The sequence below is a fragment of the Lytechinus pictus genome, chromosome 19 (genome assembly GCF_037042905.1).
Source record: "Lytechinus pictus isolate F3 Inbred chromosome 19, Lp3.0, whole genome shotgun sequence".
NCBI lineage: Eukaryota > Metazoa > Echinodermata > Echinoidea > Temnopleuroida > Toxopneustidae > Lytechinus > Lytechinus pictus.
Window position 1 is genome coordinate 1 of NC_087263.1, and position 72,089 is coordinate 72,089.

General features: G+C 35.7%; 2 protein-coding genes across 3 annotated transcripts; both read right to left on the minus strand.

Moving 5' to 3' along the window:
- Positions 1-2,635: 2,635 nt before the first annotated feature.
- Positions 2,636-29,997, minus strand: LOC129283150 (uncharacterized). 2 transcript variants are annotated; one of them, XM_064113774.1, is made up of 9 exons: positions 29,421-29,997; positions 25,317-25,481; positions 24,194-24,361; positions 23,076-23,243; positions 22,006-22,173; positions 20,891-21,058; positions 19,777-19,944; positions 11,194-11,291; positions 2,636-8,146 (listed from the first exon to the last, which is right to left on the minus strand). In XM_064113774.1, the coding sequence occupies exons 1-9, from the start codon at positions 29,580-29,582 to the stop codon at positions 8,062-8,064; spliced, it is 1,350 nt and encodes a 449-aa protein (XP_063969844.1). In that variant the 5' UTR covers positions 29,583-29,997; the 3' UTR covers positions 2,636-8,061. The 2 variants fall into 2 exon arrangements, with proteins under 2 accessions (XP_063969844.1, XP_063969845.1); XM_064113775.1 differs by lacking the exon at positions 20,891-21,058 and having other exon boundaries at positions 29,421-29,583.
- A 9,606-nt stretch (positions 29,998-39,603) lies between these two features.
- On the minus strand, positions 39,604-56,555 carry LOC129283123 (uncharacterized). Its single transcript, XM_064113915.1, has 6 exons — positions 56,193-56,555; positions 51,599-51,654; positions 50,399-50,685; positions 44,824-44,899; positions 43,684-43,967; positions 39,604-42,501 (listed from the first exon to the last, which is right to left on the minus strand). Exons 2-6 carry the CDS (start codon positions 51,628-51,630, stop codon positions 40,595-40,597), a joined length of 2,586 nt encoding a protein of 861 aa, XP_063969985.1. The 5' UTR covers positions 51,631-51,654; positions 56,193-56,555; the 3' UTR covers positions 39,604-40,594.
- Between the last annotated feature and the right edge of the window lie 15,534 nt (positions 56,556-72,089).

Sequence of the window (72,089 nt, forward strand, 5' to 3'; positions counted from 1 at the left end):
AAGAGAAGGATGGAATATGCAGGATGAGCGTGAGGTGGTATGTCAAATAAAGATGTAAGAGAAGGATGGAATATGAGGATGAGAGTGAGGTGGTATGTAAAATAAAGATGTAAGAGAAGAATGGAAAGAGAAGGATGGAATATGAGGATGAGAGTGAGGTGGATAAAGATGTAAGAGAAGGATGGATCTGAGGTGGTTGTAAATAAAGATGTAAGAGAAGGATGGCATAATGAGGATGAGAGTGAGGTGGTCTGTCACATAAAAGATGTAAGAGAAGGATGGAATATGAGGATGAGAGTGAGGTTGGTATGTAAATAAAGATGTAAGAGAAGAATGGAAACTGAGGATGAGAGTGAGGTGGTATGTAAATAAAGATGTAAGAGAAGGATGGAATATGAGGCTGAGAGTGAGGCTGGTATGTAAACTAAAGATGTAAGAGAAAGACTGGAATATGAGGATGAGAGTGAGGTGGTATGTCAACATACAGATGTAAGAGAAGATGGAATAATGAGGATGAGAGTGAGGTGGTATGTAATCACATGGACTCTGAGGATGAGAGTGAGGTGGTATGTAAAATTCAAGACTGTAAGAGAAGGATGGAATATGAGGATGAGAGTGAGGTGGTATGTAACACTTACAGTCTGCTGTGACAGACCCACCCTCATACCTCTCCTCCATTCCACATCTTCATCTCTATCTTATTACATACCCCACCCTCATACCTCTCCTCCATTCCACATCTTCATCTCTATCTTATTACATACCCCACCCTCATACCTCTCCTTCATTTCACATCTTCATCTCTATCTTATTACATACCCTCATACCTCTCCTTCATTCCACATCTTCATCTCTATCTTATTACATACCCCACCCTCATACCTCTCCTCCATTCCACATCTTCATCTCTATCTTATTACATACCCCACCCTCATACCTCTCCTTCATTCCACATCTTCATCTCTATCTTATTACATACCCCACCCTCACACCTCTCCTTCATTCCACATCTTCATCTCTATCTTATTACATACCCCACCCTCATACCTCTCCTCCATTCCACATCTTCATCTCTATCTTACTACATACCCCACCCTCATACCTCTCCCTTCATTCCACATCTTCATCTCTATCTTATTACATACCCCACCCTCACACCTCTCCTTCATATCATATCACATCTTCATCTCTATCGTATTACATACCCCACCCTCATACCTCTCCCTCCATTCCACATCTTCATCTCTATCTTATTACATACCCCACCCTCATACCTCTCCTTCATTCCACATCTTCATCTCTATCTTATTACATACCCCACCCTCATACCTCTCCTCCATTCCACATCTTCATCTCTATCTTACTACATATCCCACCCTCATACCTCTCTCTCCATTCCACATCTTCATCTCTATCTTATTACATACCCCACCCTCATACCTCTCCTTCATTCCACATCTTCATCTCTATCTTATTACATACCCCACCCTCATACCTCTCCTCCATTCCACATCTTCATCTCTATCTTACTACATACCCCACCCTCATACCTCTCTCTCCATTCCACATCTTCATCTCTATCTTATTACATACCCAACCCTCACACCTCTCCCTCCATTCCACATCTTCATCTCTATCTTATTACATACCCCACCCTCATACCTCTCCTCCATTCCACATCTTCATCTCTATCTTATTACATACCCCACCCTCATACCTCTCCTCCATTCCACATCTTCATCTCTATCTTACTACATACCCCACCCTCATACCTCTCCTCCATTCCACATCTTCATCTCTATCTTATTACATACCCCACCCTCATACCTCTCCTCCATTCCACATCTTCATCTCTATCTTACTACATACCCCACCCTCATACCTCTCTCTCCATTCCACATCTTCATCTCTATCTTATTACATACCCCACCCTCACACCTCTCCCTCCATTCCACATCTTCATCTCTATCTTATTACATACCCCACCCTCATACCTCTCCTTCATTCCACATCTTCATCTCTATCTTATTACATACCCCACCCTCACCTTCATTCCACATCTTCATCTCTATCTTATTACATACCCCACCCTCATACCTCTCCTTCATTCCACATCTTCATCCCTATCTTATTACATACCCCACCCTCATACCTCTCCCTCCATTCCACATCTTCATCTCTATCTTATTACATACCCCACCCTCATACCTCTCCTTCATTCCACATCTTCATATCTTTTTATTTCTTACCACACTATGATTCTTGCAATTTGTCAAAACAAGGTAGTCAAGACTGTTAATCAGATGTATTCAATAATGTTATAATAATAATATAGGATTTGTATAGTGCACGTATACACCTTGCTAGGTACTCATGGCACTCCTATATTACCCCGGCTAAGCAAGTCTACCGATTCTGGTGTGCACAGCTTTTTGAGGAATTACTTCCTGCCGGTACCCATTTATCTCACCTGGGTTGAGTGCAGCACAGTGTGGAGAAATTTCTTGCTGAAGGAAAACATGCCATGGCTAGGATTCGAACCCACGACCCTCTGTTTGAAAGGTGAGTCAGAACCACTAGACCATGACGTGCCCACACAAACTTATCCCATGACAAACTCACAGCAGACACAATATACATGAAAAAATAGAGTAATATTTATTCTAAAATTCATTCCCATGTGTATAAAAGTTCCACAATATTTGCATTCAGTATTCACAAGTCATTATTATTGGAACATTTGTATTTACAATCAAAGCTGCTTTAGAGACCACCTGTCTACAACATCTTATTGCTCTAGAAGAAGATGATTGAAATTAAACTTCATTACTACAATTTAAAAATATATGAATATACAAAATAATTTACATTAAATAGGGATTATACTTGTGGAGGGGTCAAATTGAGCACAATTGCTTCTATAAACTGAATTCATAATAAATATCAAATCAATACTTTTAAAAAATTACACCAAAAGTAACAATATGGACATAAAAACTGAAAGATGGCATATTTTTATCATTTGTATTTTAGGGTTTATTATTGAGCTACACAGCTGAAACCTCTGCTGGTGATACACTTATTTCTTTTATTCTCTTTACTCCATCCTTTTCTCTATCTTGGTTTACTAGTGCTTGAAAAAATATGGTGGAGCTACCGTTTGAGGCACCATCCCTGATAATAAGTGTGTATCCTTGTATATCATTGAAACATGTATTACCAGACCACGATCGTAAAGACTATCCTATTATAAAGACTGCTTCTCTCTATTGTTTGATATCTATATACAGGTTTTACTGTAACATGATACTGTGTATAATATTAATTTATATCATTAGCAATATGAATGACATATTACATGTTTTAACGTTTTAATGATTCATGCAATTAAAACGATAAACTCTACTATTTGCATTTAGAATGCATTATAAGTAACTCCATTGTGTCAAAAGTACAGGTGTACTACTTCACAATAAATTTCTACTCAGTAATCAACTTCTACAGTGCAAATCAAAACAAGTTTACACTTAGAAATAATGCTGTAAAATTTGTAATATCTTGAAGATTTTTCCACATTTAAACATTGGTACAGATCTCTTTAAGCCAATGACGATATAACTGTCAAATAATTGTTCCGCTTGAGTGAGCACCACTCACTTTTGAAAAATTGGTGAAAATGATTTGTGCAGATTTGGAAATAGTTATATGAATAAAATGTAGACTTCAATCGTGAAAAACACACAGACTTTAGCTAGGAAGATTGATTTGGAGATATCTTTTACATTTTTAGCTTGTTTCCTTGCCTAAATACCTTCATAGAGCGCCATTACGTACCACTTCACAATAATAGAAAAGGAATAGAAAAATAGTTAGATATAAACAGTTAACAATGTACCCAAGAAAAATCCTGAAGTTAACCAAAATTCAGCTGCCATTGGTTTATTATAGACAATACTGTCTTCTAAACTTTACACTACTAATTTACATTATATATAAACATGTATCATTTATGACTCTATACATTATTAAAATTGGAGGACTTCACATACACTGTGGACATGTACTTGTTATACTTGTAGCTTAGAATTATTCCACAATGCTTTTCTTACAATGAAAAGAATAAGATGAAATATGATGAAACAAGTGAAGCTGATTACTGGTCTCTGTTTAAAAGATAAATCATTCTGATACCATGGCTACAGATGAAAAATGACATGAAGATTATTTTCATCCAAGGAGTAATCATACTCAATGTAATCTATTATGAGCTTGTGTATCTATATTGTATAATCAATTTTGTATGATTTTGAAATTGCTCCGCCCCTCTGTTCTTGTAAAATGTGAAGAAAAAAAATAGTAGTTTGATTTGAATCACTTCTAAAAGGTGAAGAATTTTTATCTTTATCATAATCAAATGGTACCTTTTCATTTTGCTTTATAATTATTACAAGTTAGATATAAACATTGAATTAAGAATGGATGAGTAACTCAGTGTATGTGCGCATTAGAAAATAAGTAATCTATTGTATGTTGTCATTGAATATGCATATTATTATGAAGAGAATCAAATATTATATTGGTATGTCATATATTTGTGTGAAAAGAACTGCCTTTCATTCTGAAAGATTGCAACTTGGTTTCAAAGTTCATATAAAATTGATTTCATGTCTCTAAAATCATCAAACAAAAAAGTGAATTGAAAACTGTGATTAATCATAACCGAAATATTCCTCATTCAGTTTCAACATGAAAATATACATGTATGATCATTACAACATATACAATTTCATGAAAATAACATAAAGGAAGGCTACACTTTTAATTTTGAAAGAATGGGCAAGATTTGTTAAAACTAGATAAGAAGACTAAAAATCATTCCCTCAATTTCAAAGAGCGACTTTCTCCTTTATGATAAACATAATAGAATTGAAGGAGTGACTTTCTCATTTATGATAAACATAATAGAATTGAAGGAGTGACTTTCTCCTTTATGATAAACATAATAGAATTGAGGAGTGACTTTCTCCTTTATGATAAACATAATAGAATTGAAGGAGTGACTTTCTCCTTTATGATAAACATAATAGAATTGAAGGAGTGACTTTCTCCTTTATGATAAACATAATAGAATTGAGGAGTGACTTTCTCCTTTATGATAAACATAATAGAATTGAAGGAGTGACTTTCTCCTTTATGATAAACATAATAGAATTGAAGGAGTGACTTTCTCCTTTATGATAAACATAATAGAAATGAAGGAGTGACTTTCTCCTTTATGATAAACATAATAGAATTGAAGGAGTGACTTTCTCCTTTATGATAAACATAATAGAATTGAGGAGTGACTTTCTCCTTTATGATAAACATAATAGAATTGAAGGAGTGACTTTCTCCTTTATGATAAACATAATAGAATTGAAGGAGTGACTTTCTCATTTATGATAAACATAATAGAATTGAAGGAGTGACTTTCTCCTTTATGATAAACATAATAGAATTGAGGAGTGACTTTCTCCTTTATGATAAACATAATAGAATTGAAGGAGTGACTTTCTCCTTTATGATAAACATAATAGAATTGAAGGAGTGACTTTCTCCTTTATGATAAACATAATAGAAATGAAGGAGTGACTTTCTCCTTTATGATAAACATAATAGAATGGAAGGAGTGACTTTCTCCTTTATGATAAACATAATAGAATTGAAGGAGTGACTTTCTCCTTTATGATGAACATAATAGAATTAAAGGAGTGACTTTCTCCTCCTTTATAATAAACATAATAGAATTGAAGGAGTAACTTTCTCCTTTATGATAAGTATAATAGAATTGAAGGAGTGACTTTCTCCTTTATGATAAACATAATAGAATTGAAGGAGTGACTTTCTCCTTTATGATGAACATAATAGAATTGAAGGAGTGACTTTCTCCTTTATGATGAATTTATTTCAATTCAGGTTCATTGCAAAATACATGATTGGCAGTCACAGTCTGAATTGTAAATATTTACACAATGCCAATATATAAAAAAATAATCAAAATTACTAAGATTAACAATGAATATACAAATTAAAATTACATATATGTACAGTTAAAAATGGATAAAAATACAAGGCAAAAGCGATTTTGTGTCTCGCCCACTTATGAAAATAACCAGAAATATCGTGATTTGCGAGGGCATGCGACATAATTGTATCAAAACTTCACTGTGAAATGACTGGGATGAAATAACACTTGTCATAAGAGCCTTGCACGTAAACTGTAATGTTGACCTGAAAATGACCTTTGACCTTACCACGTGACCTCGGACTGCAGCATAACATACAGGTTGCCTAAGTACATCTACCATCCAAGTTTGGTTGAAAAGCGACTTACTGTTGTGGAGTTAGGTGTCATAAGAGAATCTTGCATGTAAACTCTAACGTTGACCTGAAAATGACCTTTGACCTCACCATGTGACCTCCAACTGCAGCATAACATGCAGGTCCCCAAAGTCCATCTACCATCCAAGTTTGGTCGAAAGCGACTTACGTTTGCAGAGTTAGGTGTCATGAGAGAGTCTTGCATGTAAACTTTAATGTTGACCTGAAAATGACCTTTGACCTTACTATGTGACCTCCAACCGCAGCATAACAAGCAGGTCCCCCAAGTCCATCTACCATCCAAGTTTGGTTGAAAAGCGACTTACGGTTGCGGAGTTACATGTAGGTGTCATAAGAGTCTTGCATGTAAACTTTAACGTTGACCTGAAATGACCTTTGACCTTACTATGTGACCTCCGACTGCAGCATAACATGCAGGTCCCCCAAGTCCATCTACCATCCAAGTTAGGTTGAAAAGCGACTTACAGTTGCGGAGTTAGGTGTCATAAGAGAGTCTTGCATGTAAACTTTAACGTTGACCTGACAATGACCTTTGACCTTACTATGTGACCTCCAACTGCAGCATAACATACAGGTCCCCCAAGTCCATCTACCATCCAAGTTTGGTTGAAAAGCGACTTACGGTTGCGGAGTTAGGTGTCATAAGAGAGTCTTGCATGTAAACTTTAATGTTGACCTGAAAATGACCTTTGACCTTACTATGTTACCTCCGGCTGCAGCATAAAATGCAGGTCCCCCAAGTCCATCTACCATCCAAGTTTGGTTGAAAAGCAACTTACGGTTGTGGAATTATGTGTCAAAGTAAGAGAAGGGGCGAATAGAGGTACACACTACTCTAGGACTGGTCTTACATACCCTAATTACACTGTTAACAAATCACATTCAGGTAGATTAACATGTATAACTTTTTATTCCTTTTTTTTTCTTCATTATTTCGGTTACACAAGCATTTCACTTTAAATCATTATGAATTGTAATTCCTACGATTTTCACTGTGGTTACAAAAAATAGAATTGAAGGAGTGACTTTCTTCTGTATGATAAAGATAAAAGAATTGAAGGTAATAAAAGAATTCCAGGTTGTATAAAGCATTGTTAGAAGAGTTTGGCGTGATAATGCATTGACAGATTAAACATTGATTTTGGTTTAGAATAATGTGAAAATATGGAATACCATGGACAAAATACTTTAAATTGATATTTATGATTGCATAAAAAGGGTAAATTCAGGTTAACATCACCCAGTTACGATGACATAATATAGGCCTATATTTAATTCTCTTAACCCGCATTGCATGAAATCATTAGTTATGATACTTCTGAATAGGCCTGGGAGTAAACATCGATTGATTGAATGATTTAATTGGTTTTTTTAGGAAATAATCAAATGGTAACATTGACAATCGTCCCAGGCCTATATCTGATGCTTAAATATCACTTTGAAAGTCGGATGAAAAGAGCTCATCAGTCATTTTAGGATTAAAATTATGATTCATATTTGCCTCTGGTGACAATTGGTTTCACATCAAAATAATATTCCATGGATTAAAAATGAAATGAGTTCAGACATATCACAGCTCTGAAACAAACCATTGTAGGATATGACCGCGTCATGGAGATCAATTAGATGGTTGTGGATTGCCATTGTATAGATCTTGACTGTATTTGTTGCAGAGTCACATCATGCATCAAAATATTCGTCTGAGGAAGACTCAGAAGAAGTTTCAATTTCGTCTGAGGAAGACTCAAAAGAAGTTTCAATATCCCTATAAAATATTTAGAAAAGGTGACAAAATATATGTTTATTTGATAGGTTATTGGCCCTGAATACTTCAAAGGGATGGTCCAGGCTGGAGATATTTATATCTCAACAAAGTTATTGAATTTTAAAGATACCCATTATTCGGTTGAAAAAGTTTTAGGCATGTCTTCATGAATATAAGGTGGGCTGATGTCATATACCCACATGTTCTTTTGTATTTTATTATATGAAAATCAAAATTTTTCAACCAAGAACTAAAAATATTGAATTTACAACTGATTAAGTGCATTAGTTATTCATTGCCGCAACTTATTATATCATAATGGAGACATATCATTTACACATGTATGAACAAAATTAAACGGTTACACTTCGTAATTCCGAGGGTTCGTAATTCGGAAACACGTAAATTGCCTATACCTCGATGTTCGTTAATCCGAAATCGTAAAAGGGTTCGTTAATCCAAACATTTGTGGCGTTATTCCGAAGGTTCAATAATCTGAAAACGAAATAATGTTCGATGTTCCGAAGCTTTTTTAATCCGAAAACGAAATGAGGTTCGCTAATCATTTCGTTTTTGGACTAACCAACCTTCGGAATTAAGAACCTCACTTCGTTTTTGGACTAACGAACCTTCGGAAATACAAACCACATTTTGTCTTTGGACTAACGAACCTTCGGAATAACGAAGCTTCGGAATTACAAATGTGTGCCAATTAAACTAATGTATATTCATGGCGATGTGCATGTAACTGTTTAAAAAAAATTGATAAACTTTAGAATTCAATAACCTTGTTATTATTTGTTATCCGATTTTGATGAAATTTTCAGAACTTTGCTTCGGTAATTTTACTTTTTTTATTTAGATATAAATATTTTCAGCGCGGACCATCCCTTTAACATATACATTACGATTGTAAGTGCTGATTCATGAACAATTTATTGTATTCCTCAAACATAAAATTATTGTTGTACAAATCTGTTTATGACCAATAGGTGTAATTATTGTATTCCCTAAAATTAGTAATGTTAATAATAATAATCCGCTTTTAAATAGCGCTCATCGGAACAACATGTCTAACCGCTTAATAGATATTACTGTTTCATGGCCAGTTTGAATACAATTATTGTATTCCTCGTACAGGTATATAAATTAGCCTTGGAAAAATCCCTTGCATGAGACCGTTAAATTGTGAGTTTACAAAAGAAGAAAACGTATAATTTTACTTTTTTTCTTTATTTTTTTTTACATATGAAGAGGAATGATACAGCTGGTAGGGATATACAATATATATACAAAGACTCATTCTCTGAACAGGCTAAATCTATGCACATTAAAAAACATCAATAGTACCATTTTCCCTTAATGCCCCCTCACACCTGACCTAATGTAGGCTGACAAAAGGTGACGAATGGGAAAAATGCACGAAATGCACGCAAATTCAACTAATTCAAATAAAATTTCTGTCAAATCATGCGATCAGTAACTATTGTCAAATTTTATCAACGAACGGTTAGCGAAGGACAAATATGACATGCAAAGGATATTGATTTTTCGGTTCACTTATGTGAGTAAATTGCAGCCGAAGACGAGCGAAGGGTTTATATAACCCAATAAGACGAACGAACTGTGAGCAATGTTTTGATATGGCGTGCGATTAGAAACGAAGACAAGGGAATAGATAGGGCAATCTTGTACGTTTTTGTCATTGTGTTGCTTCGTTAAGGCTTCTTTCGAGATCGGTCCACTTTGGCAAAAGCGCGATGAGGGACTATGCGCGACAATAACAAACGAACGATAAACATTATAAATAAACGATTACCACAGACTAAATAAGAGATGCGAATTCAAAAGATGACCAACGATTTCTCAATTCGTCAGGAAATTTTAAACATGTTCAAAATTTCCGCGCGAATTTGAATAATTGCAGCTGTTGATTCAGCTACGAACTACGAACCCAAACACGAAGTGTAAATATGATTTCTACCAGTTACCATTGAAAGAGATTTCTTAAAAAATGCCTTTCGCGAGCCATCGCAAGGCATATTTCAGGCAATTCAGTGTGAGAGGGTCTTTAGGCCGATGGCCATCAGGGAAAGGGTACTATTGATGTTCCTTCGATGTGAATAGTTTAAGCCAAATCTTTGACCATCATTGTATAATTTGTATATTATTGTACAAAGCAGTTCTACAACCAATTTAGGTACAATTACTGTATTCCACATACATATAAATGAAAATTGCACAAAAAGCTGTTTCATGACCAATTTAAATACAAATATTGTATTCCTTGTACATTTAAACCAGTATCTTAAAAAGCTGTTATGAATGATTCAGGTAAAACTATTGCATTCCTCATATGAATTTAGTATTGTAAAAAAGCTGTTCAAGACCCTTTCAAGTACATTTATTGTATACATGTACCTTATATAAATTAATTACTATCGGATGAAGCAATTTCATGATAAAATAAAAATAATATAGGATTTGTATAGCGCAAGTATCCACCTTGCTAGGTGCTCAAGGCACTCCTATATTACCCTGGCTAAGCTACATGTAGTCTACCGATTATGGTGCGCACAGCTTTTTGATGAATTTCTTCCTGCCAATACCCATTTACCTCACCTGGGTCGAGTGCAGCACAGTGTGGATAAATTTCTTGCTGAAGGAAAACACGTCATGGCTAGGATTTGAACCCACGGCCCTGTTTGAAAGGCAAGAGTCAGAACCACTAGACCACGACACGATCAGTTTAAGTGCAATCATTATGTTCCTCATAATGATAAATTAGTACTGTAAATAGTTATTTCATTTACATGACCAGTATAGGTCCAATTATCGTATGCCTGGAGCATATTTCTACAAAAGCCATTTCATGACCATTTAGGTACAATTATTTCATTTGTCATACATTTATAAATGAGTTAGCCCATTGTAATGATCAAATTAATGAGCAGTATAAGAACTGTTTATACATTGATCATATCTAGGTTGTATCAGCCTGAGTGAAGAGGTCACCTTTACCTTAATAAGTTTATTAGTTCACCTACCGTTTCTCCTCACTGACTGTTTGTAAGAATGATTGAAGATCCTTCTGAGGCTTTCTATTGAACATGAAATTACCTTTGCTGATCTGAGGGAAAGAACCCTGAAAGAATAGAAGCATCATTGGAAATAGTAATTCACCAAATCATTTCTTTATTCTCATTTTCATAATGCTCAAAATTGTATTATGCATAGAATATACCTTTCTTATTTTATTTAAATATTATATAGGTCATATCAGGCGCGGATTTTGAGTTGGACTTTTACAGGGGGCTGATAAATGCACGCGAAGGTTGCCAACACTTTGCGAAGCATGCTTACTAGGGGGGGGGGGGGGGGGGGGGGGGAGTTTCCCCCCTCGCGTGCGGAGTGCGAAGATTTTGATATCTCCTCAAATTCAAATCGAAGAAGACGTCTCTTGCGTCTCTAGAAGAAAACTGGAATGAGGCAAATTTTGAAAATAGTGATGAGAAAGAGAACAGGAGGAAGATCTGAGGACAAAGAGAAATACATGTAGAGAGAGAGAGAGAGAGAAGAGACAGACAATGCAACATAAATATACAAGTATTTTTCACAATAAAATTACTTAATATGACAATCTAGTGTTTTGTGTACCTTTTATACTGTTACGTATCCTCTTACATTTCTCAATTGTTTCTGTCTAAAAATTGACCATCTGAAATTCATGGAAAACCAGAGCTGCCAACCTGAACAAGAACATTTCAGTATTTTCAAGGCTGAAAATCAGTACTTTGGTGAGGAAATTAGTATTTTCACAGGAATACCATAGGACAACACATAAACTGAAACTTTAGAAATCAGTATTTGCATGAAACCAGTATTCTTCTCTATTTTCAGTACTAAATACGGAAAATCAGTACTACTTGGCAGCTCTGGAAAACCATATCAAAGTACTTCAGTATTTCCCCGGGGGGGGCCAGTTCCATTCACGAGTGGATACCATGCGCGACCATGGGGTCTCGAAAAGCACCCTAAACACGTAATTTCCATATTCTGAAAATGCACCCCTTAACAAGTATTGGCGTGTGAAACCCTACCCTTAACAAGTATTGGAAACAAAACGATACTCTTGGCAAATATTCCCTGAAATGAACCCCTAAACAAGTACAGGAATGTTTTATTGTTACGGGTCCTTCGGTCGTCGGCTTTACCTAATTTGGTTTAGTACGACCCCATCTTCTACACCTCGCGCAAATTGGACTCTAAACACGAAGTGTTGGGGCAAAAAGGACATCCTTTATAAAACATTTTAATTTTGTTTTATCATCCCCGAAAATTCGACCCTAAACACGTAATTGTCCTAGCGAAATAGATACCCTTTTTTCATTATTTTTGTGTTTTTGACACCCTTATCACATTACGTACGTAACGTGCCCTATCGTGAAAAAGACATCCTTTTTACATGTTTTTTTGGTCGCGCATGGTATCCACTCGTCAATGTAAGTGGCCCCCCCGGGAGTATTTCCTTGCATTATTTTGAGTTTTCAACACAAATAACCTTTTCTTACATTGTACATGTAGAAAACAAATACAATTTACATGTACAACCTATGACCTACTTTCAAGAACTAAACTGGCCATGACACTTCACATCCTTTATCATTAAAAGAATTGACCTTCTGTGTTATTTTACTGCATCAATCATTTTCTTGCTTTAAAACCCGGTACTCCATTGGTCTGATGGAATTAAATGCATCAACTTTTGCAAGTTATAATCATTTTGAACTTGATAATACATACATTTATTTGGTTTTTTTTATGAAAGTTTTAATCTGCAAATTTCGAGCATTCAGCAATTACATTAAAATTCTGTTTCTCAATAAATAAAACAAACCAATGCTTATGCATAGAATTTGCCTGATGCAAATTCACATAAATTTTCAAATTACCTTCATCTTTTATAATGATAAACAGGAGCGGATCCAACTGTCATCTATGGGGGGGGGGGGGGAACATTTTCAACAATATTTTCCCCGATCGGGCTCAAAATTGATTTTTGTTAGTTTCTTCGATGGGGTAGTCCTATAACAGTCACTTTTTAGCTATATTCTTATAAAACAACATAAATCTATCATCTCATAAGCCCTATTTTGAAAAGAGTGAGCGCGAAGTGCGAGCTAAAATTTTTGAAATTTAATGTAATATTGAACATTCTGAGTGCGATGTTTTTGATCCTGAACAAGATGAGTATGTAACTACAGGTCTATAATTACTGCAAGTGCAAGCAGAATTTTTTTTATAGGTTCTGGCCTTATCGAAAAGATGTATTTCACCAACCGACCTACAAAATGGACGTTCGAAGCACTTTTGTAACCAGGAACAGGATATAACAAAATATTGCAAGCGCACGTACGGAAAAATTGAGATTTAGCGGGATGCTCTATTCATGTTTTATAAAACATGAAAAGGATGGGTAATTGGGTATCTTCCTACATTCTGATATTCTGATCTGAAACTGGATAATTTAAGAACTAACTGCATATCTCAATAAGGTTCAAGGTTTTCAACAAAATCAACAACTCAATACAAACAATATTATTATACAATACAAATTATCACAGAAAAGCATAAATAAATATCATAAAATATGAAATGTATACCTAATATAACAATAGAAAAAGTACTAAAATGTATCCTTGTAATAGGTTCTAAAATAATGACAACGAAAGAAAATGGGAGATGTAGATATGAGGGAGCCAAAAGTAAAAGCAGAGCTTGTTGGTTGAAGGCTCCAAGAATATGCAGTGAAAGTCCCATAAAAATATCAATACGACAAGAAAAATAGAGGAATGAATAAAGGAGCAAACAAAAAAGTAAACAAAAGCGGGGGATACACAAATACATAAATAATGAGTAAAATAATAAGTGTAAAAGCAACAAATTTGATCAGAGCCTGTAGGAGCATGAAAATAATTATTGCTAAGAGTGGCAAAAAAGTAATGATAATAACAGTAGTAGTAATAATAATAATAATGGAAGTCAATGATCAATGGCATCAGGGAGTAATGAGCAGAAGGGACGGTAAGGGGGGCAACAAGGGAGGGGGGCACTCAAGTAATACCTTGGTCACATTTGCTCTATCGCGGCCGTATGGCGAGTCGAAAACAGCCGTTTTATTAATTTTAATTCAAACCACCTATATGTAAGAGTAGGTACCACCACATAATAGATTCACATCCGATCAAGATGACCAAAGATACCTGGGCCGGGGGGCATGACTTCCAAGGATATGACAACCCACGCGCAACAGAGATAAAGGAGCAATGAGAAAATAAAACATAAAATTAATTCAGGATAAACTACTAGAGCAAATGGAATGAGGCTATAACTGATATATAGATACACGAATACTAAGAATAGTCCTTGAGAAGATGTTTCAGCTTTCATCGAAAGACATATATTGAGGGTGATATAAACATGCGTGCGCATGTTTTAGATTTAGACCTAAAAATCTGTGCATTCTAAATACATTTTTTATCATGGAAATCAATAATGCAAGCTGAAAATATTTTATACTCTGATCTGAAAAAGGATCAATTAGCACTATTTCAAGCACTGTGTAGGAAAAATCTGAAGTGGATATGGACCACACTTTAAATGATGCAAGAGCGAAGCTAATATTGTTATAATTATCATTTTGACCTAGAAACGGGACAATCTAAGGATATTTTGTCATCATACAAAAATTATGACTAACACATATCTTCCTACTCCTCTTCCTTAGCGCGAGATAAGACTTGTTGATATTCCTTTCTGAAAAAGGGACAATTTGATTATTAAGAATTCATGAAAGTGTTGTTATCTTATTCATTCATCTAATAACCCTAATGAGAGTGCAAAATTTGTTGATATTAAGGCCTGAAAACTGGACATTTTAGCACTTTTGTAATTATGAATAGGATGCCTGGGTTAATATATTTTTAACAATTAATGTGAGCACAAATCGCAAGCTGAAATTTTTGATAAAACGTAAGGAAAATGGGATTTTAAGTAATTTGTTATAGAATTAAAATAGAGTTATACATTACTCACCAATCAAAATGTATGTATGATATCATTGCTTACTTGCTTTCTAATGAGGAAAAGATTGTTCATGCCTTGATATAACAACTTGACTTGGGAAATACTCCGATAATACATTACTCACACTGCCTCAAATTCAACTAATAGGGCATTATATGCCTCTTGACAAATTTTAGAATGTTGCTATCACATGGTTTCCTACCTTCTCAACACAATCCTCATACATTATGTCCTTAAAGAACTGCACCAATTATTTATGAGTGAAAACACCATAATAAAATCAAGATTCATCATCAATGAGTCCATTCACAGTATAAAAATATTTGATAAATGTAATTGTCTTTTCTAGATAATTAGTCGATAAATATATATAAACTCTTCCTTTCACATTCAGCATTTTCCGCGAATGGGTGGGGTCCCAACATTTTTTGCATGTGAATTTGCAACCGTTCAGCAATTCAAGAAAAAAGGAAAAGCATCCCAAGTACCCAACACGTATTCTTGCACCCGAATCTCACATCAAGAGGGGTACAGGCCTATACATAGCATGATGTGCAGAGCCTTTCATGTGGAGTAACTACCGGTACATCACTTGACAAATGTGTGACTGTAGTTCAACTAAACTATTCAAGATTAAACTTGAGCACATCTTTTCAATTCATAGTGCATTACAATATCTAACAATATAGTAATGGTAATTTAAATTATTAAATCACTTTTTATGATTCTCATCATTTCATCAAACATGATAATTTAAAAATTCCACCACTCTTTCCTATCCTTACTCCTCCATCTTTCTTTTTCTCAATATCTAATACTCTCCAATTTATATTATGACTCTTCTCTTTCTTTACACCTCTATCATTCTATTCAACTATTATTAGATAAACTTTGCATCATCAATCCTTTTTTCCATAGTAAACTTTTATAAAGTATAAATTTAAAGTTAACTGCGATATGTTTTCCTTTCTAAGACTCATAAGTAATGACCCTAAATGCACTTAAAGAAGAATATGCCCTAACTGATTAAATTATGTTCCTTATGAAAAGAAATAGTGAGTGGATGACATCATCAGCCACCCCATTTGCATACTGACCAGGATGTGCATATAACTGTTTTGTGAAATTAAGCGAAACTTTAAAATGTCATAACTTTCTTATTTTACATCCGATTTTGATGAAATCTTCAGTGTTATGCTTGTTGGATTTTTCTGTTTTTATTCAAATCAAGTTTTGGTTGGGGTGGTCTTGTCCTTTAAATTATGTTTATTAATATCTGAATAAGACACCTAGATGTCAGTGAGGGCAATAGCAATTAATAATAAAAAATCCTGATATCTTGAAGCAATGTAAATAGAGCTCACAATGTTCTCTAAACTAAAGGTTTCTAAAGGTTTGATGGTTTATTTGATAAAATATCAAATCTATCTTTAATATGAAAATAAACAATGTTTAATAAATGTACACAGTAATTCCTAACATTTACCCCCGGGGGGGGGGGGGGGGCACTCGACCAAAAAAGTGGTAGGGGTGTGCCGCGGGCGAGGCAAAAAACGGGGGCCTTGGAGCGGGCTTATTGTGAAAAGGAGGGTCCTCGGAACGGGCTTCGGAACTACAAATGTTTGTGAAAACGGGGGTCCTCGGAATGGATCTCTGTATCTCTGTGAGTGCGTATGAACGGGCAATCGTGCATGACGCATCTAGCGCGGCCTCCGCCGTGGTGCGCTCGCGCTTAGGCGATGGTCGAAAAGCGCTCTACGGCCGCTTTTCACCAAAATTGTAGCAGATCAATGCGACCGGAACGGCGTAACGAAAAATATGCGAAGCTTTGGAGCGGATTTCTTGCTTCTTTTTTCTCGATAAGAAGGAAATGCTATGCCTTGGAGCGGCTTTCTTTGTTCTTTTTCTTAATAAGACAAAAATGCTATGCCGTGGAACGGAAATTTGAGTGTAAAAATGGGGGTCCCCTCCGCGGCACATACCCACTATGCATTATATACTGAGTGCCCCCCCCCCCCCCCCCCCGGGCATTTAACAGGGATGTATAAAATTCCCAGTTCACATGCCATTTTCCACAGGATAGAGTCTCACTTTCTTAAGTTTTATTTTTCATCCCAATTGTTTATATTCACTATGTAAATGTAAGTGTCAGGGAGATTCCCTAAAATGTGTACAAGCCATTCACATTTGTTATCATGTTAATTACATTCATGTAAATGCTCCCCTCGACTATTTCTGACTTTGGTAGACTAGAAGGTCAAGTACGCAATAATTGCAAACATCTAGACAAATGGAATGTAACTTACTTTCTGGAGTTTACTGGTTGGTATAGCATAATGGATTGCACCATTAGTTCAACATGAATAGCTCCATGCATTAAAACAGATCATGTATAGTGATTGTCTTTTGTAGAAAAATAATGAATATTTTTCTTTTACAAAGTTCACAATTTTGAAAATTCTACAAATAGTTCCTTTCTCTAAAAAATATTGGATTTCATTCTAATTTCTATTCAGCATTATTAATTGAAGTCGATGGTGTATAACATCCAGGAAGTACATGTAGGACTGTGATTCATTTAGGGCACTAAATTAATCTAGAATACAATATTTAATTATGTTTAACCTTAATATAACCATCAGAGACAAGCACTACATGTAATTTTTGCAGACTGTTCATTGCAGCATTTGATACTGGGTAAATTTCCATTTCTTTGCTAGACCTACAAATTTTGCTCCTAGTAGTTACCAAACAGAATTAATAAACTATTTGAAATTGATATTCAAATACAAAGGTAGAAAACTATCCCGTTCTAACACTTCAATCCAATTAGCAGCCTGTCAATATCCACTATTCTATTTCAAACAGAATTCATTGAATGACCATTCATAAATCATTATATCCTATAAAGCAAAATAAACAAAGCAAACAAGCAAAACACACAAACACCCATAACCAATGCATAACATAGTATAAGAACTCAATGTTAAGTCAGTAAGATTGGGCATAATACACAGTGCTTCTGCTAGGTCACTGGATGAGATTGTTGACAAGTCTCATGTATTCAACACACAAACATATATCATTCATTACACACATAAGATTTAAAATCAAAACAACATTACAACTATTCATTTTTAATATAAATCTATTAATTATGTGTACTATAGAGCCATTGAGATATATATTCTACAGATATATGTCATCAGACACCAACTCACTAAACATAGGTTGAGCAGGACAAAAACATATTTATTGTCTTGCCAACAGATACATGTATATGTAAAGTTGGTTGATAAACATTAATTTGAAACTGATGTCAAGTTGAAAGGCAGGTATTTATCTTCTACAATATGTGAGTCAGCAAGAAAACAGTATGTTCATATTCATATCCATTTTCCATTCCAGCTTTTACCCTGCATACCATCTCAATCTAAACCACCTGGTCATTGTTCATTTCATCCTATTGTTATGTTCCATGTATACACTCAATGTAGCTCTCATTGTACTGTATACATTGTATGTATCATGGTCAATATCACTCTCATACACATACCACATGCACCTCTGATATTCAATGATCTACTTTCTCTCCCACCTTTTTGAAGCTGATATTTCTCTTTATATCTTCCATGCATGTATATTATCATATTAGAGATGACTAGGAAGAATCACATATGGATAAAGTTAAAAAGGTTTCCATGTTTCAACATCAACCATAACCAAACACTTGAAGATATGACAATTTCTCAATTACAGCATACTTGTGCATTAGAACCAAATTTGAAAAAGAAATCTCATTTGGTCTCCTTTATTTATAAACACTCTCAAACAATATTTCTAAGTAGCTTGAAATATGTTCTTTAAAGGAGAATGAAACCCTTGAAACCAGCTGAATCCATATCAAAGAGAAAAATCAAAGAAACATATTGTTGAAAGTTTGAGGAAGATTGAATGAATAATAAGAAAGTTATGAGCATTCGAATATTGAGATCACTAGTGCCATGTAGATCCTCCCAACGGCAATGCGACCAAGATCTGTGATATCACACACGTACAACTCCCTCATTACTTTAGTACTTATTTCACTTATATTCTCACTTTTACAGAGTCTATCACAAGGTGAGGTGTTCTCTTTATGAGATGACAAATACAGAGGTTTCACAACATTATATCATTGATGAATCGTTTGTCATATGATTAGAATGAGCAAAAAGAGATGTTTTGGGGTATATTTTCAGTGTCCAAATGGGAGAGTTGTACGTGTGTGACATCACAGATCTTGGTCGCATTGCCAATGGGAGGATCTCCATAGCATTAGTGATCTCGACATTCAAATGCTCATAACTCTTTTATTGCTAGTCCTATTTTACTCAAAGTTTTGTTGATCTTATTCTTTGATTTTTCTGCTTTCACAAAAGCTAACTTGCTCCAAGAGTTTCATTCTCCTTTAATGTATTTAACAAAATAAAATTAGATAAACACTTTTTCACTATTCCAAGTTATCCAAACATGATTTGAGAATAAAGTAAAGGCAGACATACCTTCAAGGTTGAAGCCTTCTCATTCAGAAGAGAATAGAACTCCTCCTGGTCCCAAACTCTACTCAGTATCAGGTTAGTCAGGTTAGGTAGGAAGCATAAAGCTTCTACTAGGTGATGTGAAGAGGCTGATGATAGAGGCTTATAATTCCAAATCTGAAGAGTATGGACCTACATGTGTACAAACATTGATCATTAAACATACATGTACATATCAGATGGTATGATCATGCTGTAATGCTTCAAGTTAAACTGGTTCAAAAATGTGTTGATAAGGCTAATGTTTTCATCACAACATAACATTTTAGCATCCATACCTGTTTAGGCTTCACAGCTTTTCTGTTGAGGTGTATTTTCTTTACAAAAGACATTTTAATACCTATGAATTTTGAAAGAAGGAATTATTACAGGTAATCTCTGTACCCTTATTCTACATTACAGCATCACTTTCAACAATATCTGAGATATTACAAACATGATCAATTTAAGATCATACATGTGAAGACCATAATAATCCCAAATACTCTGTGATATGTTTGTTAGTTCATATTTGTATTCTATTTTCAGCAACCTTTTACCCTGCATACCATCTCAATCTAAACCACCTGGTCATTGTTCATTTCATCCTATTGTTATGTTCCATGTATACACTCAATGTAGCTCTCACTGTACTGTATACATTGTATGTATCATGGTCAATATCACTCTCATACACATACCACATGCACCTCTGATATTCAATGATCTACTTTCTCTCCCACCTTTTTGAAGCTGATAATTCTCTTTATATCTTCCATGTGTATTATCATAAGAGATGACTAGGAAGAATCACATATGGATAAAGTTAAAAAGGATTCCATGTTTCAACATCATAACCAAACACTTGAAGATAATGAATTGACAATTTCTCAATTACATGTAGAGCCAAATTTCCGAAACATTTACTCATCTAGTCTCCTTCATTTGTAAACACTCTCAAACAATATACATGTATCTACATGTAAGTAGCATAAAATATGTTCTTTAATGTATTTAACACAATAAAATTAGATAAACACTTTTTGACTATTCCAGGTTTTCCAAACATGATGTGAGAATAAAGCAGAGGCAGACATACCTTCAAGGATGAAGCCTTCTCATTCAGATGAGAACAGAACTCCTCCTCTTCACAAACTCCACTCAGTGTCAGGTTAGTCAGGTTAGGTAGGGAGCATAAAGCTTCTACTAGGTGATGTAAAGAGGCTGATGATAGAGGCTTAATATCCCAAATCTCAAGAGTATGGACCTACATGTGTACAAACATTGATCATTAAACATACATGTACATATCAGATGGTATGATCATGCTGTAATGCTTCAAGTTATACTGGTTCAAAAATGTGATGATAAGGCTATAAATATTTGCATCACAACATAACATTTTAGCATCCATACCTGATTAGGCTTCACAGCTTTTCTGTTGATGTGTATTTTGTTTACAAAAGACATTTTAATACCTATGAATTTTGAAAGAAGGAATTATTACAGGTAATCTCTGTACCCTTATTCTACATTACAGCATCACTTTCAACAATATCTAAGATATCATGAAAATGATCAATTTAAGATCATACATGTGAAGACCATAATAATCTCAGATACTCTGTGATATGTTTGTTCCTTCATATTTGTATTCTATTTTCAGTAACCTTTTACCCTACATACCATCTCAATCTAAACCACCTGGTCATTGTTCATTTCATCCTATTGTTATGTTCCATGTATACACTCAATGTAGCTCTCATTGTACTGTATACATTGTATGTATCATGGTCAATATCACTCTCATACACATACCACATGCACCTCTGATATTCAATGATCTACTTTCTCTCCCACCTTTTTGAAGCTGATATTTCTCTTTATATCTTTCATGTGTATTATCATAAGAGATGACTAGGAAGAATCACATATGGATAAAGTTAAAAAGGTTTCCATGTTTCAACATCAATCATAACCAAACACTTGAAGATATGACAAATTTGTCAATTACAGCATACTTGTGCATTAGAATCAAATTTGAAAAAGAAATCTCATCTAGTCTCCTTTATTTATAAACGCTCTCAAACAATATTTATAAGTAGCATGAAATATGTTCTTTAATGTATTTAACACAATAAAATTAGATAAACACTTTTTCACCATTCCAAGTTTTCCAAACATGATGTGAGAATAAAGTAGAGGCAGACATACCTTCAAGGTTGAAGCCTTCTCTTTCAGATGAGAACAGAACTCCTCCTGGTCACAAACTCCTCTCAGTATCAGGTTAGTCAGGTTAGGTAGGGAGCATAAAGCTTCTACTAGGTGATGTGAAGAGGCTGATGATAGAGGCTTATAATTCCAAATCTCAAGAGTATGGACCTACATGTGTACAAACATTGATCATTAAACATACATGTACATATCAGATGGTATGATCATGCTGTAATGCTTCAAGTTAAACTGGTTCAAAAATGTGTTAATAAGGCTAATGTATGCATCACAACATAACGTTTTAGCATCCATACCTGTTTAGGCTTCACAGCTTTTCTGTTGATGTGTATTTTCTTTACAAAATACATTTTAATACCTATGAATTTTGAAAGAAGGAATTATTACAGGTAATCTCTGTACCCTTATTCTACATTATAGCATCACTTTGAACAATTTCTGAGATATCACAAAAATGATTAATTTAAGATCATACATGTGACGACCATAATAATCTCAGATACTCTATGATATGTTTGTTATTTCATATTTGTATTCTATTTTTAGTAACCTTTTACCCTGCATACCATCTCAATCTAAACCACCTGGTCATTGTTCATTTCATCCTATTGTTATGTTCCATGTATACACTCAATGTAGCTCTCATTGTACTGTATACATTGTATGTATCATGGTCAATATCACTCTCATACACATACCACATGCCCCTCTGATATTCAATGATCTACTTTCTCTCCCACCTTTTTGAAGCTGATATTTCTCTTTATATCTTCGATGCATGTGTATTATCATAAGACATGAAGAATCAAATATGGATGAAGTTAAAAAGATTCCATGTTTCTACATCAACAAATTACCTGTGCATGAGAACCAAATAATAATAAAAAAAATCTCATCTAGTCTCCTTTATTTATAAACGCTCTCAAACAATATTTCTAAGTAGCATAAAATATGTTCTTTAATGTATTTAACACAATAAAATTAGATAAACACTTTTTCAATATTCCAAGTTTTCCAAACATGGTGTGAGAATAAAGTAGAGGCAGACATACCTTCAAGGTTGAAGCCTTCTCATTCAGATGAGAATAGAACTCCTCCTTGTCACAAACTCCGTTCAGTATCAGGTTAGTCAGGTTAGGTAGGGAGCATAAAGCTTCTACTAGGTGATGTGAAGAGGCTGATGATAGAGACTCAACATTCCTAATCTGAAGAGTATGGACCTACATGTGTACAAACATTGATCATTAAACATACATGTACATATCAGATGGTATGATCATGCTGTAATGCTTCAAGTTAAACTGGTTCAAAAATGTGTTGATAAGGCTAATGTATGCATCACAACATAACATTTTAGCATCCATACCTGTTTAGGCTTCACAGCTTTTCTGTTGATGTGTATTTTCTTTACAAAATACATTTTAATACCTATGAATTTTGAAAGAAGGAATTATTACAGGTAATCTCTGTACCCTTATACATGTACTACCTTATAGCATCACTTTGAACAATTTCTGAGATATCACAAAAATGATTAATTTAAGATCATACATGTGAAGACCATAATAATCTCAGATACTCTATGATATGTTTGTTACTTCATATTTGTATTCTATTTTTAGTAACCTTTTACCCTGCATACCATCTCAATCTAAACCACCTGGTCATTGTTCATTTCATCCTATTGGTATGTTCCATGTATACACTCAATGTAGCTCTCATTGTACTGTATACATTGTATGTATCATGGTCAATGTCACTCTCATACACATACCACATGTACCTCTGATATTCAATGATCTACTTTCTCTCCCACCTTTTTGAAGCTGATATTTCTCTTTATATCTTCCATGTGTATTATCATAAGAGATGACTAGGAAGAATCACATATGGATAAAGTTAAAAAGGTTTCCATGTTTCGACATCAATCATAACCAAACACTTGAAGATATGACAAATTTGTCAATTACAGCATACCTGTGCATTAGAACCAAATTTGAAAAAGAAATCTCATCTAGTCTCCTTTATTTATAAACACTCTCAAACAAAATTTCTAAGTAGCTTGAAATATGTTCTTTAATGTATTTAACACAATAAAATTAGATAAACACTTTTTCACTTTTCCAAGTTTTCCAAACATGATGTGAGAATAAAGTAAAGGCAGACATACATTCAAGGTTGAAGCCTTCTCATTCAATTGAGAATACAACTCCTCCTGGTCATAAACTCCTCTCAGTATCAGGTTAGTCAGGTTAGGGAGGGAGCATAAAGCTTCTACTAGGTGATGTGAAGAGGCTGATGATAGAGGCTCATCATCCCAAATCTGAAGAGTATGGACCTACATGTGTATAAACATACATCATTAAACATACATGTACATATCAGATGGTATGATCATGCTGTAATGCTTCAAGTTTAAACTGGTTCAAAAATGTGTTGATAAGGCTATAAATATTTGCATCACAACATAACATTTTAGAAACCATACCTGTTTAGGCTTCACAGCTTTTCTGTTGATGTGTATTTTGTTTATAAAAGACATTTTAATACCTATGAATTTTGAAAGAAGGAATTATTACAGGTTACCGGTATCTCTGTACCCTTATTCAACATTATAGCATCACTTTCAACAATTTCTGAGATATCATGAAAATGATCAATTTAAGATCATACATGTGAAGACCATAATAATCTCAGATACTCTGTGATATGTTTATTACTTCATATTTGTATTCTATTTTCAGTAACCTTTTACCCTGCATACCATCTCAATCTAAACCACCTGGTCATTGTTCATTTCATCCTATTGGTATGTTCCATGTATACACTCAATGTAGCTCTCATTGTACTGTATACATTGTATGTATCATGGTCAATATCACTCTCATACACATACCACATGCACCTCTGATATTCAATGATCTACTTTCTCTCCCACCTTTTTGAAGCTGATATTTCTCTTTATATCTTCCATGTGTATTATCATAAGAGATGACTAGGAAGAATCACATATGGATAAAGTTAAAAAGGTTTCCATGTTTCGACATCATAACCAAACACCTGAAGATAATGAATTGACAATTTCTCAATTACATGTAGAGCCAAATTTCTGAAACATTTACTCATCTAGTCTCCTTCATTTGTAAACACTCTCAAACAATATACTGTACATGTATCTAAGTAGCATAAAATATGTTCTTTAATGTATTTAACACAATAAAATTAGATAAACACTTTTTCACTATTCCAAGTTTTCCAAATATGATGTGAGAATAAAATAGGGGCAGACATACCTTCAAGGTTGAAGCCTTCTCATTCAGATGAGAACAGAACTCCTGGACCCAAACTCCTCTCAGTATCAGGTTAGTCAGGTTAGGTAGGGAGCATAAAGCTTCTACTAGGTGATGTGAAGAGGCTGATGATAGAGGCTTATCATTCCAAATCTCAAGAGTATGGACCTACATGTGTACAAACATTGATCATTAAACATACATGTACATATCAGATGGTATGATCATGCTGTAATCCTTCAAGTTAAACTGGTTCAAAAATGTGTTGATAAGGCTAATATATGCATCACAACATAACATTTTAGCATCCATACCTGATAAGGCTTTACAGCTTTTCTGTTGAGGTATATTTTGTTTATTAAAGACAACACATTTTAATACCTATGAATTTTGAAAGAAGGAATTATTACAGGAAATCTCTGTACCCTTATTCTACATTACATCATCACTCTCAACAATTTCTGAGATATCACGAAAATGATTAATTTAAGATCATACATGTGAAGACCATAATAATCTCAGATACTCTGTGATATGTTTGTTACTCCATATTTGTATTCTATTTTCAGTAACCTTTTACCCTACATACCATCTCAATCTAAACCACCTGGTCATTGTTCATTTCATCCTATTGTTATGTTCCATGTATACACTCAATGTAGCTCTCACTATACTGTATACATTGTATGTATCATGGTCAATATCACTCTCATACACATACCACATGTACCTCTGATATTCAATGATCTACTTTCTCTCCCACCTTTTTGAAGCCGATATTTCTCTTTATATCTTCCATGTGTATTATCATATTAGAGATGACTAGGAAGAATCACATATGGATAAAGTTAAAAAGATATTCCATGTTTCTACATCAACCATATCCAAACACTTTATTTTCATTCTATAGCTTTTCTGTTTAAGTGCATGTATTATGTTAATACTAAAACCTCTGAATATTGAAAGAATTAAATTTTTCAAAATCAATTATCTTGGTTATGTACTGTTGGCATAAACTGCCTTATTCTTGTGGAAGCGCAGTGGTGTAGCGGTTCTGACTCTCACCTTGTAATCAGAGGGTCGTGTTTTCGAATCCCACCATGGCGTAGCGTCCTTTGGCAAGACATAAATCAACACTTTGCCACTCTTACCCAGGTACTAATTGATTGAGTACTGGTAGGAAACAACCATCATTGTGGTTGGTTTAGCAGGTGTGCACCTATAAAAACAGGCTGCTTAAAGATTAATTAAGTGAATGGGTAATAATAATTATGAAGTGCTTTGAGAAGTCTAGATTGATAAAGCGCTATATACCAAATATTATTATTCTCAAAACAAATTTGGATGATTTACAAGTTTACAAAAGCCTGTAATTGATGTGACATATAATTACTTTTCAATGCAAAGAACTTAATAATTTCAAACATTCTTTCAAGAACAACATGTGCTGCTACTGCATGTCTACATAGATGTATTCCATTTTCAGAATTAAGCCTTCACCCTGCAAACCATCTCAATCCAACCCACCTGGTCATTTTTCATTACCTTCACTCTATGTATATGTATATTCCCTATACTGTAATACACACATGTATCATGGACATTGTCATTCAATATCACTCTCATACAAATACTACATGCACCTCTGAAATTCAATGATCTACTTTCTCTCCTACATGTAACTTTTAAAGCTAATATTTCCCTTTTTAACTTCCATGATTATGAAGTATCATTAATTAAAATATGTCTAGGAAGATATGGATTTTATAAAGTTAAAAACGATTCCATGTTTTTGCATCAATTAGATGTTTTTGCGTCAAAACACTTGAAAGTATATTTTAAATGACAGCATACCTGTGCATTAGAACCAGATTTTTAAAAAAAAATCTCATTTAGTCTCCTTTATTTATAAGCACTCTCAGATAATATTGTCTACATACATGTAGTACAAAAATTTGTTCTTAAATGTATATTTTATCCCTATACAATTACATTTTTCTATATTCTAACGTCATAAAAAGGGCAGCTGCCCAAAATAATACATAATATAAAATGCATAAATTTCAAATATCTTAACGGTTTGTGATGATTTATTTTCACCAAACGATATGAAAAGAATTTACTAGCATATAACATCAATCAAATATTTAATAATAACTTCATTTATTCATTATGATGGATTTTTCTTGAACCTTCAATATTTTTTTTATATTTTCTGTTATTTTATTCAACTTTTTGTCAGGGTGAACTTCCCCTTTAAACATGATATTTGTTATGTTCTTCCTTGTACATACATCAGTATTTTATCAAAGATGTATGAAAAGAATCATGAATCGGTATTAGTCAGTTACTTAATATACAGGCCTACATAATTATGTAAACCTGTGTAGCGATTATAACCTGGTCCAGAACTTCATAACAGAATTAGCTGGACACTAAACCTGTGCAGTACATGTAAAACAAAAAAATATCCAGGATATTAATTCAAATTTTGTTTGTTATTCAAAACAATGTAGAGGGTATGTTATAATACATATTTGATAATAATAATACTTTGCATTTATACAGCGCTTAACACAAAGGAACAATGTCACTAAGAGCTTTACAGAAATATCATTACCCCGGTCAACGGATCCTTGCATGCCCGCATACAATGTATGCACCTTCTCCACTCCCTGAAAAGCACTCCAACAAGAGTTCTAAGACTCAATTGCTAGGCATACTATTTATAGGCTTTCGCATCCTACCGGGTACCCATTTAATGCCTGGGTGGAGAGTGGCAAATTGTAGATTGACACCTTGCCAAAGGACCCTAGGTCATGTTGGGATTCGAACACACGACCCTCTGATTACAAGGAGAAGGTCAGAACCGCTACACTACTGCTTGTAAATGTACATGTACAATGTCTTTGTCCATCAACTATCCATTGTAATCTATTTAAACGTTTCTTTCTTTCTCTTTTTACCAAGAGCTTCATAAAAGCAGAGCTCTACATGTAGGTTGAAAGATTGGCCCCAGTAACATTATTTAGAGAATGGTGCTAATCGCATTAGTACTACTACACTGTACCTCATTTGATATGTCTGGTCCAAGCAAAGCTCCATCACAAACCATCAATGTGATTATATGCTACATTTGCTTTGTTTTTATAGCTTCCTAATATAGAAATAATAGATTGTTAATATGCCTGGCATTATTACGCTGTTAAGGTTATTACGGCATAAGGACTGATTTCTTTTCCCTTCTCTTTGCCCTCTCCCCTCTCTCTCTCTCTCTTTCTCTCTTTGTCTCTCTCTCTCTTCTTTCTCTTTATTCCCCTCAACCTATTTTCTATCTTACTATGTTCGATACCCTTTCTTCCCATCAGTCATTGTTCCTCATTCTCCCCATCTTGATCTCTTTTCAAGCTCCCATTTGCCCTTCAAGTTTCTTCTCTAAGATATGAATACTAAATTCTAACCATTCTTGTTTCTTCATATACTTGTATTTGCATTATTTATATATTTTTGCCATACCAATATGTTAGTACAATTATGAATTCATGTAAAAAAAAATCGGAACAAAATAAGTTAAAACCACATGTTAGCATCTCCTCCTCCCCCTTCTCCTTACTTTACTATGAATTTCGTTATGAATAAATTTGACTCGTTATAATCCATGTGCATATTATCGCTTGCTTTATGTTTATGTCCATGTATATTCATTTTATGTTGCCCTGTATACTGTTCGTCTAAAACAGATAAACTGGGCTTATTGTAAGTGTTGCCCTTTTTATCGATAAAAGGTAGTTTATATTTTAAAAAATCATTTTTTTTTTCCAAATTGGTTGTTAAATCATTAATTTGTCTTACATGCATCTAGGAATGTCACTATAAAAGACTGGCATAACAAATCACTATAATGTAGGTAACTTAAATTGTGATCATATAAAGTCATCAGCATTATATAAAGATTACAATACATAGACTAAAATTATAGATCACTATTAGTATTGTTTTTAGCACTGTCATTCTCATTATTACTATCATCACTCATCTTCTTCTTCCTCCTTAAAAATTCTAACATCAACATGACCATCTTATTCTTTAAGATGAATTTCTACTTACTGTGGCTTTCCTTCCTTCTCTGGCAAGAGTTTCATAGAAGGTATGGTGAAACCTTGCAATCAGATGAACATCCCTTAGTGATGGTGCTGAGCATATCATCACTGCAACCTCTTTTGATATACCTGGTCCATAGGAAGTTAAATTAGATCTACCTATTTGCATTTTGATCTGAAAGTAGAGCAATACATCACAATTACATTATTTTGATTGCATTATTTGGTATTTACATGTATTTATTTATTTATTATTGTCATTTGGTTCAGAATTATTGTTTTTATTCAAAGTGAAAAATCATATTTCATTTTCAATATCAATATTAAGTTTTAAACACGTGGAACACCTCTGGCAGTCTCGCCTGCATGACACAATTTGATATAGCAGCAGTGCTGCCTTTGAAAACGGCTAATGAATAATTATTCACAGAAGAAAACACTTATTATGATAAAATATTATGTCGATTGACTCAAAATGACCTTTGACAATGATCATGTGACCGAAGACATGCAAAACAATCATTCATACTTGATAACTGGATGTTTCATGAGCTTGATCCAAAAACATTCTAAGTTATGATACCATGCAATTATACTCCCAACACGGCCAGAGGTCATTAACCTTTAAATGACCTTTAATCTTGGCCATGTTCCTGAAATGCGCACAGGGTATTTAGGGATACATTGCTGCACTTTTATAGAAATCCCAAGAATGTCCTGTAATCTGTTTGGTCCAAATCGGATCAAATGATATTCAGCGAATTGCACTATTGCATCCAAAATGCACTATCCTGCACTCTGACGACAGAGTGCAAGATAGTACGAGTTCTGGAATTATATAGAATTATCTAGAATTTTGATCAAATATAGCATTCAGGGCAAATCAGTAACATGGGTGAGGGGGGGGGGTTGTATAAAACAAACAACGCACACATTCTTGTGCATAGAGGATGTAAATAATGAACTCTGTGCTCAACTCGCCAAATGGATATACCGCACTCGGTCCTGCAGACCTCGGTGTGGTATATCCATTGGCTCTTCTCGCACATCATTTATTATTTGGCCCTGCATGCAAGCGCTTACATGCATTATTTGTATAATGTCCAAGTTTCATGAACTAGATACATGTACATAAACTGCTAAAGTTTATGACATTTCCACAAATACCCCCAACATTACCAAAGTTTGTTGACCCTAAATGACCTTTGACCTTTGGTCATGTGACCTGAAACTCGCACAGGAGGCTCAAGGATACATCATTGCTCTTATGTTTAAGTTTCATGAACTAGATTCATAAACTTTTAAAGTTATGATGACAATTCCTCAAAAAAAAGAGACAACATGGCCAAAGTATGTTGACCTTATGTGACCTTCGACATTAATCATGTGACCTGAAACTCAGGCAATATACAGCGCATCCCCCCAAAAAGTCCCTCTGACATAGGGGTGAATTTATGTAAAAAAATTTGTGCTTTATGAATAAATTTTGCATAAATTAGCATAAATAATTTTCCAGACAAAATTTCAAAATTTTGTGTACAATTTTGGTGAACCTCATGCAGCTCTACAAGATGGAAGAAAAAAAATCAAAATCTGTCAACAAATAAAGAAGAGGCATTTTCTGTGGTTTATGAATAAATTTCGCATAAATTAGCATAAACAATTTGTGACAATCTTGATTATTTTCCCTATCCTTTGCCAACAGAGTCTGATTTGGTAGTCTAGTTGGGCAGCCTTTATAATGATAATTAGATTCCTTTCTGAGGTGCTACATGTATGTAGACCTCCTGTATATTGCAATGCTAGGCATGCACTTCAGGTGTTTTCTTTTGTATTCTTGGCTTGACTGATTCAGCTATGTTGTAATTCAGTGTGATTTAATCAGTCTGCAGCCAGCTCTCCTCCTGAGAGGACCTGTTTTACGAGCTGGTGTAGCTCCAGGTAGCCACACCGGTTATACCCCTTTAGGTGCTAACAAGATTTGCTAACACTAAGTTACTTTTATTTTTGACAAGTTAATAGAATGAATATAGAGAACCAGTTTGACTTTATTGCCACAATATAAGAGGCATTTCTCTTGATATAAAATATCAAAGATATTTAACCTCTTATTTAGCTTGTGAGCTTTTGCTTTTGAAAGGACATTTACTCCTTAAAGGTCAAGTCCCCTCAGTAAAATGTTGATTTTAATCAATAGAGAAAAATCAGACAAGCACAATGCTGAAAATTTCATCAAAATCGGATGTAAAATAAGAAAGTTATGATATTTCAAAGTTTCACTTATTTTTAACAAAATATTTATATGAACGAGCCAGTTACATCCAAATGAGAGAGTTGATGATGTCACTCACTCACTATTTCTTTTGTTTCTTATTGTTTGAATTAAACAATATTTCAATTTTTACGAATTTGATGATTAGGACCTCCTTGCCTGAAGCACAGAATGTTAAAATAATGGAATTCCACGTGTTCAGGGAGGAATGAAACTTCATTTCACATGACAATGACGAGAAAATCAAAGTATTTCATATTTCATATAATAAAATACAAAAGAAATAGTGAGTGAGTGATGTCATCAGTTCCCTCATTTGCATACTGACCGAGATGTGCATATAACTGTTTTTTTAAATGAAGCGAAACTTTAAAATGTCATAACTTTTTTATTTTACATCCGATTTTAATGAATTTTTCAGTAATATACTTGTTGAATTTTTCTCTTTTTATTCAAATCAAGTTTTTGTTGGGGTGGACTTGTCCTTTAAGAGTAGGAAGTGTAATTTTGTTAAATGTTTTAAGAGCATTGGCATATGTCCTACATTTATAATAGAACAAGTGCTTGCAGATATATGATAGTGTTATGCCTCTAACTCATGCATTATTGAATTGATTGATTAAGAGTCATATAGGAGTTTTATATAGATTAGGGTAAGCTTGTAACCGATTTTGCAATCGGCAACCGATTCCATTCGATTTCACCACAATCGGCAATCACTTGCCGATCTTCGATCATGCCCCTTGAAGGAAAAAATCGAAAATAAAAAATCGGCGTAGATCTGGTTACAGTGCGTGATCGCTCAGAACATATTTCAAGATTGTTCTTGAGGTGCTAGCTATTTAGAGGTCGCATTATTCAGGGAGAAAGTCGCGGTATTATCTATGGCAATGTTTAAGGGGATAGATATCTTCTCTTCCAACTCATGGTGATAGCGGATGCCGCCGTGAACTTTGAAAGGTCGTATTACCGACGGAGCTCACTGCGCTACTCTCTTACCCCCTTTATGATCATGATGATAGACATCTTCTCTTCAACCTCGTGGTGATAGCGGACCCCGCCGTGAACTTCAAATTGATTTGAAAACGCTAGCTACCCAAAACATTTTAATAACATATTTCAAATCATCGTGCGTGCTTGCGTCGTCTACTTCATTTTAATTGCACTTGCGACTTTAAGATGATGCGTCGTAAGAGATCATTCCAATAATTCTAAATCGCTAGCACCTAAAAATACTTCTAAAAGATGTCCCGCCGATCGTTCATTAACCTGTGATCTATGAGAAATATTTTCATTTTATTTTCCTTTGCGCCTTTGCTCGGAAGATGCGTCTTTCGTTTATCTTTCTAATAAAAATCACTCGGTTTATTTTAAAGCAATAACACCTCAAAACCCCTGGCTTTAAAACATGTTCCAAACGATCGCGCATGTTGGCGACTTCCATTCCAATGCATTCGTCTTTGTGACTTTGTCAGGAAGATGCGCGCGACCGCGAACAACATTTTGATGTATTCCTTTGTTTTTAAACATCGCCGATTCGATTTTCGATTCGATTTCGATTTTAGAAGCTTAACTGCCGATCCGATTTTCGATCTGATTTTTGATCCGATTTACAACATTAGATTAGGGCGTGGCCTTTAAACTTATGCCACTGCTAAGTTGATACTTTAATATAGACCCTATGTATTCTTATAAATATTGGGTGTCTCCTTTTTTTCAGGCGGCCGTTACGTTACATTACATTACGCCACGTTACGGTGCTTCCTACCACATTTTTGGTCTTCCAGGTTACTACATTACAGTGTTACTACGAAGTTTCTGTTCTTACTACGGGTTTTTTTGCCTTCCGGGATACTGCGTAACTACTGTTACTGTAATACTGATCCAGATATTTCTACAAACAGAAGTATACAGCACTTCATATATTCCAAACAAGGTACATCTAGCGTTCCATAGACGTCTTCAGTTCGTCGCCGCATCTATCTACGGAGAAGAACTGTATCAACGTTAACATTGACTATTGTTCTGCGGTAGCTCTCGGGGAGCTAGTCCTTCAAGTTCAACTTCAAGATTCTCCAAACCTCCGAAGATTTAGTGACTGTTTTGAAGAGACATTTAGAACACTTTACAGTTTCAACGGTATCCTTATAATATAAAGAACACTCGCGACGTAATATTAATTTTGGGTTAAGAGAGGGAGCTTGTTTTTTTTGTAATTTGGCATTTGCCATTAGTCTATGTGATTTTCTATTGATTTACACTTTGTACAAGGCTCTGTTTTGTAAAGACTTTGCTAATTTTGTTATGAAAGGATTCAGTGATTTTTAAAAAATAAAGTTAATTTAAACTTTATTTGATGGCTGCTCTCTAGTTATTGAGTCATTTGTGAATTGCGGGTGGTCAAGCAACCCGGTATTTAGATTTTTAATGAGTCGACACAATTGCCTTTGAACTTAAGTTTTTGACCTGAATTTATTTAGGGTAAAAATCCATTTTCAAAGTTAATTCGTGACACAATTTTCTACTGAAAACTTCAAAATTCTGTGTAGAAGTTTGATGAACCTCATGAAGTTCTACCAGATGGAAGAAAAAAATCAAATTCGGTCAACAAATAAAAAAGAGGCATTTTCTGTGATTTCTGAATAAATTTTGCATAAATTAGCATAAATAATTTTCTACTGAAAATTTCAAAATCCTGTGTAAAAGTACATGTATGGTGAACCTCATGAAGTTCTACCAGATGGAAGAAAAAAAATCAAAATCGGTCAACAAGTAAAGAAGAAAAAGCATTTTATGTGAATTCTTTAAAGTATGAATTAACTAATTTCGCATAAATTAGCGTAACAAGTGGAATGCCTCTGGCCGTCTCACCTGCATCACGCAATTCAATAAAGCAGCAGTGCTGATTTTGAAAACTACTATAACTCGCACAAGATGTTCAGTGATACTTGGTTACTCTTATTTCCACGTTTTATGAACTAGACCAATACACTTATAGAGATATGATGGCCATTCAACAAATACCACCAACGTGGCCAAAGTTCTTTGACCTTACATGACCTTTGACCTTGATCATGTGACCTGAAACTCGCACAGGATGTTCAGTGATACTTGATTAGTCTTACATGTATGTCCAAGTTTCAAGAGTCAGATCCATCAACTTTCAAAGTTATGATGGTAATTCAACAGATACCCCCATTCGGCCAAAGTTCATTGACCTTTGACCTTGGTCATGTGACCTAAAATATTCACAGGATGTTCAGTGATACTTGATTACTCTTATGTCCAAGTTTTATGAACTAGACCAACACACTTTCAAAGTTATGACTGTAATTCAACAAATACCCCAATTTGGCCAAAGTTCATTGACACTAAATGACCTTTGACCTTGATCATGTGACCTGAAACTTGCACAGGATGTTCAGTAATACTTGATTACTATTATGTCCAAGTTTCATGAATCAGATCCATAAACTTTCAAAGTTATGATGGTAATTCAAAAACTTAACCTCAGGTTAAGATTTTGATGTTGATTCCCCCAACATGGTCTAAGTTCATTGACCCTAAATGACCTTTGACCTTGGTCATGTGACATGAAACTCAGACAGGATGTTCAGTAATACTTGATACCTTATGGCCAAGTTTTATGAACTAGGTCCATATACTTTCTAAGTTATGCTGTCATTTAAAAAACTTAACCTCAGGTTAAGATTTGTTGTTGACGCCGCCGCCGCCGTCGGAATAGCGGCACCTATAGTCTCACTCTGCTATGCAGGTGAGACAAAAATTGTTCTAGTCAAAATTTCAAAATTCTGTGTAGAAGTTTGGTGAACCTCATGTAGCTCTAACAGATGGAAGAAAAAAAATCAAAATTGGTCAACAAATAAAGAAGAAGCATTTTATGTGATTTTTTAAAAATTTGCATTAATTAATTTCACATAAATTAGCATAAAAATTGTTTTGGTCAAAATTTCAAAATTCTGTGTAGAAGTTTGGTGAACCTAAATGAAACTCTACCAGATGGAAGCAAAAAATTCAAAATCGGTCAACAAATAAAGAAAAAGCATTTTTGGTGAATTTTGAAAAATGCGCATAAATTAGAATATTTAATGAATTTCAAAATTCTGTGTAGAAGTTATGAATCCCCCACCTAGTGCTATCATATAAAGCAAACAGAATTGAAATCTGACTTGAAATGGCGAAGAAGTAGCATTTAGAAATTGTGGACGGACGACAGACGACGGACGCCACGCCACGGCATAAGCTCATCTTGCCCTTCGGGCCGGATGAGCTAAAAACCATCAAAAATGAAGTTTTTTTCATGATTGATAGGGGATCAGTGCATCAACTTCATAGAAAATATGAATGATGGATAAGTACAATAAGCTGAACAATGAAGGGAAAACCACGAGTGTATCATACTTTGCAAAAGCGAACATTACTTGTGAAAATATTTTTCTTTTTTTCATTCAAAAAGGTCCGGTGAATTAACTTTAGCCTATTAAGTTTGTTTTGGTAAGAAGCTGAATATATGAGAAAATTTAATCCTTCAGAAAGGCTAAATTGGAGAGAAGATTAAACTTTGGAAAAAAAAGGGATTTGTTTTGGATTACACTCCAAACAATTATTATAACGTTTGTTTTAATTATCTATCTCAAAGATACCATAGCAAATTTGTCAACAGTGCGCTATCTTCAGCATCAGATTTTTCACGTTCATGAATTAACGGAGGTGTTGCAGTTCGTCACCTTTTATGTCCAAAATTCAGCAATGTTCATTTGTGTCTTGTCATAGAAGTAAGTTTCGTAGATTAATCAGATAATAGGGGAGATAATGTGTTGATTATATAATTATGTCAAGAAAGTCAAAGAGAGTTATTGACGAAAAACAGAAGTAAAAATTCATTATAAATGTACACGTGAAAAGAGGTTGAAGTTAGTAGACAATTTTTGGCTCGAAAGGCTCGTGTTAAATCTGATCACAATTGTCTTAAATGCACATAACTGAAATTTGTGTTATGAAGTAAAAGATACAAGATGTCTAAAATCTGAATATTTAATTAATGAAAAGCTTCAGTTGAAAGCTTTGTTTAGTTTTTTTTGGTAGTGATTAGTGATGTTGGAAAATGTGAACATTTCCAGGAAGTTCAGTTCGGTTTGGATTTATAATCTTAGCAAGAGCATGAAAATATAAGACTTCTTTTAGTGAGAATGAAGAGACAAAATATGTGGGTTTAATTTCATATTACAAAGTTTGGATTGATGTATTTTAAAGCATATCTATGCTTAAGACAAGCTGCTCATTGTAAGGTGAAAGTGCATAAATTCATATAGATCTACACAAAAGGAAATCTACAAAAACATGGTCATGAGTCTGATACATGAAGGTTTGGTGAACTCATGAAGTGTATTTAAAAAAAGTAGAAATAAGTTTCTGACAAAACTAGTTTGGTTCATGAATAATTGCATAAATAGAGAAAAGCAGTTTTAAAAGCTATTAGGGATTTGTTTCGGCATAGTTGGACTCAACTATGTGTTGATGGCGCCCTGCCAAAATTGGGCAATGATTTTTTTTTCTGCCTTTTGTATAAGGAGTGATTTTGATAGAAAATAATATTGTCTGCTACATTCAGACTTTCAGTTGATTTATATTAGTCTTAATCCATGCTTTTACTATTTAAACAATGAAAGTAAATTTTGGTCAGAATATTTAGTAATACTTTGATGGACAAATGTAAATGCATCAAGACCAGATTACACAAGATATTCATTTTTTCATTCAGGTTGAGATGACTCAAAATATGCTGTTTTGTTTTATTATTTCAGATTGAATAAAATCTACAAATCAATACTGTAGAAATAGCTCAATTCCATGGTTCACATCTCGGCTTGTTCTGTACTATCCAAAGTTAATAAAAAAGAATGACATCAAGAATGCAATATAGTTAGAATTGAGCATGAATGAAACATACTTGTTGTCTCTTTGGGCATATTCCATTATCAAACTTGAAATGAATTGGTACTGTCTAATACTGTTTTTGCCCTTCCGAACATGCACGATGTTACGATTTGATGAGCTTGGTTAGATCTTAGAGATTTTCTGGTCAGCTCAGGGAATTCCCTGATCAGAATCTGAATGATCAAAGGGGTTGATATGCTAGGCAGTGCAGAATAGAAATGGTAGCAGTGCTGCATGTATGCAAACTTGGAATGGGCTGAAAAAGGACCACCCTTACATAATAATGTGTTTACAAAGTATCAAATGCCTAAGTATTGAAAAGCTTGATGATGTGGAAGAGGTTCATCGTGGTGAAGGATTGAGTAGAAGAATTAACCAGTTGTCTCACGATGTTGCAAACGTAGTAGTGTGAAAGCGACGTTTCGTCTGCAAGCTGCTAGACTTCGTCAGGCAATGAGCAAAGACGCTGCTGCGCACGGGTTATATAGCGTCGGAAGCTATTGTCTGGCTCCACTCGGGCGTGATCCGCGCTGTGATTGGCCGAAGCCGCTGGCCAATCAGGGTCCGCGCTGGTGCTTGGTGCCCGCTGGAGCGTGCACCGCGCGCTGTGATTGGCCAATGCGGCCAGCCAATCAGCATCTGCGCTGGTGTCAGGCACCCGCTGGTGCGGGCGCCGTGCGCTGAGAACGGTGGATGCAGTATGCCGTCGGATGGCCGGTAACCATTCATCAGGGATCTCAATGCCGCTGTCCCTATTGATATATACAGTGCGTATCAAAAAAAAGTTTACACTTAGAAAAAATCCTATAAAATTATATATTTGTAATATCCTGATATTTTTTCCACATTTTAACATTGGTACAGATCCATTTAAACAAATGACGATATAACGGTCAAAAAATATTTCCGCTTGAGTGAGCACCACTTACTTTTGAAAAGTTAGTGAAAAATGATTTGCGCAGAACTTTGAAATAGTTATGTGAATAAAAGTAGACCTTAATCATGAAGAACATATAGAATTTAGCTAGCAAATTGATTTGAAGATATCTTTTACCTTTTTTATCTTGTTTCCTTGCCCAAAACCCTTCGAAGAGTGCATTGTGCCCCACCCCACTCCCCCCACACACCGAGGCCATGGTGACGATATTTGCTTTACACTGAACTGTGATTTACATGAAATGGCTTAGGCTTGATTTTCATTTTGTTAATCATTCTCAAGCTTGGGAAAAGTGTGGAGAAACAAGTATTACATGAAAATGAAATGGAAACCCACTTTAAATGATAAAAACTTAGTGAAAAATGCTGGAGATGTCTGATATAAACTTTTGTTCAGATTCAGTTTTGTCCTCAGATCAAGCTGCACAAAAAGGGTAAAGGTTGTGCTTACTATAAAGTGTTAAAATTTCAATTTGGGTGGCAAAATTGTTTCAAAATGCTTGAATGTATCCGTTTTATTTCAATTGACTAAAAGTGCAAGGGAAACATATGAGAAATGTTTCGCAGGGTAAGTTTGATTTCGCCCTTTCCCCTGACACAGCGTGAAAACAAGCATTTCTGCGCAAACAGTTTTCTGCGAGCTTTACAAAAATGGACAGGGCTCGCTCAAGTGTAACATTCTGTCAAAACTTACTTTCATTGGATAGATGAGACCCAAACCTAAGAGTATATGTGAAAAAATTACCCACATGTTGTATATTTTTTAATTCCCAGGGATTTTTCAAAGTGTAAACTTTTTTTTGATACGCACTATATATTGATATATCCCTATTGATAAAAGCTTGTTTTCAAACAGTCAAAGAATATTTCAACGAGTATTAGAAAAAAAAGAACACATGGCCGAATGCAGAGATTTTTCACTAGGTGGTGAAGGGGGGGGGGGAAGCATGCGTAAACTTTAAAAAAAAAAAAAAAAGCTTGGGAGTAAAACAACCAAGCTTGTCATTTGGGCGTTTTAGATTTTGTCAAGAGAAATAGAAGGATTCTGTGTGTACTTTTGGTGAATTTTGTGAACAATTTCAGTAAAAAATGTAAGTTTTCAAAATTTGTGGGGGGGGGGGGGGGGGGTAACTGCCACCCTCCTGCATACGGCCGTGCATGGAGGCATAATCATTATATGCGGCTGGAAAGAGTATCTTCTCTCAAATAATTTGATACCATATTTATGTGGTATGTCTTCACACTTTAATAATTCTTTGCAGTGATGTAAATTTTGATTTGCACAAAAGTAAGGCATGACTGCAATGAATGAATCCAGATTTTCATGATGCCATAATCCTACATGAGTTAGTAAACATATATGCACATCCCTTGTCAATAAAGTTAAATTGAGAACTGATAATAAAAAGTGTTTAAACAATTAAACAATTACATGTATAATATAAATTATCGAAAACATGTTTTGAATTTGATTTTAATGCAATCCTTGTAGGATTATGACATCATTGACATCCGGATTCATTCATTGCAGTCATGCTTTACTTTGGCACAAATCAAAATTTACATCACTGCAAAGAATACCTACTGATCATCCAAGCATTAACACATACCCCATAGATATGGTATCAAATTATTTGGAAAAACATACTCTTTCATGCCATTTTTAATAATTACGTGTTCGTGATACATTTTCCATAAATTGGGGATTCGAGATGTTAAGTTTTTATTGAACTCACCCGGTATAATAATAATATAACATGCTAAGATGGACAATATTTCAGTTCAATTCAAGATTCCAATATCTTCATACATGTATGTACTACTTATATTTTACTCAGTACATGTAAATGACAAACAAACTGAAAGATGGATGTTTGAATGCTTAAGGGTTTTTGTTTTTATGTATAAGTCAATTTCAAGACTATTAAGATCTGTCTGATGAGTTTCAGCTATACTCCTGAAGGAGTGCTACTATAATGAAAAAATAGAAACATGCATGAACTCAGGGAACTTTTCTATTGTATCCAACTTACCGCCTTTGAATATATCTCAGTGGATGCATAACCAGCTATAGTGTGTGTGTCTTCAACACGGATGGACAGAGATGACACTGAATTCCTGAGCATGGCGTTGGTATCTTCATCCTGACTCTCAAAGGTTACATCAACCAAGAAATTCATCTCCTCCACATCTTGGCTTTGTGTGTACTGTTGTAGCAGACACGTGGTGATATACTTGGCAATGTTTTTGTCCAGTGACACAGTGAAGTACAGAAGATACCTAAACTCTTCCTTCCTAGGGATCACTACTTCCTCAATCAGCCTCTTAAATTTAGTGCAATCTGAATCAAAGAAAGAAGCAAGATAGACTGCAGCCATGTACTCCTGGAATAGTTTATGTGGAAAAAAGAATGTTGACTGCAGGTACGGACTGCTCTTATCATGAATGGATGAGAGCTTATTCTCCTGTGACAACACCCCTACTTTGCATGCTGTTTTCACAGAGTCTGAGAACTGTTCAAGATCTTCCTCATTGAAAATAAGGTTGTTAGATTGCAGTCCAGTAAATGCCAATTTGGCAACGGGTTCCATGAGTTTTTCAATTTCAGAGCGATAGGTATTGAATAATGTGCTTCTTAAATCTGGGATCTCTTTCTGGACATAACGCACCTTAAGGAATTCAAACACTTCACAGAATATTTCAGAAAATGTTTGAAAAGCCTTCAACTCTTCTTTCTTTTTGTCATCAAGTTCTCTCCACATGTGACAGAGTATAGAAATGTAGATAGGATATGGTGCCATATTCCCTGACATGATATCATTGTTTTCAAACAATTTGATGAATTCATCTGCTGTAGCCTCAGTGTCTTTGAAGTAATTGCGAATGTAAATCATTGCATTCTCCCTGCTAAAGCCTTCCACATGGATGAATGTGTATCGATTTCTTAAACCATCATTCCATCTGATTTCATTGGCCTTCCATGGACGGCTTGTCACCATTACAGGGCAAGTACAAAGTTCATCTGAGCAAAGAATATCTTCAACAGTGATATCACCTCTCTCCATAGAATTTACATTGGATTTGGGATTAGTTCTTTGGTGCATAGATATACTTGATGGACTTGTTTCTGATCCTACTGTGGTTTGATCAGCAGCTCTTGATGTACCTGAAGGAAAATGCTGCTTTACCTGTGGTTGTTTGCTCTCCTCTAATCTTGATTTTTTTCTGTTTGTGCCTTGATCAAAATTTTGCTCTCTCTTATTGCTCATTTGGGATTCTGATTTCCTGTCAGTTTGATCATTTGACTCTGACTGAGCACCTTCTGAACCTTGCTTGGTTTCAGTATGCTGTACAACCTTGCCACTAAGCTCATCTAATCCATCACAGGCAATGAATACCTTTTCTGGATTTGAACGGATGTAATTTGTGATCTGACAGGCTGTTGCTGGGTTGTCTCTTGAAAGATATGACTTAACAATCTGACCAATTGTGTATCGCTTGGCTTCACGCAGAGGGATAATGAGTACCCACACAAACTTTGAGAGATCTGGACTATCGTTTATCCAGTCCCATGCAATCTTAGCCAAGAATGTGGTCTTTCCAGCCCCTGCCTCGCCTTGGATCATTATCCGTTTGGGGAAGATGCCGTTGACTTTGAGATTAAAGAGATCCTTATACTCAAGCTGACTCCTATATTGAAAGGTTTTACAGTAAACACCATGTTGACTCCTTTTCCTTCGTTTTTCTTTTTCCAAGAAAAGGTTTGTGTACATATCTTGGAATGGCACAATAGAATCAGGATCTAGTGGATCAGCTCTTATCATACAGAAATCAGTCCTGTACTTGAATTGGAGCTCATCTTTACATCTCTTAATCAGGTCAGGGTCAAGTGGTTTGGTCTCTGGAATTGTCACAGGTGCACCTAGAAAAAAAGAGGTCACATCTTTAAACTTTTAAAGTCACATGAAACAATTATAGACATATTTCTGTAAGCACAAGGTTCTATCGTCCGAAATGAATTTCATTCTTGTAAACTTTTCAATAGAAAAGCATGAATTGGAGTTTGACAATCATCGCCCTTTTTTTAATTCGGTGCTGATATCGCAAAACAACACATTAACATGAACCTGTAAACAATACATGTAATTCAGTTTCTTGTCATGATCACAAAATGACCTCAGGAAATTTTAAGCAGTGTCTTCTCCATAGCATTTTCAGACCAGCTTTTATTGAGATTTGACCCAAAACAAGATTGTGCCTCCTGAAAATGTTATTTGAGTGGTGGTGGCCCTAAATAAACCATACAAGGGCATGTCTGAATGCATTTTAAGTAATTGACTATTGTGTAACAAATTTGGGTGATTTTTTAGTTAATGCGCCTCATGCATATTTTTGTATACAAGTACATGTAATTCAATAAAATAAATGCCAGATTTGATCTTTTGAGGAAAATTGTACACTTTTTATCAACTTATGTCATTTATTGGGCCAACAGGTCGTGTGAGCTCGAAACTTAAACAGCTCATTGTTGTAGAGCATAGTTGTAAATGAGAGCCCGTCAAATGTGATCCATAACAGCTAAGGCTTCACCCTGGTCAAATCAGAGCCCATCCCCTCAGCATGAAAGAGTAGCTGTGAGATCACCAGGGCCCCATCTTACAAAGAGTTCTGGGGACCACATTTGGTTCTCTTGTGTTTTTTTTTTTAATCGTAGGTGATACTAATTCAGTCATAAATTAAAAAAAAAAATTCATGGTCAATTTATGTCAGTTTATTTGTATAATGCATGCGATTTCAATCGGGCGCGGTCCCATGGGACAAAAATTGTTTTCTGCGCGGCACCAACTCAATTTACATATAGGAGTGATTTTGATGAGGTATCAAAATGTTCAAGCAAACTGAAACATCACCATTTATAGCCTACCTCTATAAAGAAGCAAGTATTATTGTCAATATTTGATTAATAAAATAAATAAATGTGAACCCGGTCAAGCAGTTCAATGAAATAGTGCCACTAGTTGAAAGGTACACATTATTTTGTTTTAAGAATATTCATTAACTGATTTTTTTAAGGTAGCCATCTTAACATCCTTCTTACCCTTACCTGTCGACTCTGTCAATAGATTTCCAGTAATCAGTTTCTGAGACAGCGACACTAGACCACTCTTTTGTAAAGCCTCTGCAAGATGAGCCCTGATGTTTGTGTCTGGAAGCTGTTTATCTCTCCATCTTGTGAATACTGTCATCAAAGCATCAGTAGTATCTTGTGTGTCTTTCTTTATTTTATCAAGAGTCACAAACGAGATATTCAGGTTAACGCCCACTCTCTTGTAGTAAGTAGGTCCAATTTCCATTGACAACTTCAGAAGTTCTTCCTCACTGACGGTACTGTAAAATGAATGAAAAATATCAAGAGTTAATATTATTGTGAACCATTATTCAGCATCAAGTATGAATATAATCACCTACAGGTATTCCAAATACTGTCCAGTTTACTTCACTTGGAGGTAAACTGTCAGGCAGCATTTGCAAAGACTCTTTAGTCAAACATACAAAAACAGTAGAAATGTAGTTTTTTCTTCCTCTGGGTGGTGATACCTTGGGTAGGGGGACGAGTCCCCATCCCTCAATTTTCTCATTATTATTTATCAACTTTATGGAAGAAAACGTTTCATCCCCTCTAAATTGACACAAAGTCTAACAAAATCCCCTCTAAAAATGTTTATAATAATCACATTAGTTTATCTACTGGCAATACATGTATGCATATAGCACCTGACCAAAGGACAGAAAAACATTTTTCATGCATGACATGCATCGTTCATCACTATCTTCACAGTTTATTAAAACAAATGGGGAACAAAGAGGGCCTACATGACAGGATTAATAGACTAGAACATGTGGAAGAGAATTTTTGGTACGGTGCTGCATATTAAACTGTTAACCAAAGTAGCAAAACACATCTGAAAACTAAAATTCTATAATACTTTATAAAGTGTGTCTTTGATTGTTTTAGTAAATGACCTTTTCCAGAGAAAACCACTTATTTTTTTATATAAAAAATACACACAACCCTAATTTCTTTATATTCAAGAGTATGATATCCGATGATCAATATAGGTTTATATTTTCTTAATCCATTATTTTCTAGCAGACTAAAGACAGAGAAATCTTCAAAGATACAAACAATCTGGTCACATCCCCAATAATTTGTAAACAAACTAATATTGATTTGTTTACATACTGTGGTGTTACTGACATGTCTGCTGCTCCTGTTGAAGTTGATGCTCTTGAAGTTGTTGCAGTTGTTTGTCTGACATCTTTAGCATTTAAAAGAAAGAAATACAAGACATAAAGATGGTAATATATCAAAAAGGGGCTGGGCCAGGATTTTACAATACACTTTCCAGATGAATATTGGACAAGCAAAAAGCAAAAAAAAACTAGAAAAAAGGTCCTCACTTTCAAAATGGAGGAGAGGCACACCTTGGGTAAAAAATGCATAATTTATTTACATTAAAATTTGGATTATGACATGTTATACATGACATCATTGGCTACCAGACCATGCTGTGACTATGGAGAATACCCCTTTCTTACAAGAAAAAAATATTTCCTCACTTGTGGATGTTGAGTTACAAACCTTTAAACTGTCATACCCAGAAAGGGAGAAAGTTATGAATGACATCAAGCCGCTAAAAGAATATTGAAGTAGATTTCAATCAATATCAAGATCACATAACACATCCTTCAAGTGCCTCCTCCTTCAAAGAGGAGAGTGGTAGAAGCCCGAGTGTGACAATGATGCGGTATGGTATAGGGAATGTGAGTCGGTTGACAAATATGACCATAAACCAAGAATAAACTATCAGGATGACATATTATCAACTTTGAAGAGGACAGTTGTAATGTAATTAAGCTCTTGTTTGTTGGTTGATGGTATTTTAGTTTTGTACATCATGCCAAAAATACTTTCATAGTTGAGATATTTTTGCACTTGTCGTGTCACTCACCTTTTGGTATGCAGGAGGGTACCATTTTCCATATTTTTTCCATAGCAAAGGTTTGATTGATTTTGGCTAAATGTGTTATATACATGTAGGTACACTATTTACGTACATGTTCTGATACTCACAGTATTCCTGGACCGCTACTTGGGCACGAATCCAATCATAAGTGATAATAGTCAGAAACCCATGTCCAAAATTTGTCATGTCACTCACGCATTATTTTTTAATCATATCTACTGAACAAATTGTAAAATTCAAATCAAACTGGGAGTGGCCCATGCCAGTCCTACATTGTATATAATATAAGAGTCATGATTGATTCATAACCTTTAAGTTTAAAGTATACACCCGAAGAATCAAAAGTATTTTATAATGACTTTATGTGGTCATCATTGTAAAAGGGAAGTATTACTAATCAGATATATAACTTCACTTTTCAAAATAGTGATCAGAGTTTGCAGAAATCAGCTCTCAAAAATGATTTATTTTCATGCCATATTTCTGCCTTCCACCGGTCCTCTTGCGAGCTCCAACTGAGTGACGTCACACAATGAGCAGCTGAGCTGACAGCAGCCCATTGGAGACGATCTTTCCAATCAGCGTTTTTTGCTCTTAGAATTGTTTATTCCTCTTAAGATTGGTCTTGTTATATAGATAAAAGTTTGAATTTACTGAACAGTGAAAAAAAGTGCACATTTAACGTATTTTGGTAACCGATATTTAGCTTAGAATTTTTTTTTTTCCAAGAAATATATGTGAATAAACAAAGCATATTTTCACGTAGAAATCACACTTGCGTCACATTAATATTATAATCAATATAAAGCATAGACATTCTTCTTTATGACTGAACAAAAATTATGAAATTTCATTAAGTAGCAAAGTCAGGAACCACAAAAAAAACACGGCAATATCCATCGCGAAATGACTGAAATTGCAGTTGAATTGCCGAAGCATTGTTAGGCAACAGCGGCGAGCGGACTTTATTTCATATATCTTAAAAATGCCTTTGCGATAGGGCAATGGTCTGTGGCCAAGTGCGTTGGCCATTGTTTTGTCATGTGCGAGGACCCTGGTTCGAAACTCTGATTTTTTTTTCTGGGTATTTTTTTTATTCCTTCCCCGTCCCTACCCATCTTTTTTTCTCCTTTTATTTTCTTGTGAAATTCTATTCAGACCTGTATTTATCAAATCTTGCTTCTTAATTGCTGCTTTTGATTTTCAAGTTCTTGATTAGATTATTTCTACTCTTATTTGGGATGGGAGGGGTAGAGTTAAAAGTCAAGTCCACATCAACTAAAATTATTTGAATAGAGTAATTTCCCTTGTTGTTTTTACTCAAAACAGTCATATACACAAAACAATGATATGCAAATTAGAGTTGTCACTCACATCACATTCGTTTCTATTTTTTGTGGCATTTTGTTTTTTATTCTTTGCAGATTTGACGATAGGAAACTCTTCATCTGATCACAATAGGTTATATTTACGGAACTGTTAAAATAGTAATTATATAAATTTGAATCAAAGTTTTTATGAAATTTCCTGCAATATCTTGTTATTTTTCTTTAAATTCAAATGAATTTTTGATTGCGTGGACTTCTCCTTTACTCTTAATGTAGGGAATGCATAGCAAAATTTATCCAGAAACAAAATTGTCTTAGAATATGCAAATCAGTAATTGGACACATGTTCACTTTTCTTTCATCCAGGCCACTTCCTCACATCCACCAGGCTTACAGTCTTATAACAAAAATGATGAACCATCACACAACAGCACACAACATTCACAGTGCTTCACAATAAATATTTCACTTCTGTTCATACATGCAATAAATATTGTGGAAAACAAATAAAAGGCGTACCCATATTCAAATACCGTTTAAAAGGACAAATATATTATACCTTTCGAGAAAAATCAGCACGTTAAATATCTGATAACAAAACATAATTATGGGGCACTGCAAGAAACTTATGTTCAATTGCAAATCAAGCGTAAGTCCTAAATTCAAATTCAAGCGTAATAAGGTCGAGTTGCAATCGCAATTCAACTACATGTTTAATCAAAGGACTTACCGTTGATTTAGGACGTGTGATTGAGTATAACATTTCTCGCAAAATGCCCTAGTAACATTAAAATTGTTCTTTCGTTTTAAATTGTGTGTTATTATTTTTGACAAGCTGTATTCCTATCCAAGTTAAATTTCTTAGTTCTCTCCAAAACTGTGCTCAAAATTGTTTCCAAGATTGATAAAGAAAATTTTTCTTTTGTATCATTATCAGTCCACAACTTGCAAACCGTAGGTCCTGGAAAGAGTGAAGAAAAAAATGGCTATATCCAAATCATAGTAAAAGGACACGATGGAATCTCCCAGATTGAGGTAGCAAGCAGAGACCAGAAGTCACCAGAGTCAGCAAGTGTGCAGATCTGTGTGTAGAAGAGAGAAAAAAAGAAATAGTTTAAATAATCAAATCAAAGTATGAATTTAAAGGAGAATGAAACCCTTGAAACTAGCTGAATCCATATCAAAGAGAAAAATCAAAGAAACATATTGTTGAAAGTTTGAGGAAGATTGAATGAATAATAAGAAAGTTATGAGCATTTGAATATTGAGATCACTAGTGCCATGTAGATCCTCCCATCGGCAATGCGACCAAGATCTGTGATATCACACACGTACAACTCCCTCATTACTTTAGTACTTATTTCACTTATATTCTCACTTTTATAGAGTCTATCACAAGGTGAGGTGTTTTCTTTATGAGATGACAAGTACAGAGGTTTCACAACATTATATCATTGATGAATCGTTTGTCATATGATTAGAATGAGCAAAAAGAGATGTTTTGGGGTATATTTTCAGTGTCCGAATGGGAGAGTTGTACGTGTGTGACATCACAGATCTTGGTCGCATTGCCAATGGGAGGATCTCCATAGCATTAGTGATCTCGACATTCAAATGCTCATAACTCTTTTATTGCTAGTCCTATTTTACTCAAAGTTTTGTTGATCTTATTCTTTGATTTTTCTGCTTTCACAAAAGCTAACTTGCTCCAAGAGTTTCATTCTCCTTTAATTATCGTGATGATTGATGACGTGCGGTGGTATGTAATTCCCGGTCAACAACAAATGATAGTAGGTTTAGACACCTGAAAAGTTCCACTCAGAACACTGGTGCTCTACCTCAAGTGATGTTTGTGTAGGCCCCACTCCACTTCACTACCGCTACACTACCGTACATGTACGCCACACCTACCCGGGTAGGTGTGTAGCATAGTGTAGGCTGTAGCAGTAGTGAAGTGGAGACTACACGAACATCACTTGAGGTACGGTGCTCTCTGAGTCTCTGTGTCATTACAAAGATTGCATTTATCTTCATTGTTTAAGGCATTACGCATGCATATATGCAGCAACACTCTAATCAGAAAGAAACACCAGACTCTAATTTTGGCCCACCCAAGGGTTCATTACATGCCGCCGCGCACAGAAAATTCAAGCCATAGAAGTCGTGTGTTGTGGACCCAAGAAGTGAGATCCCAGCACGCGCGACCCACTAGTTAGAAATCCACTGCCAAACGCGGTTCGTGGTGCGAGGTTAGTATACTAATACTAACCTCGCAATACGTGTGAGTGATTTTGGCCAGGAATCAGGGTAATCACTGCTGAAAATTTGTCTGGCTTCATGACATCGGCATCATGGTGATATAATTCTGTGTATAATAAAAACTTAAACATTCCTCTGAAACAGCAGATTTTCAGCCATGGTCCATACCGGTGCTCCTAAATAATTTAATCGCCTGCCTGAGTCCTGACCAGTTTTAGAAATCTGAAGAAAAAATCTGGTGGAATTGTGCAAAAACATTATTTCTAAAATAAAGACTTTTTAATTTTAATAGTAGTTATGCCAAAATGCATGATTCTAAACTTATATCAGATCTGTATCTGTCATCTGACCTGAATGCATCGTCAGAACAAGTACAGTTTCCAAACATGCTTACCTTGACTTTTGACTGGATCAAACAGCGTAACCTGCAACATGCATCGGGAGCAAGTGAATGGGACCGTGCAGCTTGGAGTTTTTCAATAGTTAGTAGAGCAACACAACGAAGACTGTCGAGTGGACAAAATCGATCTTTCCAGTTCACAATTCAATAAAAAACAGGCAAAATAACACAGTTCTGGTTCCCTTATAGTCTGAAGTTGTCGAAAACAGAATTCGGATATCACAATACATGAAGAAAACGGTAAATTCGAAGAAAAATAGAGACCAGGAAGGTGAATCAGCTATCAGTGTACTGCTGGCTTGCACAGAGAGCTGAGTGAGTCGATCATGTGACGTCATTATTCTCGACTGTTTTTGATCGCGTGATTGTCTGTCTGGGGGCAGCTGGGGGGGCTGAGAAGGGTCTCTAATAATTTCATTTCTTGCATTTCCACGACATCAATAAGACTTTTTAGTGACATATTTGTGTATAAAAAGACAAGACCTTTCCATTCATATATAATTTGTCTATAATCATCACTTTCGTGAATTTTCTTTGGATGTATACTTTAAAGATATGAGCCCTTAACCCTCTCTGATTGCCGTGTCACTCACGTTTGAAAATGACCAATTGTAATAGTATTGGAAATCCTTATGAATGTCCTTCATTCAAGAAGGCATTTCATGCACATTTTGCAAGCAAAACCAATTACCATACTGATCCCTGATAAGTAAAATATTTTTCATTTTTAAAACTAAAAACATGAACAAATATAATTTACCAATGTATATTCATGTTGTCTATTGGATATTATCATTATCTTACCTGATGTTTTCTGGATTAGATTCCCAGCTAGAAGTTCTTTGGACAATCCACCTAAGTCACTCTTTTCTAATCCTTCTGCAAGAAGAGCTCTGATGTCTTCATCTGGATTCTGTTCATCTCTCCACCGTGTGAACATTGTCATCAATGCATCCTTGTAATCCAATGAATGTTGGACAATGATATGATCAAGTTCAGCAGATGAGATTCCCAAATGTATCCCTAAATCTGAATAGTACCTCGGTGGGATGAGCTGGGCCAATCTCAAAAATTCTTCTTCGGTGACAGAACTGAAAAAAAAAATTATGTTGCAATAGACGAATGACAGACAGACAACATGCAGACTTCATTCGGATCCCTTTATAGTTTTACCTTCACCTCTAGTCGATGAGACACAAAAAAAAACAGCCAATTAAATCCACACCCCATGTTTGTCACCAGAGCAATACATTCATGTAAATATAGTCAACAATAAAAACAATTACTGGCATTCACTACAACATAATAATAATGGTATATTTACCCAGGGTAGCCACTTCAGTTCTGAAAACTGTTCTCCCAGCGGCCACTTATTATTACCCGGCTGAGCTAGGCTACCTATTATTACCCGGCTGAGCTAGGCAGGCTACCTATTTAGGTGCACACAGCTTTTTGAGGAATTAATTCCTGCATGTACCCATTTACCTCACCTGGGTCGAGTGCTGAAGGACATTACGCCATGGCTGGGATTTGAACCCATGACCCTCTGTTTCAAAGTCTGAAGACTAATCCACTGGGCCATGATGCTCCAAGTAAGAGAAATAATGTATTTTTAAGACTATGATAATAAAACTGTACTTTCCTTTGCCAGAATATAGCATTTACAATGCTAGTCCCACATGTAGATCTTGATGTTCATAAGGTTCCATGACGTTGTCTCTGGTGAAAATTGTTCCAAGTTTGGGATTCATTTTGGGATTCAGTAGGAGTTTATATTTTTTTTCTTTCTCTTCAATTTAAATCTTTTTTGGTTTTGATTTGAAAGTAGGTCTAGAGTTTGGTCGGTCCCTGACCACGGTCGATATGGTAAGTTAAACCTGGATCCATGCAGTATGGAATTAATGGGTATTATTATAATATAAAATTACAGTGTATGAATATGGTGATGTGCTTTCTTCTTACGCTCTAGCTCTCAGCGTTCTTTTTACCTCAACTCATCCTTACCTTCTATTATTCTTTTCCATTTCCATTCTCATTCAATAGGTCTGCCCACACAAAGTCTGGAAGAAATAAGAGGAGAGTGTATTAAAATACTTGTGCTGTTATGTATATTACACAAGACCGAGCAGTAGACCTACAGACACATTTTTGCTAACACGAATTACATACTAACTTAAAAATAATCAACACTACTGTAGATATTTCCTTAAATCATTAAGAATTCAGAAGAATTTTTTGATGAGTAATTTAAATCGATTAAAGGTAGATGCCTTTTTTATTATTCTGTTCAGAGAATTCCAGAATTTGGGTCCTGTGAAAAATATAGTTTTGTTCAAAATTACTAAGTGATAGTCATTTGACTGTCTGGTATTATATGAATGCAAGGTATTATTTCTCATAAATTTTTTTTGTAGGACATTAGGTACACTATTTCTATCTAGCTGATAAATGAATTGGAATAACTGTAAACGGTCGAAATCAATGACTTTAAGGATACCTATCTGACAAAACAGAATCCATATATCTAAAGGGCACATTACATTTTATCCTTCGTACTTTTTTCGGAAGTAGAAATACTTTGATGAGTCTCGTTTGAGAGGCATTTCCCCATCCTGTCCCCATGCAAGAATCTGATAATTAAGATAAGGTAAAATTAATGCACAATACAACATGGATATAGCGCCTGTGCTGGAAGAACCTTCTTAAGTTTCTTGATGACACCGATATTTCTTGCAACAGTTTTACAAACATTGTTGATATGAAAAAGATTTAAAAACAATTTGAATGTTTTGATCTGGATTTGTCATTAAAACTAATGAACTTTTAACTTAAAAATTCTTCATACATGCAGTAAGCCAGCAACTTATTCAACACACTATTGCCTACATGTATGTTATTAGAAAATTAGAAGAAAAAAAATTCTTTCTAAGAACAACCAGAGCTTGGAATTTATTGGATCCTACTCTAAAGAACAAAATATCTGTAGAAAGTTTCAGAGCAGCACTCTGACCTACATGAAAGCGGCACGCTGGCGATTCGCAGTCTACAGCCCTACCGGTAACTTCAGAAAGTTCAGTAGTGAGAAAGTACTATCAGCTGAGACCAGTAGAGGCGCTGATCAGAAAATTGGGATCGTCCCAGTTTAAAAGGGGCTGTCTCAGTTTTCAAAGATTTCTCAACACAAGAAATCTATGAAAGTTCATTCATCTGTCAAGTGCTGACATCAATTTTGTGTGCTAGTCAAAAAAACATATCAGGTTTCATAACAAGATTCTGAATCCCATAATTGCCATCTAGATCTATCTCCTCAGGGCCAGGGGGGTATTCAAAAGTGAAACAAGTGGAATGCCTCTGGCGGTCTCACCTGCATCACGCGATTCCATATAGCAGCAGTGCTGATTTTGAAAACTACTATAACTTGCACAAGATGTTCAGTGATACTTGGTTACTCTTATTTAAACGTTTTATGAACTAGACCAATACACTTACAGAGATATGATGGTAATTCAACAAATACCCCCAATGTGGCCAAAGCTCATTGACCTTACATGACTTTTGACCTTGATCATGTGACCTGAAACTCGCACAGCATGTTCAGTGAATACTTGATTACTCTTATGTCCAAGTTTCACGAGTCAGATCCAAAAACTTTCAAAGTTATGATGGTAATTCAAAAGATACCCCCATTATGGCCAAAGTTCATTGACCTTTGACTTTGGTCATGTGACCTAAAATGCGCACAGGATGTTCAGTGATACTTGATTACTCTTACGTCCAAGTTTTATGAACTAGACCAACACACTTTCAAAGTTATGATGGTAATTCAACAAATACCCCACTTTGGCCAAAGTTCATTGACCCTAAATGACCTTTGACCTTGATTATGTGACCTGAAACTTGCACAGGATGTTCAGTAATACTTGATTATTATTATGTCCAAGTTTCATGAATTAGATCCATAGACTTTCAAAGTTATGATGATAATTCAACAGATACCCCCAATTCGGCAAAAGTTCATTGACCTTACATGATCTGTGACCTTGATCATGTGACCTGAAACTCGCACAGGATGTTCAGTGATACTTGGTTACTCTTATTTAAACGTTTTATGAACTAGACCAATACACTTACAGAGATATGATGGTAATTAAACAAATACCCCCAATGTAGCCAAAGCTCATTGACCTTACATGACCTTTGACCTTGATCATGTGACCTGAAACTCGCACATGTTCAGTGAATACTTGATAAAACCCCCATTCCACAGAGAACAAGACCACTGAAAGACCTTTGAAAAACCATGAATTTTGGTTGATCTTTCAGAGGTCTCTCAATGAACCTATAATGGTCTTTGAGGTCTTACACAAGTCCTGACTGATCTTTCAGTGGTCTTCGTGGTCTTCATGGGCTCCAAAACTTTTTGAAACGGTTCAAAACAGTATTACAACGGTCTTACAACAAAATGGTCTTTCAGTGGTCTTTCAGCAGTCTTTCAGCGGTCTTTCGATGAACTTTCAAAGGTCTTCATAGTCTTTCAACGATCTTTCGGCAGTCTCTCAAGATTTTTGCGGAGATCACTGTAAGACTCGTGAGAGATCATTGAAAGATCATTCAAAGACCATTGAAAGACCAGGCAAAGTCCATGGAAAGAATTCTGAAAGATCAATTGTTTCATACAAGATCTCTGAAAGACCATTAAAAGATCTCTGTAGTCTAGTCTAAGACCAGTAAGACAAGAAATATCCATCGGTCTTTCAAAGTTCTTTGAGGGGTCTTTCTGAGCCATTCCACAGAGATGACAAATTTTAGTGATCTTGAAGACCGCTGTAAGACTTCACAAATTTTAAGTCTTTCAGAGGTCTTTCAACGGTCTCCGTTCTGTGGAATGGGGGCCTATTACTCTTATGTCCCAAGTTTCACGAGTCATATCCAAAAACTTTCAAAGTTATGATGGTAATTCAACAGATACCCCCATTATGGCCAAAGTTCATTGACCTTTGACTTTGGTCATGTGACCTAAAATGCGCACAGGATGTTCAGTGATACTTGATTACTCTTATGTCCAAGTTTTATGAACTAGACCAAAACACTATCAAAGTTATGATGGTAATTCAACAAATACCCCTATTTGGCCAAAGTTCATTGACCCTAAATGATCTTTGACCTTGATCATGTGACCTGAAACTTGCACAGGATGTTCAGTAATACTTGATTATTATTATGTCCAAGTTTTATGAATCAGATCCATAAACTTTCAAAGTTATGATGGTAATTCAACAGATACCCCCCAATTCGGCCAAAGTTCATTGACCCTAAATGACCTTTGACCTTGGTTATGTGACGTGAAACTCATGCAAGATGTTCAGTGATACTTGCTTAACCTTATAAGTTTCATGAACTAGGTCCATATATTTTCTAAGTTATGATGACATTTCAACAACTTAACCTTAGGTTAAGATTTTGATGTTGATTCCCCCAACATGGTGTAAGTTCATTGACCCTAAATGACCTTTGACCTTAATCATGTGACATGAAACTCAGGCAGGATGTTCAGTAATACTTGATTAACCTTATGGCCAAGTTTCATGAACTAGGTCAATATACTTTCTAAGTTATGCTGTCATTTAAAAAACTTAACCTCAGGTTAAGATTTGGTGTTGACGCCGCCGCCGTCGGAAAAGCGGCGCTGAAAGTCTCACTCTGTCATGCAGGTGAGACAAAAAAACTGTCCCCATTATTAAACACAGACAATCTCAGTTTCTCAAGAAATGATTTGTCCTGGTTTATGAGGATATGGATCCTTGTTTTCTGGAACAATCCCAATTTTTGGATCAGCACTTCTACCTGTTATGTTATTAACGTTACTCCTGAAAAAAATTGGTCTTGTGTGGCCGTAGACCAAAAGCTTCAGTCTTCGTTATGTTGGTTGTTCAGCTGAACTCCGTTGGCTTCACTCACCAAATACAGAGACCGAAGTTCTAGCGTGATCTGTACAGGGGACTCAATGGCCATATGTTAAATGTACTAAGTTCGGATGAAACAGGGAGGTGAAGTCTCGGGACAGCCCAGGTAAATCACTATTTTTGTTACTTTAAACTTGATTTTTTCCCAGTTTTTTGGCAATTAATGCCAAGACAGGCAAGAGGGAATATTAATTTGCATTTCGGTCGCGTTAATTTTCAAAAGTTTGAATCATTAAAGACAAAAATTGAAGAGCCCCGACGGGGGGATTTTGCATTGTAAGTCCCCTAATGGTGGCTGCACAATAGCTAGACAGCTGGCAGCCGTCTGTTTCGAGGAGTTTTTCAACATTTTTTGATTTTTTTAATGGTGAGTGGAGCCAACGTAGTTCAGCGTAACAACCAACATAACAGAGACCGAAGCTTTTGGTCTACACAATAGCAAGCCGTCTGTGTACAAGGAGAAATTAAAAAAATTAAAAAATGTTTAAAAACTCCTCGAAACAGACGGCTGCCAGCTGTCTTGTGCATGCATGGCCGTTGACCCTCGGCCTCATGGGAATTAAGACCCCCTATGAAACAATTAAGGTTGACAATTACTAAATAGCAATGGAAATAGAATATCTCGATCATCTCACCTGCATGGCCTGCAGCTGTAGAGTATTATCTGATCATTCTTCCCAGTCAGCATGCCATGCTGGTCGTCAATTCAATTCAATATATACAGCCTAATTGGCCAACAACGTGATCTGATGTGAACACAAGTCCAATTCAGAACTCGATTAATCCAGACATGCCAGTAGATCTTGTTGTTTAACGACTGATTCTGAACACTTGATCAACATCCCAGCATTTTAATAGTGGATGTCTCCATGATGATGAAAACAATGACCACCAATGAACTGTCAAAGTTCGGAATAGATGACGAAGAAGAGTTTGTAGAGTACGCGGCCAATTACCAAAATGGCCGATGTTGACAAACACTTCCTGCAACACGTCACGGGGAATCCCCGAGAAAAACTGTTTCCTAATCGACATATACAGATAGTGCTATTTAAAATCTGTGGAAGATAAAATCCAATTTTTTTCCGGGCATGTTACTTTTGTTATTCAGCTAACTTTTTATCCGGGGGGGGGGGGGGGGGCACTTCCATTGACCAGTGGATACCATGCGTGAACATTGGGTTTGAAAAAGCACCCTAAACATATATTTTCCATGTTCTGAAAATGCACCCCTTAACAAGTATTGGCGTGTGAAACCCTACCCTTATAACAAGTATAAAAAAAAACCTGGTACCATTGACAAGCATTCCTAGGGGGTGGTCCGGGCTTAAAATATTTAGAGGTCTATATATCTAAATAAATAGAGTGAAATTCACAAAGCAAAATGCTAAAACTTTCACCAAAATCGGATAACATATAACAAAATTATTGAATTTTAAATTTTGTCAATATTTTGTGAAAACAGTTATGTGCACATCGTCATGAATAAAAAAATGCATACCCTTTTCCAGTATTTTAGTTTTTTGATACCCTTATTACGTTATGTACGTAACGCGCCCAATCTATAAAATTCCCTTTTTAAAGTGTTTTTTTGGTCGCGCATGGTATCGACTCGTCCATTTTAAGTGCCCCCCCCCCCCTCTGGGCTTTTTATTGATGATTCCTATAACCATCTTGCTCATTACGAGGTGTACCACAGTTTAATACGAGTTAAGACAAGTAGAACTTAAAAATTAAGGTTTGGGAGAGTAGCATTAAGAAAGAGAACAAGAAAGAAAGAAAAAGAGAAATGACAGAGGCTGGGAGATTGAGAGGATAAGAGAATGTGATGAACCGTGGATTGGAGAGGTGGGAAAGTGAGATGGCTTGAATGAATTAATAGGATGAAGAAACAGGAAGAAATACACAAAGTGTGAGAAGATGAGATAAAAGAGATGCTTCACAAAGAAAGGATACAGTAGAGTTGATAGATGAATGAAAGAATGAAAGAGAGAAAACTGATAGAAGAATGAAAGAGAGAAAACAAAGAAAAGATTGAGGAAGGAAAACCAAAAATAATGAAACGAAAATTAGTTGCATTCAATATCGTGAATTACTGTCAATTTGTGTATTATATAATGGGCAAATTAACACACAAGAATAAAGCATTTGGTCAAAAAATAAAATAAAAAACAAATTGATATCAAAAGAAAAGAGATCATAATCTATGCTTGGTATTAAAAGACTAGTCTATCATTAATTAATTACAACGTGTTGAAATGCAAATATTGATAAATCGGGGTGTTCGAGTTCAGGCATGAAGAAATTGTCATGTTGGTGTCATCTTTTTCCTCTTATGAAACGAAAATTATTCGTAAATACGAGATGCCCTGACGAACAACGAGCTGACGTAAGAAGCACTTTCGGAATATTGTATATTTTTGGTCATCTTCTTCCAATTTTATTAAAAAAGCGAAATTTCCGTTAAATGATTACGGGCACTCTGTAAAAAATCACTATTAGATCAACCGCTACTCAAGTTTATTTGTCGTTTTTTTAGAGTCACACATTGATAGGTTGATTAGAACTAAGATTCTGAATGTCTAAAGGAACTTTCGTCAAATTCGCTTGTGATTGCACAATCCTGATTTCTCACATTTCACTTTTTTCAATTTGATATTGCTGACTGACCAAAGTGTATGAATATAATTGAAAATCTAACACTGATTCTAGAAATGGTAACTACTGAACTTCCTTTGCCCAAATTGGGAAGATATAAAATGACTTTGGAACTGCTTTTTGACTGGCGGAAGAATTAGGGCTATTTTACTGTTTCAGTTGATAAATTTGATCCCATCATAGTTGTCTTCATAAATGTCGATTTATTTTTAAAATGAGCTGGCTACGATCGCCTTCTCTGGTCAGTTAGGGAATGGCAGATATATATCTTATCCAATGGTAGTAAACACTCGACCCTCTAATTTCATGTTTATTTTTTAAGAATTTTTCAAAAGTGCCATTTTAACACACAAGTCTATGGGGGAATGTTTTACGCGCGTGACGCCTATTAGGAAGGTCCACTTAGCTGAGATCTTGTGACCATTTTCTCCCAGAGCACACTTTTGGAAGATTGTAGAGTTGATTTTTTTTCATTTGCTCAATTTTGCTATTTTTTATGGATGGTAAAATCTCAAAAAATATGTAAAATAATATTATATAAGTATTTTTGTATTTAAAAAAATGTAAGACAAAAGCTAATAATGATTCTTGTAGTTAACATAGCAATGAAAATACATTGACTGATCTAAGAATAATCAATTTGTATTCTATTTGTTTTAGGACATAGGCATAATATGAATTTTTGGATATTATCCAAAAATTCAAAATTTAGACATGTTATAGATGAAGATCAAAATGGAATTTTCAACGAAGCAAAATGACCCACAATATTGGCGAAATTAGAATAAGTAAAACATAAATAGTTCAGGGGTGGTATTCGAGGTCATTTTATCTCTAAAAAATCACGCGCAACTTGATTTTCAACCAATCAACAGCGCGCATTTTGGATTTGCGATTGATTTTTTGACTTGCGTTTAAACGCAACTCTTTCTGCAACGGGCCCTAGGACTATTGCATGTTTATAACACCCTTCTCCCTCTCTCTCTCTTCCCTCTCCTTTCCCTTTCCACTTTCTTCCTTCTATCCCATCCATCCATTTCTTTCAATTCTCCATTTCTCTGTCCTTCTTTTGTATCGTCTCCATTATATTTTTTCATTCCCTCTTTTAATTTATTTTTCTTATCTGGGGCCCGTAACACAAAGCTTAGCAATGACCTTAGAACATTTTTCTGCGATTGATTCCATTGACTACAATGTACAATCAATCGTGAAAATCAAGCGAACGATCAATAGCTAAGCTTTGTGTTACAGGACCCATGGTTCTCTTTTTTCCTGGCCCGTTGCAGAAAGAGTTGCAATCAATTGCAACTCTAAAAATCATGCGTAACCTAATTTTCAACCAATAAAACGCAACTCTTTGTGCAACGGACCCATGTTCTTTCCGCTCTTCCATTTCTTTCTTTTCCTCCTTCCTAGTTATTTCTCCTCTCCCCTTCTCATTCTTTCTTCTTTTTTTCCCTTTTCTTCTCCTCTTGTCTGTCTGTCTCTCTCTCTCTCTCCCTCTCTTTTGTTGGGGGGCATCCATTACCATGGAAACCTTACCAGGGTACAATTTCATTTCATTTAGGTTTTATTTCCACAAATCCGTTATGTTACAAAACTTTGTTAACTTACATAACTAAGCTGAGCAACCATTACACACGCACACTATATAAGTATAAATAGCAAGCATTCTTAAAGGTATAGTGTATGATTGGTTGATCTCAGACAAGGGCAATGAATCAATTTTGAAATTATTACATTCATTAAATACCTATATTATTGCTCTATTTTATCACGGAAAAGAAACTTGCATAACTTTTATATTCTCATGATATTGAGGGGTGAAACATATATTATAACAAATCTCGGTTAAACGATAAAAGTTTGAACTTTCTTATTGACGCCCTCTCGGGTTAAAAAATAAATTGATATTAGAACACCGTTCGAATCATGCATATTCATTACGACTCATGCATATTGATGAAATACGTCATGGCGCATGCGCAGTATCAAGAAATCCCCGTATCAACAAAGTGCAGTACTCTGTGTGTGTAGCTGAGTAGAAAGCAAACATCGAACGGTGCGTGCAAGCTCAATGAGCCGATGCTAGGCGGCTAGCGACATGCTTGCGCTCTGCATTAGTTTCAGATATAATCCACTATTTGCGATAGCACACACAGGATAAGAATACTATATTGAGCTGTATCCATAAATGTATCGTACGCGTGAAAAAGGATTCAGACACGTTGATTATCTGACGTGAATGACGAAGCAAAGGATTGCCCAATACGGCTTACTTTCGGACTCTTATGTCATGAATCTGAAAGTACTCCAAGACTAAAAGAGATACGAGAATCCCAGAGATGGGCAAGGGCCGAGTTCCGAGTTTGATCTTTATTCATGTGGATTGTAGCTCTTTTATGCACCTTTCCCTTCATGTATAGCTTGGCGTGATACATATACGGGAACTACAGCGAGGCGCTATAGCGCAGCTCACTGTATGTATACTCTGTATACTGACTCCTTGGCCCTCCCCAAAGGAAAGGGGGAGGGAGGAGAGAGAAGAAAGAAAGAAGTGGATTGGTGAAAGAGAATCAGGAGAGCCATCATAAAGGGATATGGATACAACATACCCTAATTTGATATTTTGGTGTTTTTTTAACTTTCCTGAATGTTTCAGTCAGTTTCAGATTATTTAGATCCACTCGCAAAGTACAGAGGAGAAATTGGAAAAAAAAGTTAGACCAAAAATATTTAAAACTCTAAACAGACGGCCACCACCATTCTGTCTACAGCCAAGCATGAAGGGAAAGGGCGAAGAGAAAAACGATTACTTTCAGAGCAGGTTCTACGATATAAAACAGGGTTTGTTTAATACGGGGTTAAATATAGGCCTATAGTAAAACATAACGAAGATGCAATCATATATGCCTATAGTAAACATAACGAATATGCAACCCCAATGCGGGGTTAAATATAGGCCTATAGTAAAACATAACGAAGATGCAACCCCAATGCGGGGTTAAATATAGGCCTGTAGTAAAACATAACGAAGATACAATCCCAATGCAACACTTGACTACTCTTCGTTTGTTTAGATTGAACTCGCGAGGTCAAAAGGTGAGCTGAGAAACCTGTTGATGCGAAGTACGTACGTGTAGTCTACATTGTGTAGACCGTGATAGCATGAATGTGACCAACGTACGCATCAAGTTGCTAATTTCTGTTATTTCTGTGCCGAGGTTTTTACCTGACTGCTAAGAAAGCACGAATGCCTGTGAGCAAGCAACCAGGGGACCAACGGCTCAAGGTCGAACAAGCAGAGTAAAGGCGTCATGAGTCAAAAAATGAGGGGGGGCAGACATGACGTCAGGGACAAGATTTCTGGGAAAACTTTTATTTTTGCATCCACACAAGAAAGCTTGCATCGAGATATGGAAAAATGAGAAGTTGAGTATTGCGCGGTGCACGTGCTTCAGAGTTGTGATTTCCAGGGCCGACCAGCATGTAGAGTCTTACAACAGAACTTTACAAGGCACGCCGTGGGGCAAAGTGCAACAACGTATGTGAAAGAAGACTAAGCAAACCTGGAGAAGCAGCAAGGTGCAACATGTACAAGGGAATTGTGCATGTACATTACGTCTGCTTTGAAATGTGTACATGGGTCGCCGAGTTTTTATGTAGTATGGGGAGGGGGTGGGGGTAGCCTATAATGATATAGTAGGGCGCTTTATCATACAATCATGGACCTATTACGTCCATGCTATAATCAAACCATCAGCACGACCGGTGGATGGATGACTGAAAGAATGGATGGATAGGCATATATAAATGGATCATCCAATTGATGTATTTTCCCAAGAAATGGATGGTCAAAGAGAAATGGATACAAATGATGCAGCAATAGATAGGGGCACCCCATGGGAGATCAACTTGCTACCCCTTCATAGACAGTAAACAAGTAGAAAGAATTGATAAAAAGATGAAATTTTATAACAAATGAGAGGAAGAAAGGCCTCCGGGAAAGGCCTATACGCATACAGAGTGTGCACGAGCAGTTCAACCGTTGAAAAAATGTGAATGACTGCGACATGAGCAGGACAAAGACATTACTTGCATCCGGGACTTGCATCTTGATTGGCATAACATTTTAGACTTATTTATCAATGGAATTGTAACTCCCATTTCCCTGCTATAACTATAGGAAAAACGAATGATAACTGTTGTTTTATAGACGTGGAAATTTATGCTTCATATTAGGACCAAAGAGATTCTGGCGTGCGTGTCAATATTTCAAAACTCATGCGGGAAAATAATATATTCATTTTTTATGATTGAAAAAAAAGTGCCAAGTTCACACTGTCACGATTTTTTTTTTTTGGTGGCGGTGCTGAGGAAAATTTGACAAAGCAAAAGAAAAACATTAAAAAAGGTTCCAATACAAAATGTTGGTAATTTTCCTACATTTATCCAATTCGACACCTATACCAGAATTCCAGGGGGAGCTGCCTACATGGAAAATAATGCACGCCGCACCCCATTGTAAAATCTTGGGGGTGCTTTGCACCCCCGGTTCCAAGGGCCTTAATTATAATCGCGGAATAATTAATCGTATCAGATCAGTCGAGGCGATCGTATTGATCGTATAAATAGTTGGAATGGTTCAACTATGTGGTGATGTGGCTTTTTTTGCAGGATTTTTTTGCATTTATTGGAATAATATACAAAACAAATTTACAATGCTTGAGACATGATCATAATACAAGTGACAATCGTATATGTAGTGACTGGAGAAATACAATATATAAAAAATATATATATAATGAGTAAAATGCATAGGCAAACTATATACAGTAAGCAAATATGTGCTTGAAGCATATAGCAGCCAAAATAAAAATGAAATTTCGAAACGAGACAAAAATAAAATTTTTATTTTGGGACAAGCCCCATCTGGCGAGGTTTAATGGGTATACGCTTTTTCTGATCATGGACCCTGATGTACTTAATTTATGATGATGTAATTAATGCACATGTGCTGCCGATGAAAATATAATATTTTGCCTTTATGGGTTTTTTACAACTCCAGGGGGATCAATGAGAATACAGTAATAGTTCTGAATACGCACTGAGAGAAGTGAAGGCCGGGGGCGAAATTATTTTTCCCACCGAGTTCTGGACCAACATATGAATATTCATGACTTGCGTCTTCGGATTGAGAGTACGCATGCGCGTGGACTTGGCCTCGACCAGTGCGCATTCACGTTGCTCAGAATGAATTAGCATCGTCAAATTACCGGTACCCTTACATAGTTACATAGGCCTTATAGGCTTAGATATATATATACATCCAATTCTTAAACACTTATCAAACTAGCTGCCATTAATGGCAAGACATGTGCTAGGGTAGGGCTAGCTTAGGCTAGCGCATTAACTTTACCTCAAATCTGTACCTGTCTAATGCCTAATATACTAATAGGAATAGCCGACTAATGCCATGGTTAACTTCGAACTTGTTAATTCCGAACTTTACGTTTGATTAGGTTTGGACCAATATTAGCTTATTTACCATGGTTTAATATGTCTAGTCCGTATACAGAACCAGTCCTAGATCTAAAAAAAATATCTTAGTTCTAGACTCTGATCTACGCGCTATCAGCATGGAACCACTAGTGTACCAAAGGGGGGGGGGGCAGACTGCCCCCCTGACGAGTCACAACTGATCCAGGGGACGTGCCCCCCCCCTTGAGAAGCAAAATTAATAATTTGTAGTGTCAAAATGCAACGAAAAAAGACGTATGTCCCCTCTTTTGAACGTGAAGATCTTTTTTATTCTTGTCAAATTTTTTTCAGCTACGAAATCCTTAATTTCGGGTGAAGACGGGGATCAAGATCCCTGACGTTAATTTGTGCCTGACGTTAGAATACGTTCCATGCACGCACTGGTGTACCTAGGATTTTCCAAAAGGGGGGCAAATTTTTTAGAGGATATTTCGTCCGCGAAAAAATGTGACAAGCCCCCCCCCCAAAAAAAAAAGGGTCTTCACCCCCAAATTATGGATTTCTTAGCTGAAAAAAAAATTGACAAGCAAAAAAAAAAAAGATCTTCACGTTAAAAAAAGGGGACATACGTCTTTTTCATTGCATTTTTACATTACAAATTATTAATTTGGCTTCTCAAAGGGGGCACGTCCCCTGAATCAGTTGTGAATCGTCAGAGGGACAGTCTCCCCCCCCCCCATGGTACACTAGTGGTTCCATGCTGATACAGCGTAGATCAGAGTCTAGATATAGAGACTAGACTAGAACTAAGATAAATTTTTTTTAGATCTATGACTGGTTTTGTATACGGACTAGACATATTAAACCATGGCAAATAAGCTAATATTTTTCTAAACCTAATTAAACGTGAAGTTCGGAATTAACCAGTTCGAAGTTAACCATGGCATTAGTCGGCTATTCGGTGTTGTAGTCAAGGCTCAAACCTCCAAGGCCAAGGCTTTAATACCCAAGGCCAAGGCTTCAATACCAAAGGCCAAGGCATGGAAACCCAAGGCCAAGGCCTGCAAACCTCAAGGCCAAGGCATTTCAAACTTACGATATACAGAACAATGAACTAACAATAATAGGCGGCAGACATCACACATGGTAAAATGTATGTGAGCAAGGGGACTGAGCGAGAAAAAAAATTAACCTTTGTACATTTAAAACAAAAATAATTTCATGATAGAGACATATTAAAGTAATGATATAGTTACCTGTGTACACATAATCCATAATTTTTGCTATAGGCGATTTACATTGCAATAAATATTATTACCACGGTCATCTGATCCTGGCATTCTCAACGTATGTTTTTCTCCACTCCCTGGGACAGGGGCAGCAGAAAATTATTATGGGGGGGGGAGGTCAACGCCAAAAAGGCACCCATTTATAAAAATGAGTTTTTTGTGCAAACAGATACATGTATTTTCAAAATGAGATTATGAACTGCGTGAAGTAATTGTGTGTTTTATAGAAATTAAGTTGAGCAAAGGCTTTCTATTAAAGTGATTTTTAATTATAAGATAGATATTTTGCTTTAGGTTTTACTTCTCAGCGAGAAAGCATAGCGAGCAAGCGGTTTTGAAAAAAAAAAAATTCTGATGTTGTAAAACTTGATTTATGGTCAATTATGGGGCTAATCATTGTTGAAATTTCCTTGCGCGATGTTGCCAGCGCGAATCACCAGCTCAAACCTCTTGACATGTCGTGTAATAAGACATGGAAATTATTTTATTCTGAGCTGGTTTTGTAATCATGAAAAAGATGTGTATCTAACTAAAAATAACTTTGCGCTCGCTAATTCTTTTTATATACTGACCAGTAAAGGAAGCAGTTAATTAAGCAGTTAATTACTGCATTTTAAATAAGATACATAACTCACCAATACAAAATAATGCGAGCGCAAAGCGCGAGCTCAAAAATGTGTGATATTCCAACCTGAAAACTGGACATTCTAAGCATTTTTTGGTGAACGGGAAGAGAACGAGTACAATAATTGATGCGAGTGCAGGAAGCGAGCCAAATATTTGTGATATTTCAACCATAAAGCAACATTCTATACATTTTTGTAACCATTAGCAGTACTGTACTAAACAATAATTGATGCAAGCACGATTCAAAATCTGTGATTTTCGAACCTAAAATGTATTATGTTTTATTATTAAAGAAGGTATTTCTTTTTTAAAAAGGGCATATTTCATTTGGAGGGGGGGGGGCAAGAGAGCACAAAGCGCAAACTAAAACTTTCAAATGCTTAAACTGAAAATGAGTCATTTTTAGGACTCTTGTCAGTTTTCATATTTTTTTCTGCTTACAACCACTTTTATTAAACAGTTAATTAATCATTAATTATTAATACTTATTGATAATATTAATAATTATTAATTATTAAATTATTTTTTGTTAATTATTATTTCTTGAAACCATATTGACACAAAAACAAATACGTTGTTTATTTCCTTGAAACTGTAGAGAAATGAGATTCAATGTTGAACGATATATGATTAAAAAGAAGTAAACATTTTTTCCCCTTTGTTTTGTCAATCTGACCCAAAACAAATATAAAATTTAGAAGAGAGATAGAGAGAAGAAGAAGTCCCACCACCAAGAATAAACTTAGACAAGGGGGGAAAGGGAAAGGAAAAGATGGAGTAAATGTGATATTATTTTTTAAACAATCTATTGCAAAATTTGCTTTTCTTATAGAAAGAGGGGGACAAATTTTGTTCACTTGCTCGCTTCAATCGCTTTCTTCTTTTTTTTTGACAGAAATTTTGCTCTAAATATGCCATGCTTGGCCCCTCAAAGTTTCTGGCTCATCATGCCATTGACATAACCCATTTGGATATGACAAAATTGGAGACTGTGTTCAAGTTTACCAAATCTTTTCAGAATATCATTAAGACTTAAAACATTATTGTTGGCCAAAGAAAATAATACAAGGAAAATCCTAATGGAATAGAAATCAACCTTGTTATCGTTCTTTAGAGTTAGCTATGTTTAAAGTATGAAAATTGTTGTCAAAATTGCAGTCAGATGTAAAAATTATTCTTGTCATCAAAGCACTATTATCTTGATCATGATCATTATTATTTACTGTCATTATCATCATATGATTACAACACATTACCAATACATAATGCTATTTTTCATAACTGATGTATTCTTTGTTTGAATTTCTTGATAATGGTGACAATTACAATTGATGACACTGCTAGTACACTTACTACTGCTGCTGCTACTGTTACTGGTGATTGGTAGTATTGACCATTAGTGTTATTAAATATATTAAAAAAAGACAATTGAAACATTTATAATTACTTATTTAAAACAAATGAAAGTACAAAATACAAAATGCCCTGAAAAAGCCTTGAAAATGCCTTGAAAATGCCTTAAAATTTCAAGGCTCAAAATCCTCAAGGCCAAGGCCCTCTCAATGCCAAGGCTTTGAAAAAGTAGCTAGGCATTAAGGCCAAGGCCGAGCATCAAGGCACTACAACACTGATTAGTACTAGGCATTAATTAGACAGGTCCAGATTTGAGGTAAAGTTAATGCGCTAGCCTAAGCTAGCCCTACCCTAGCACATGTCTTGCCATTAATAGCAGCTAGTTTATTAAGTGTTTAAGAATTGGATATATATATATAGATCTAAGCCTATAAGGCCTATGTAACTATGTAAGGGTACCGGTAATTTGACGATGCTAATTCATTCTGAGCAACGTGAATGCTTACGATCGGCACTGGTCGAGGCGAAGTCCACGCGCATGCGTACTCTTAATCCGAAGACGCAAGTCATGAATATTCATATGTTGGTCCAGAACTCGGTGGGAAAAATAATTTCGCAGGCCGGGGGGGGGGGGCACTTCCATTGACGAGTGGATACCATGCGCGACCATGGGGTCTCGAAAAGCACCCAAACACGTATTTTCCATATTCTCAAACTGCACCCCTTAACAAGTATTGGCGTCTCAAACCGACCCTTAACAAGTATTGGAAACAAAACGATACTCTTGGCAAGTATTCCCGAAATGAACCCCTAAACAAGTACAGCGATATTTTATTGTTATGTCGGGTCCGTCGGTCGTTGGTTTTACCTTTACACATCATTATTTTGGTTTAGTACGGCCCCATGCACCTTCCACAACTCGCGCAAGTCGGACTCTAAACACGTAGTGTTGGGGCAAAAAGGACATCCTTTATAAAACATTTTAATTTTGTTTCATCATCCCCGAAAATATTACCCTAAACACGTAGCTTTCCTAGCAACATAGATACCCTTTTTTTAATATTTTTGTGTTTTTGACAAAAAGACATCCTTTTTACGTGTTTTTGGGGTCGCGCATGGTATCCACTCGTCAATGTAAGTGCCCCCCCCCCCCGGAGTGAAGGCAAAGCGGTCATGGAGCATGCAAGCAAACGAGTAATTATAATTCCTTGAATAGTCATACCATAATAAAGTTGGAGAGGATAATATTGAAATAAATAGAAAAATAACATTAAAAAATGCGAACATAAGGAATACACACAACCCCCAACCCAAGGCTAGGAATTGTGTAAACATCGAAAAATACAGAAAGATGTTAGGAACCTTGCTTGAACTATTGGCGTAAATAATAAACGTAAAATATATGAATTAAGGGGCCAGATATATGTGTCGGGCACAAATCATTTTTTATCGGTGATAGATTTTGACATAATATTCAGATATTAGTTCCCCTTCTCGCTTTCTTTTTGTATTGGCCGTGACAAATTTGGGAATCCATATAGCCCCAATCCTTCCCCATTATTTTGAACGCCACTGATTTCAACTGGATATCGTCAAAAAATATTGATTGATTGATTTTATTTCGCAAGTCACCATAATATATATACAGTAGCATTAAAAACAACAGGCTTACACAGGATGACCCACGAAAGCTCTAAAGCTATTTTCCAGTGGGGAAATAGGCTTTACCTTGTAAATAAATATTACCTTGGAAATAAGCTTTACCTTGTAAATAAATATTTACAAGGTAGTCAAACTGACAGCAGATGCAGCGTGTAAACACAGTATGAATTTCATTACATGATAATAATAAAATGATAATTACGTAATGTCATGGGTGGTGAAACAAGGATGGGACGTTTTGTAATTCGCTACGCAGGCTTTTGATAGTAAAGCTGATGAAATACAGGGTTGAAAGTAAAATAATGTGAAAGACTGAAATGAAACGATCTATTCAAAATATAAATTCCATGAAAGAGAAGCGATTCAAACAGAGTATGATATTGCGTTTACATTCCCTTTGATTCATATTATTTTGATTCCCTTTCAACAATCTACTTCTTTCTTTATTTCTTCTCTCTCCTCCATGCCCCCCTTCCCTTTCTTGGGGCGGCGGGGATGGGGGGGGGGGGTATCGGATATGAGAAAGCCTGCAGTTTAGGTGTTATGGCACACTCGGACAAGTTCAATTTAGTGGCCTAGTAGGTCCATTGGTAAATTGCCAAGTCGTCGACTGCCAAGTGCCAACTTGCACTCACCACATGGTCTGATTTAATTTAGTCCATATCCATTCCGTCCATCAATATTTCGTCGAACAACTATTTGGTCCAGTACCCAATTCATTTTCATTCATTTTGCACAATAGCACGTTGTCCAATTAGACCAAATGGTATATGGACTGAATGGCTATTGGACCAACTGGTTACTAGACGATAGTGGATGAACATAATTATGGTAGACTTTAATGATAGTAGGCGAGTTGGCAATTTGACGATTTGGCATCAGACGAAATGGAAGTAAACTGATCCATGGACTTATATAGTATCACACCGGTATAGATAAAGAGGTACAAAAGTGGAAACGATGCCCGACGGACATGCGCATATCCAGGATTTTGCACCACGAGGGGGTCACTATTTTTGCGCCCCTGTGAACTTTTCGGAAAATTGCACCCCGACCCGACCACTCAGGCAATCAAAGTGCCTAAATGCATTTTGAATTGTCTTATTCCACAACCACGTGAAAAAGGCAATCGAAGACCATTTTTTTTAATGTGTCCATAGTGTGTCCATGTAAAAAAAGATCAAAGTTGTATCCACTTCTTGAAAAGAATAAATGCGACCAGAAAGCATAGAATTTTTAAGCGTTTTGGGGTTTCAATTTAGTTCAACTTTTCATCAGAGTGGTAGACCATACTAAAATTATGTGCGGGAGCTGTAATTTCTTAACCGGGGCTAGATCCAGCTTTCGCCAATAGGGGAGGGGGATATTTTCATCTGTTTTCCGATCAAACATTCTACGCTTTTTGCAACCGTGAACATGATATGTATATGAATTATTTAAACAATTATTATTGATACGAGCGCGAAACGTGAGCTGAACTTTTTTTATATTCTGACCTAAAATTTGAGGGGAAAAAAATCTATGAGCACTTTTGGCAATCAAGAACAGGATGAGTATCTATCAACATTTTATGCGATCACGAAGTGCGAACTGACAATTTTTGAATTCCCAATCCAACACTGGACATCATAAGCACTTTTTATAACCATGAACAGGATGGGTATATAGCTAAATAATTAATGCGAGCGCTAAGCGCGAGTTCAAATTTTTTGATATTCTGACCTCGTAAATTTGTGCGAGTGCGAAGCGCGAGCTTAAAAAGTGATTGATATTTTGACCTAAAATGTGGACATTCTAAGCACTTTTGGTAATCATGAACAGGATTGTCATCTAACTAAACATTGATGCGTCCGCAAAGAGCGAGATGAAATTTTTTTCATATTCTTACCTAAAATTTTGACATTTGAGTAAGCATTTTCGTTATCATGAAAAGGATGATCAGTAACAAAACATTTTATGCGATCACGAAGTGCGAACTGACAATTTTTGAATTCCCAATCCAACACTGGACATCATAAGCACTTTTTATAACCATGAACAGGATGGGTATATAGCTAAATAATTAATGCGAGCGCTAAGCGTGAGTTCAAATTTTTTGATATTCTGACCTCGTAAATTTGTGCGAGTGCGAAGCGCGAGCTTAAAAAGTGATTGATATTTTGACCTAAAATGTGGACATTCTAAGCACTTTTGGTAATCATGAACAGGATTGTCATCTAACTAAACATTGATGCGTCCGCAAAGAGCGAGATGAAATTTTTTTCATATTCTTACCTAAAATTTGGACATTTGAGTAAGCATTTTCGGTTATCATGAGAAGGATGATCAGTAACAAAACAGTTTATGCGAGCGCGAAGCGCGAGCTGAATAAAAATCTATATATTTTGATACTTTACAAAGTCAGACATTCTAAGCACTTATCTTACCATGAACAGGATCGCCACCTTACTAAACAATTAATGCGAAGAGTAGGATGAATTTGTTTTTATATTCTGATCTAAAATTAGGACTTTCTAGGCACTTTTGGTAATCATGAACATGATTGGTAATTGATGGGAGCAAACATGAGTTTGGCACCCCCTCCCCTCCCTAGGTAAATTGAACCTGAATTTGATGCACCGAGACAAATATCAAATTGGCGTGTGGTGAATATCCATTCGGCACCCCCTAGGTTGAACATCAATTCGGCGCCCCTATATGTCAAACAGCAACTCGACAACCGTATATAGAAAAAAATTATTCGGCGCCCCATCCCCAAGGTTAAACATCATTTCGGTGCCCTTCGGTGCCCCTATGTCGAACATCTATACGGCGCCCCGAGGTAAAACATTAATTCGCCCCCCCCCCCCCCTAGGATGAAGATCAATTTGGCACATCCTAGGTCGAACATCAATTCGGCGCCCCTAAGCAAAACATAAATTCGGCACCCGCTATATACATACTCTAGGTTGAACATCAATTCGGCGCATCCACCCCCCCCCCCCATGTCAAACAGCAATTCGTCAACCCCTTTTCTTTCCTTCCCTTTTCTCCCTATTTTGGCGCCCCCGAATACGCACATGGTAGAGCTACGGATATAGAGAAATAAGGACAAAGATGTAATGAAAATATAAAAACTCTTGAAATACTTTACGTTTTCTAGGCAAACAAGAATCCAAACTCCAAAGCGTATAATAACGTCCGGCTGAATAGACCTCCATTTGCATCCTGTTTGATATGCTTTCCTGTAAGTTCCATTGTGGGCAAAATAAAGGGCAAAAGTAAGTCTGCTTTCTTTGAGAGGGTGTAAATGATGATATATTCAAATACCAGCGAGTGCCATAGGTGACGGAATCATAGGCGACGGAACGTATTTTCAATTTTTTTTTTTTTTTTTTTTTTTTTGGGGGGGGGGGACAAAGCGAAAAAAGGCACTTATATGCAAAAAATTGCATTTTTTATGCAAACTTATATTTTCACCAT

What these genes read in the sequence shown, in the direction of transcription:
- LOC129283150 (XM_064113774.1), bottom strand. Translation starts at nt 29,582, where the DNA reads ATGCAAATAGGTAGATCTAATTTAACTTCCTATGGACCAGGTATATCA. An exon ending in AGAAGGCTTCATCCTTGAAG is followed by an intron (nt 19,945 to 20,890) that starts GTATGTCTGCCT and finishes GTACACATGTAG; the next exon opens with GTCCATACTCTTCAGATTTG. An exon ending in AGAAGGCTTCAACCTTGAAG is followed by an intron (nt 11,292 to 19,776) that starts GTATGTCTGCCT and finishes CTATTCTTTCAG; the next exon opens with GGTTCTTTCCCTCAGATCAG.
- LOC129283123 (XM_064113915.1), bottom strand. Translation starts at nt 51,630, where the DNA reads ATGAGAATGGAAATGGAAAAGAATAATAGAAG. An exon ending in ATGGAAAAGAATAATAGAAG is followed by an intron (nt 50,686 to 51,598) that starts GTAAGGATGAGT and finishes TTTTTTTTTCAG; the next exon opens with TTCTGTCACCGAAGAAGAAT. An exon ending in TCTATTGACAGAGTCGACAG is followed by an intron (nt 42,502 to 43,683) that starts GTAAGGGTAAGA and finishes CTTTTTTTCTAG; the next exon opens with GTGCACCTGTGACAATTCCA.